Here is a 66,270-nt window from a genome sequence, read left to right as displayed (position 1 = left end):
AGAGAGAGAGAGAGAGAGAGAGAGAGAGAACAGGAGTCCGGGAGAGGGGGAGGTCGTGTTTTATGCATCAAAGACTGATATAAACCATGTTTCAATATAAACTAGCATTCAAATATTTAAATTGGAGAACATGTTGTCTGCAATCCACACATGAATGGATATATGTGTATATCAAACAAGTTCATTAATTTGACTTTCAACATGTTCATGGAGTACTATAATATTGTACAACATGCTACTCGATTGAGGTGTTCAATTTTGGATTTAGTTCATTATTTTGACGTACTGAACAAGCTATTTCATTGAATCGAGATATTTCATTTTGGGTTTGGTTCACGTTTTTGAGTGGGTCAACTATTTGTCATATAGTAAATCGCTAGCAACGAGCATGTAAAAACACATTACTCCCGAGCATCATCTCCCCATCTAAAAAAGAAGTAGCAAGCTAATATTTCAAAATTTGATCCGAATCGACTTGGTAAGGTAGATGTTGATGCTCGTTCTCCCAAAATTTGAACGAACCGTTAAACATCCTCTCTGCTCGGTGGAATTCGCCCGAGCAAATAAATGGGAGACGAGAAATTACCGTCCTATGTGGGACAAGCATCAATTGGCCCGTTGTACATCGAGGGTAGGTTCGTAACTTCATCGAAGCGCGCCTTCTCCTCGGCCAAAATGACATGCGCCGAATAATTCATAAACCATGGTCGGCAAAACAAGCTCTCCTCGCCCGAAATAGCTCACGGCCACTATTTCAAAACACGCTCTCCTCGCCCGAAATCGCTCGCGCCCACTATAGTTCAAAACACGCCCTCCTCGCCCGAAATCGCTCCCGCCCACTATTTGGGAAGAAGAAAAGTTACTCTACTATCCCCGACCCTCAGTACACAGACCCAAGCCAAGAAGCTTATAGGCAAGGGTAGAACTGTAACTCCCCCTCACATTTTAGACAAATGCGTCCGTAAGACATGGTTCCACTCCCCTGCCAATCCCCCCCCCCCGCCCGCCCCCATTCATACCTCGTGGGCGCCAAATCACCTTCTCCCCGGGAAGCTCCCTTCTCCCGAGCCGCGAAACCTCAGCCCCACCTCCATGGCGCCCCCACCGCACCAATTTCACAGCCGCCCTCCTCCCTAATGCCGGAGACGCTGTCCATTTGCCATCGTGCACTGGGCCATGTGCCTCTTACTTCGTGCTACTGGTGCTGCCTCGGCTATGGCCGCGTGAACCGTACCGGAGCCAATTCACCCCCGTTGTTGTTCACGGCGCCGGAGCGACTCCAACTTCGGATCTGTCCAGAGTCCTGGCGCTGCTTCCGCGTAGCCGTCGACCATCGCGACATCGCTCTTTCCCTGCCGCCGGTCGCCACCGCAACCGCGCCGACCTCACCGACTCGGCAGCTGGACCTGCCTATTTCACCATGCCGCCAGATAGGTCGCACCCTCATCTCAAATCACTTGTTCCTTTGCACCAGCATCTCAATTGAGTTGTCGGATCAGCGGAATGTTGTCGTGGTAACATTTCTGTTTCGCCGCCGTGGCACCCCTTTTCCTTCCACCATGGCGATAAATGCATCATATCTTATCATGTCAACATTTCCATAAAACTTGCATAAACTTGCACATGTCATCCTCATCATGATAACAACATTTAAAATGGTTAAAATTGTTGTTTGCTTCAATTGCTAAATGCATATGGGGATTTTCTGTTGGGGAACGTAGCATAAATTCAAAATTTTCCTACGTGTCACCAAGATCTATCTATGGAGTCATCTAGCAACAAGGGAGGAGTGAATCTACATACCCTTGTAGATCGCGCGCGGAAGCATTCAAGAGAACGGGGTTGATGGAGTTGTACTTGTCGTGATCCAAATCACCGATGATCCTAGTGCCGAACGGACGGCACCTCCGCGTTCAACACACGTACAGCCCGGTGACGTCTCCCATGCCTTGATCCAGCAAAGAAAGAGGGAGAGGTTGAGGAAGACTCCATCCAGTAGCAGCACAATGGCGTGGTGGTGGTGGAGGAGCGTGGCAATCCTGCAGGGCTTCGCCAAGCACCACGGGATATGAGGAGAAAGAGAGGGAGGGCTGCACCAACAGGCAGAGATCAGATCGCGTGTTATGGGCAGCCCCAGGCCTCACTATATATAGGGGAGAGGGAGGAGGGTGCGCCCCCTCTAGGGTTCCCACCCCTAGGGGGGGCGGCAGCCCTAGATGGGAAAGGGGAGGCGGCCAAGAGGGGGAGAGAGGGGGCGCCCCCTAGGGTGGGCCTTAGGCCCATCTAAGCCTAGGGTTTCCCCTCTCTCCTCCTTTGCTGCGCCTTGGGCCTTGTGGGAGGCGCACCAACCCACTTAGGGGCTGGTCCCTCACCACCCTTGGCCCATGCAAGCCTCCGGGGCATGTGGCCCCACTTGGTGGACCCCCGGGACCCTCCCGGTGGTCCCGGTACGTTACCGATAAACCCCGAAACTCTTCCGGTGACCAAAACAGGACTTTCCATATATAAATCTTTACCTCCGGACCATTCCGGAACTCCTCGTGACGTCCGGGATCTCATCCGGGACTCCGAACAACATTCGGTAACCACATACAAACTTCCTTTATAACCCTAGCGTCATCGAACCTTAAGTGTGTAGACCCTACGGGTTCGGGAGACATGCAGACATGACCGAGACGTTCTCCGGTCAATAACCAACAGCGGGATCTGGATACCCATGTTGGCTCCCACATGTTCCACGATGATATCATCGGATGAACCACGATGTCAAGGACTTAATCAATCCTGTATACAATTCCCTTTGTCTAGCGGTATTGTACTTGCCCGAGATTCGATCGTCGGTATCCCGATACCTTGTTCAATCTCGTTACCGGCAAGTCTCTTTACTCGTTCCGTAACACATCATCCCGTGATCAACTCCTTGATCACATTGTGCACATTATGATGATGTCCTACCGAGTGGGCCCAGAGATACCTCTCCGTCACACGGAGTGACAAATCCCAGTCTCGATTCGTGCCAACCCAACAGACACTTTCGGAGATACCTGTAGTGCACCTTTATAGTCACCCAGTTACGTTGTGACGTTTGGTACACCCAAAGCATTCCTACGGTATCCGGAAGTTGCACAATCTCATGGTCTAAGGAAATGATACTTGACATTAGAAAAGCTTTAGCATACGAACTACACGATCTTTGTGCTAGGCTTAGGATTGGGTCTTGTCCATCACATCATTCTCCTAATGATGTGATCCCGTTATCAATGACATCCAATGTCCATGGTCAGGAAACCGTAACCATCTGTTGATCAACGAGCTAGTCAACTAGAGGCTTACTAGGGACATGGTGTTGTCTATGTATCCACACATGTATCTGAGTTTCCTATCAATACAATTATAGCATGGATAATAAACGATTATCATGAACAAGGAAATATAATAATAACTAATTTATTATTGCCTCTAGGGCATATTTCCAACAGTCTCCCACTTACACTAGAGTCAATAATCTAGTTCGCATCGCCATGTGATTAACACTCACAGGTCACATCGCCATGTAACCAACATCCAAAGAGTTTACTAGAGTCAATAATCTAGTTCACATCACTATGTGATTAACACTCGATGAGTTCTGGGTTTGATCATGTTGCTTGTGAGAGAGGTTTTAGTCAACGGGTCTGAACCTTTCAGATCCGTGTGTGCTTTACAAATCTTTATGTCATCTCCTAGATGCAGCTACCACGCTCTATTTGGAGCCATTTCAAATAATTGTTCTACTATACGAATCCAGTTTACTACTCAGAATAATCTGGATTAGTGTCAAAGTTTGCATCGGCGTAACCCTTTACGACGAACTCTTTTACCACCTCCATAATCGAGAAAATTCCTTAGTCCACTAGTTACTAAGGATAACTTTGACCGATGTACTGTGATCCATTCTTGGATCACTCTTGTACCCCTTGACTGACTCATGGCAAGGCACACTTCAGGTGCGGTACACAGCATAGCATACTGTAGAGCCTATGTCTTAAGCATAGGGGACGACCTTCATCCTTTCTCTCTATTCTGCCGTGGTCGAGCTTTAAGTCTTAACTTCATACCTTACAACTCAGGCAAGAACTCCTTTGACTGATCCATCTTGAACACCTTCAAGATCATGTCAAGGTATGTGTTCATTTGAAAGTACCATTAAGCGTTTTGATCTATCCTTATAGATCTTGATGCTCAATGTTCAAGTAGCTTAACTCAGGCTTTCCATTGAAAAACACTTTCCAAATAACCCTATATGCTTTCCAGAAATTCTACGTCATTTCTGATCCATAACATATACTCATCAGAAATTTTATAGTGCTTCCACTCACTTCTTTGGAAATACAAGTTTCTTATAAACTTTGTATACACCCAAAATCTTTGATCATCTCATCAAAGCGTACATTCCAACTCCGAGATGCTTACTCCAGTCCTTAGAAGGATTGCTGGAGCTTTGCATACTTATTAGCATCTTTCAGGATTGACAAAACCTTCCGGTTGTATCACATACAACCTTTCCTCAAGAAAAATCGTCGAGGAAACAATGTTTTGACATCCTATCTGCAAGATTTCATAAATAACACAGTAATCGCTAATATAATTCCAACAGACTCTTAGCATCGCTATGAGTGAGAAAGTCTCACCGTAGTCAACTCCTTGAACTTGTCGGAAAACATCTTAACGACAAGTCGAGCTTTCTTAATGGTGATACTTACCATCATTGTCCGTCTTCCTTTTAAAATCCATCTGTACTCAACAGCCTTACGACCATCGAGCTGTTCCGCCAAAGTCTACACTTTGTTTTCATACATGGATCCTCTCTCGGATTTTATGGCCTCGAGCCATTTATCGGAATCCGGGCCCACCATCGCTTCTCCATGGCTCGTAGGTTCATTGTTGTCTAGCAACATGACTTCCAAGATAGGATTACGTACCACTCTGAAGTAGTACGCATCCTTGTCATCCTACGAGGTTTGGGAGTGACTTGATCCGAAGTCTCATGATCAATATCATAAGCTTCCACTTCAATTGGTGTAGGTGCCACATGAACAACTTCATGTGCCCTGTCACACACTAGTTGAAGAGACGGTTCAATAACCTCATCAAGTCTCCACCATCCTCCCACTCAATTCTTTTGAGAGAAACTTTTCCTCGAGAAAGGACCCGATTCTTGAAACAATCTCTTATTGCTTTCGGATCTGAGACAGGAGGTATACCCAACTGTTTTTGGGTGTCCTATGAAGATGCATTTATCCGCTTTGGGTTCGAGCTTATCAGCCTGAAACTTTTTCACATAAGCGTCGCAGCCCCAAACCTTTTAAGAAATGACAGCTTAGGTTTCTCTAAACCATAGTTCATACGGTGTCATCTCATCGGAATTACGTGGTGCCCTATTTAAAGTGAATGTGGTTGTCTCTAATGCCTAACCCATAAACTATCGTGGTAATTCGATAAGAGACATCATGGTATGCATCATATCCAATAGGGTGAAGTTATGATGTTCGGACACACCATCACACTATGGTGTTCCAGGCTGTATTAGTTGTGGAACAATTTCCACAATGTCTTAATTCTGTGCCAAACTCGTAATTCAGATATTCACCTCTATGATCATATCATAGATCTTTTATCCTCTTGTCACGACGATCTTTCAACTTCACCCTGAAATTACTTGAACCTTTCAATAATTCAGACTCGTGATTCATCAAGTAAATATACTCAACATCTACTCAAATCATTTGTGAAGTAAGAACATAACGATATCCACTACACGCCTCAGCACTCATTGGACTGCACACATCAAAATGTATTACTTCCAACAATTTGCTTTCTAGTTCCATTTTACTGAAACCGAGGCTTTCAGTCATCTTGCCCATGTGGTATGATTTGCATGTCTCAAGTGATTCAAAAATCAAGTGAGTCCAAACGATCCATCTGTATAGAGTTTCTTCATGCATATCTACCAACAAACATGGTTCGCATGTCTCAATCCTTTCAAAAACGAGTGAGCCCAAAGATCCATCAACATGGAGCTTCTTCATGCGTTTTATACCGATATGACTTACGTGGCAGTGCCACAAGTAGGTGGTACTATCATTACTATCTTTTGGCATGAACATGTGTATCACTATGATCGAGATTCAATAAACCATTCATTTTAGGTGTAAGACCATTGAAGGTATTATTCAAATAAACAGAGTAACTGTTATTCTCCTTAAATGAATAATCGTATTGCGATAGACATAATCCAATCATGTCTATGCTCAACGCAAACACCAATCTCGATGGTAGAGGGAGCTTGCGATGCTTGATCATATCAACATTGGAAACACTTCCAACACATATCGTCAGCTCACCTTTAGCTAGTCTCCGTTTTATTCCGTAGCTTTTATTTCGAGTTACTAACACTTAGCAACCGAACCGGTATCTAATACCCTGGTGCTACTAGGAGTACTAGTAAAGTACACATTAACACAATGTATATCCAATATACTTCTATCGACCTTGCCAGCCTTCTAATCTACCAAGTATCTAGGGTAATTCTGCTCCAGTGGCTGTTCCCCTTATTACAGAAGCACTTAGTCTCGGGTTTGGGTTCAACCTTGGGTTTCTTCATTAGAGCAGCAGCTGATTTGTCGTTTCATGAAGTATCCCTTCTTTCCCTTGCCCTTCTTGAAACTAGTGGTTTTACCAACCATCAACAATTGATGCTCCTTCTTGATTTCTACTTTTGCGATGTCAAACATCGCGAATATCTCAAGGATCATCATATATGTCCCCGATATATTATAGTTCATCACGAAGCTCTAGCAGCTTGGTGGTAATGACTTCGGAGAAACATCACTATCTCATCTGGAAGATCAACTCCCACTCGATTCAAATGATTGTTGTACTCAGACAATCTGAGCACAAGCTCAACAATTGAGCTTTTCTCCTTAGTTTGCAGGCTAAGAAAATCATCGAAGGTCTCATACCTCTTGACGTGGGCACGAGCCTGAAATCCCAATTTCAGCCCTCGAAACATCTCATATGTTTCGCGACGTTTCAAAACGTCTTCGGTGCCTTAATTCTAAACCGGTTAACTAAACTATCATGTACTTATCAAAACGTGTGTGTCAGATGTTCGCAACATCCACAGACAATGTTCGAGGTTCAGCACGCTGAGCGGTGCATTAAGGACATAAGCCTTCTAAGAAGCAATGAGGACAATCCTCAGTTTACAGACCTAGTCCGCATCATTGCTACTATCAACTTTCAACTAAATTTTTCTCTAGGAACATATCTAAACAGTAGAACTGAAGCGCGAGCTACGACATAATTTGCGAAGACCTTTTGACTATGTTCAGGATAATTAAGTTCATCTTATGAACTCCCACTCAGATAGACATCCCTCTAGTCATCTAAGTGATTACATGATCCGAGTCAACTAGGCCGTGTCCGATCATCACGTGAGACGGACTAGTCATCATCGGTGAACATCTTCATGTTGATCGTATCTGCCATACGACTCATGCTCGACCTTTCGGTCTTCTGTGTTCCGAGGCCATGTCTATGCACATGCTAGGCTCGTCAAGTTAACCCTAAGTGTTTTGCATGTGTAAAACTGTCTTACACCCGTTGTATGTGAACGTAAGGATCTATCACACCCGATCATCACGTGGTGCTTCGAAACGACGAACTTTAGCAACGGTGCACAGTTAAGGGAGAACACTTCTTGAAATTTTAATGAGGGATCATCTTATTTACTACCGTCGTTCTAAGCAAATAAGATGTATAAACATGATAAACATCACATGCAATCAAATAATAGTGACATGATATGGCCAATATCATATAGCTCCTTTGATCTCCATCTTCGGGCTCCATGATCATCTTGTCACCGGCATGACACCATGATCTCCATCATCGTGTCTTCTTGAAGTTGTCTCGTCATCTATTACTTCTACTACTATGGCTAACGCTTTAGCAATAAAGTAAAGTAATTGCATGACGTTTAAGTTGACACGCAGGTCATAAATAAATAAAGACAACTCCTATGGCTCCTGCCGGTTGTCATACTCATCGACATGCAAGTCGTGATACCTATTACAAGAACATGATCAATCTCATACATCACATATATCATTCATCACATCCTTTGGCCATATCACGTCACATAGCATACCCTGCAAAAACAAGTTAGACGTCCTCTAATTGTTGTTTGCATGTTTTACGTGGCTGCTATGGGTTTCTAGCAAGAACGTTTCTTACCTACGCAAAAACCACAACGTGATATGCCAATTGTTATTTACCCTTCATAAGGACCCTTTTCATCGAATCCGATCCGACTAAAGTGGGAGAGACAGACACCCGCTATCCACCTTATGCAACTAGTGCATGTCAGTCGGTGGAACCAGTCTCACGTAAGAGTACGTGTAAGGTCGGTCCGGGCCGCTTCATCCCACAATGCCACCGAACCAAGATTGGACTAGTAACGGTAAGCATATTGAACAAAATCAACGCCCACAACTACTTTGTGTTCTACTCATGCATAGAAACTACGCATAGACCTAGCTCATGATGCCATTGTTGGGGAACGTAGCATAAATTCAAAATTTTCCTACGTGTCACCAAGATCTATCTATGGAGTCATCTAGCAACGAGGGAGGAGTGGATCTACATACCCTTGTAGATCGCGCGCAGAAGCGTTCAAGAGAACGGGGTTGATGGAGTCGTACTCGTCGTGATCCAAATCACCGATGATCCTAGTGCCGAACGGACGGCACCTCCGCGTTCAACACACGTACAGCCCGGTGACGTCTCCCATGCCTTGATCCAGCAAGGAGAGAGGGAGAGGTTGAGGAAGACTCCATCCAGCAGCAGCACAACGGCGTGGTGGTGGTGGAGGAGCGTGGCAATCCTGCAGGGCTTCGCCAAGCACCACGGGATATGAGGAGAAAGAGAGGGAGGGCTGCACCAACAGGCAGAGATCAGATCGCGTGTTATGGGCAGCCCCAGGCCTCACTATATATAGGGGAGAGGGAGGAGGGTGCGCCCCCTCTAGGGTTCCCACCCCTAGGGGGGCGGCAGCCCTAGATGGGAAAGGGGAGGCGGCCAAGAGGGGGAGAGAGGGGGCGCCCCCTAGGGTGGGCCTTAGGCCCATATAAGCCTAGGGTTTCCCCTCTCTCCTCCTTTGCTGCGCCTTGGGCCTTGTGGGAGGCGCACCAGCCCACTTAGGGGCTGGTCCCTCACCACCCTTGGCCCATGCAAGCCTCCGGGGCATGTGGCCCCACTTGGTGGACCCCCGGGACCCTCCCGGTGGTCCCGGTACGTTACCGATAAACCCCGAAACTCTTCCGGTGACCAAAACAGGACTTCCCATATATAAATCTTTACCTCCGGACCATTCTGGAACTCCTCGTGACGTCCGGGATCTCATCCGGGACTCCGAACAACATTCGGTAACCACATACAAACTTCCTTTATAACCCTAGCGTCATCGAACCTTAAGTGTGTAGACCCTACGGGTTCGGGAGACATGCAGACATGACCGAGATGTTCTCCGGTCAATAACCAACAGCGGGATCTGGATACCCATGTTGGCTCCCACATGTTCCACGATGATCTCATCGGATGAACCACGATGTCAAGGACTTAATCAATCCCGTATACAATTCCCTTTGTCTAGCGGTATTGTACTTGCCCGAGATTCGATCGTCGGTATCCCGATACCTTGTTCAATCTAGTTACCGGCAAGTCTCTTTACTCGTTCCGCAACACATCATCCCGTGATCAACTCCTTGATCACATTGTGCACATTATGATGATGTCCTACCGAGTGGGCCCAGAGATACCTCTCCGTCACACGGAGTGACAAATCCCAGTCTCGATTCGTGCCAACCCAACAGACACTTTCGGAGATACCTGTAGTGCACCTTTATAGTCACCTAGTTACGCTGTGACGTTTGGTACACCCAAAGCATTCCTACAGTATCCGAAAGTTGCACAATCTCATGGTCTAAGGAAATGATACTTGACATTAGAAAAGCTTTAGCATAGGAACTACACGATCTTTGTGCTAGGATTAGGATTGGGTCTTGTCCATCACATCATTCTCCTAATGATGTGATCCCGTTATCAATGACATCCAATGTCCATGGTCAGGAAACCGTAACCATCTATTGATCAACGAGCTAGTCAACTAGAGGCTTACTAGGGACATGGTGTTGTCTATGTATCCACACATGTATCTGAGTTTCCTATCAATACAATTATAGCATGGATAATAAACGATTATCATGAACAAGGAAATATAATGATAACTAATTTATTATTGCCTCTAGGGCATATTTCCAACATTTTCCGGACTTGTTGCTTGTTGTTCCGGCCTCATTTAAACCTGCCTAGATAGGTAGTTTTATTATGCCTCACCTCTTGCCATGTTTAACAACATTTAATATTGTTGAGTACCTAACCGGGAGTGAACTAAATAATGGATGTGGTGTTTCGTCAATATGCAACTCGTTGCATATTGAGATCCACTTAATTTGTAATATTGTTTGTGCACTTTTCCATGCCATGCCTCATTAAACCGGATATGCATCATACTTGTTTGCGCATCATGCCATGTCTATGTGATGGTTGCTTACTTTGTTGCTTGCTTCTCTTGATAGCTTCGGTTTCGTTCTGGAGTTGTGAGGATCTTTTCGACTACGTCCGTTTGTGTTCTTCATGGACTCGTTCTTCTTCCTTGTGGGATCTCAGACAAGATGACCATACCCTCGAAATCACTTCTATCTTTGCTTGCTAGTTGTTCGTTCTGTCCCTATGTCGCGCTACCTACCACTTGTTATATCATGCCTCTCATATTGCCATGTCAAGCCTCTAACCCACCTTCCTAGCAAACCATTGTTTGGCTATGTTACCGCTTTTGCTCAGCCCCTCTTATAGCGTTGCTAGTTGCAGGTGAAGTTGAAGTTTGTTCCATGTTGGAACATGGATATGTTGGGATATCACAATATTTCTTATTTAATTAATGCATCTATATACTTGGTAAAGGGTGGAAGGCTCGGCCTTATGCCTGGTGTTTTGTTCCACTCTTGCCACCCTAGTTTCGTCATACCGGTGTTATGTTCCTTGATTTTGTGTTCCTTACGCGGTTGGGTGTTATGGGAACCCCTTGACAGTTCGCTTTGAATAAAACTCCTCCAGCAAGGCCCAATCTTGGTTTTAACATTTGCCACCTAAGCCTTTTTCCCTTGGGTTCTGTAGACTCAAGGGTCATCTTTATTTTGAACCCCCGGGCCAGTGCTCCTCCGAGTGTTGGTCAAAACTGGGCGATGCCCGGCGCCCCCTAGGCAACCAGGGTTTATGCAACCCGACGTCTGGCCCATCCGGTGTGCCCTGAGAACGAGATACGGGCGACTCCTATCGGGATTTGTCGGCACATCGGGCGGCTTTGCTGGTCTTGTTTTACCATTGCCGAAATGTCTTGTAATCGAGATTCCGAGACTGATCGGGTCTTCCCGGGAGAAGGAATATTCTTCGTTGACCGTGAGAGCTTGTGATGGGCTAAGTTGGGACACCCCTGCAGGGTATAAACTTTCGAGAGCCGTGCCCATGGTTATGTGGCAGACGGGAATTTGTTAATGTCCGGTTGTAGAGAACTTGACACTTGACTTAATTAAAATGCATCAACCGCGTGTGTAGCCATGATGGTCTCTTCTCGGCGGAGTCCGGGAAGTGAACACGGTCTTATGTTATGTTTGAACGTAGGTAGTTTTCAGGATCACTTCTTGATCACTTCTAACTTCTCGTCCGTTGCGTTGCTTCTCTTCTCGCTCATATTTACGTATGTTAGCCACTATATATGCTTAGTGCTTGCTGCAGCTCCACCTCATTACCTTTCCCTACCCATAAGCTTAAATAGTCTTGATCTCGCGGGTGTGAGACTGCTGAGTCCTCGTGACTCACAGATACTTCCAAACAGTTACAGGTGCCGATGATACCAGCGCAGGTGACGCAACCGAGCTTAAGTGGGAGCTCGATAAAGATCTTGGTCGTTGTTATGTTTCGTTTCCTGTTAATCAGTAGTGGTGCCCAGTTGGGACGACCGGGGATCTAGCATTTGGAGTTGTCTTCTTTTATTTTGGTTCCGTAGTCGGACCTTTGATTGTACTTTGGATGATGTATGAACTATTATGTATTGTGTGAAGTGGCGATTGTAAGCCAACTCTTTATTCCTTTCTATTCAGTACATGGGATTGTGTGAAGATTACCCCTCTTGCGACAAACCTACCATGCGGTTATGCCTCAAGTCGTGCCCCGACACGTGGAAGATATAGCCGCATTGCGGGTGTTACATATCTTTCTTCTAAGAAATCTTTCAAGGTCCCACATGCTTTATCAGGGAAAAAATATTTGCATTGCCAAATCAGTCCCACTAGATCTAAGATGATGCATTTGCATATTTTAATACTGTACTAACAAAATTGCCCGTGTATTGCAAAGAAAAAAAATACGTAATTTAAGATTTTACAAGTCCAGATCTTCTATTTAATACATTAGGCAAATTACGGTTTTCAGTTCAAGCATCACCGACTAAGGGCATGAATATTTCAGTAGCATTCCAATACTGAGAGGGTGCTTCGATCCAAAGGATTTATTTTAGTCTGACTAAAAATAGTCTTTTTAAGAGGCTAAAGTTTCAAGCACCCATGACTAAAGAGGGGCTAAAACTAGTTTTGAGACTAAAATATTTTAGTCAGGGGTACCCTTACTAAAATGTGGATTAGTCCTCTTTCTTCTCATTTAACTCCTCTCCTTTAACACATGCGAGTTCTGGATTGGAGGATTTAGAGGATAATAAATGCTCATTAACTTGATTTTAGTCTTTTTAGTATTTGGATCCAAGCATGGGTGATGCTAGCAAGTTTTAGTCCCACTATTTTGGATTCGGCTCCTCTGCAGTACAGCTATTACTGTACACGTGTTGTTGGGTCTAGCATCTACCGTCTATTTTAATCGGATGGCTCCAACAAAGAATCGATGGGCTCATATAAAAAAGTAAAGAAAACTAGAAGAGACCAACACGGCCACACCATTCCCCACTCTCTCTCTCTGTCTTATCTCATTCGTCTAGAGAAGCTCGGCCACTGTTTTCCCCAATCCACAACACTGCTCCGGCCGAGCGAAATCCAGGTACACTGCGCTGCTCCGGCCAAATTCGCTCGCCCCGAACTGCTCTGGCGATGCCCTCCCTCTATATCCCTGCCTCTCTGTGCGCTGCTTCTTATCCATCCCCGTGCGGCCGTGCCCCATGGCTTCTACCGGCAGCTGCAAGGGATGGCCGGAGAGCGCACTACTGCGGGAGCCGATCGAATACGCCGCTGCTGCACCGCCACACGTCTTTGGCTGCTAGTAGCAGGGAGACGACGAACTACACAAGCAGCAGAGCAACGAGCGAGATCGACGAGCCTGACGACAACGGCAAGCTGGAGTCTCCCCCGACGAGCTCGACGAGGAATAGGACGACGGCGATGTCTCGGAGCAGCACGGTCGACCTCGGCGCCCTCCTGCCCGGCGTAGCCCCACTAGCAAAACCCAAGGTGAATTACTTGGTGTTACTTAGAACTAATTTATTCATTTTTTTCATCATTAGTTCGAGAGCATGTGCTTGTTTGACCATCTATTAATCTTTCATGTCAATATGGTTAGTCAATAGCCAGTAGAGAGTACATGCATGTGTGCTGAGTTTAATTACAGTTATGTTGTGACAGTGGTCACTTGCGTCTCTGTCCAATTATTCAGATCACTAGCTGAAGAATTAGTGCTTGTGCTGATGATCAAATAGTGCCACTAGCAGTCCATGTTGTATCTGATTGTACACCGTACATGGAGAGATAAAAACCTATTGTGGTACATAGTTGTAACCATCTCACTAGAATATTTAAAAGTGATAAGTAATCAACAGATCATTGTTGTAGTAAACTGAAATTAAACTGATTGTTCTGTCTTCGGAAACTAGGAGTGAACTGAGACTAAATTGATTGCAGTGAAATAATGAACACTCAATAGATTGGGTCCCATGTGTGCTGATTCAGATATTCCTTCTGCATAATCTGTCGATCTAGCAAGACAAAATAACACATATTCATCAACCTATCCCATGATAGTTTTGTAAGTTCCAAAGATCATCGGCTTCACTCTACAAATTAAGGGATATATAACTGATTATATGAAGTATCATATTGCTTAACAATGAATTTTATGAATTTTAGACATGGTAGGTGGAAATACCGTCAGTAAACGAGCATAGTACCCATATTCTTGCAAACCATCTGCATTTGTTCCAGCCATTTGCTCTATAGGTGCTTGGTATTGTGCTACTGAAATGTCATTCTTTCCTCCCTATGCAAAAATAAAAACAAAACAAAACCAATGTTAGTTGAGTTGTTACTATATTACTCTATTTAATAAGTAGTCTGGTTAGACATGTGCAAGAGATTTACAGAATGATTTTGATTTTTGGGTACCGCTTTAGTTGTCTCCTTCTTTTTATTTGGGTGCTGATTGTCAAGCCATGATTTCTTTCTTCTTAAATTTTTCTTTGGAATTTCCTTTTTCTTGAGGCAAGCATCCTTTAAACAATCGTCTGGTTCTTTAGATATATCTTCAGTTCTGCATGTAGTAGTACGAGCTTTCTCTTCAACTTGCTTCCTAAGATTCTTCAAAGCATCATCTACTAGTTTGATACACTCTTCTGATGTAACTGCCTGTGAAGCTATGCCAAGGAACTCGTGCATGAAAAACTTCAACTGTTGTCTATCTTCTGATCTAGGATCTTCCAAAACAATGTTTCCATGGCTGTTTTGTATAGTGTCGCTTCACGCTTCTCGAGTCCATCGCTTCAAAATATAGTGGCCTGGAAGGTACTTAATATTCATGACATCAAGTGCTTACAAAGCATGACTACACAATACACCAACTCTTTCAAATTGCCCACAATCGCAGAAAACTTTTTGCTCTTCATAATCAACTACAACTTTGCACTCTTCTTCATATGTGAATTCTGGGTCAAGACTTGCAATTGCAACAATATATGCATTGTGTTCTATCGATGGCTTGATGTATGCTGAGATAGATCTTTCATATTCATTCTGAAAATCTTCAAATATGCGTGGTGTGTAAACCTTGCTCGCTTGTATTACCATAGGAGTCCTCATTCTGACTCTAGGTAATTTTTTCCTAGACTCATATTCCTCATTTACCTCGTTATCTCTTTTCTCTTGCACAGCCCTCTCTACGTGCTTGAAAAACCGAAGGATGTCAAGATCAGACTTTAGATGGTCTTTCAAGTCACTGTTCAACCTCTCACTTAATTGTGTGCTTCTCATGCCTATAGTGTAAGCATTCCTCATATAACATCTTGCCCATTTCTCTTTTACTTTGTAGATGCTGTCCAACCAAGTTTGTGTATCCACATTGCTTCTGATGGCATTGAAAGCTTCTACAAAGGCTTCCTCTTCCTCATACTTTTACATGCAAGCGCTGAAATCAGCAAGTACATTTGGTCCCTCCTCGTCTTTTTTCTTATGAGGTAAGTGCCTGATGGCATTTTGCATTATGTGAAAAGTGCATAATCCATGCCATGCTTCGGTAAATACCGCCTGAACTGCATTACCCATTGCTACATCTTGATCAGTAAAGATTGTTCTAGGTTGCTTCTTGTTATGCAATGATAGGAACGTGTTGAACAACCATTTGAATGATTCAAATGTCTCATCATATAAAAGTGCAGCACCAAAAATGGCCATTTCTCTAAAATGGTTGAATCCAACAAACACACCGAAGGGTCTGTACTCTTTGTTTGTCCCAAATGTTGCATCGAAAGGAGTGAATTCCGGTTTTGACCCCCTATTTTGACATTTTTGACACTACTTACCCCATTTAGCGAAATTTCATCCATTTTACCCCATTTAACAAAAGTTCTGCCACGATTTACCCTGTTTAAAATTTCATGAGTGTTCTGGCAGACAGGTCCCAATTGTGAAGTCTAGCTGGCATGCCACATCGATGGTTTTTTCCTGCTTATTTTTCTCTCTCGTGAACCAGTCCTCACGGCTTCTCCCGACCGGACCGGCCCGATGGAGGTCACTTGCGTCTCGTCCAACGCATAATGCCTGAGTCGACCACGCTCCTTACTCACGCCTAATAGATTGCATCGCCCGTCCAGGCTTCTGCCCACACGTACCTGTCAGGCTCTCTCGAACTTATGGTTAGGGATTGTCAGGCAACGGCAGCGGCGTGATTTCATACCTCCTCGAGCGGCATTATATATGGTCGTGACATCAAGGCAAGAAATGACCCCGTGGAATCCGGCTCCGTCAATCTCGCTGACGTCTGGGCGCGACATCAAGGCAAGAAATGACCCCATGTAATCCGGCTCCATCAAGCTCGCCGACGTCGGCGTGGGCGCGTCCATGTACATGCCCCCATCAGGTTGTGCTCGGTTGCAGATCTATGGGGGCCGCTCGTCCAACAAATCAGCGAGGTTGGTGAACAAGCAAGCCCTCACGTCGTACCCCATTCCACATGATTTTGACCATCTCCATCATATGTGTATTATGAAGTTTTCCTGACTCATGCATTGGCCGGTGAGGCGTTTGATTCAGACAGAATTAAAATGCTTATTAGAATATCACGTGTATACATATCACCCATCTATAACTGACGTACATTGATTTAAAGTTTTTTCACCATTTTGAATATTGTTGAAATCCTTTTTTTTCTTTGTTTGCAGCGTGTGTGTGATTCAAAGGAAGGCAAACAATGTGTGCTATGAATATTGGAGGCCAGAGTGGTGCGGCCCAACTTACGCCTTGTGCGTTGGACGCGAGCGACCTGCTCTGGCGATCATATCAGGCCAGCCCAGTCGAGCGAAGCTGCGAGGACTGGTTCAACGTGGAGAAAAATAGGTAGGTAAAAACTGTTGATGGGGCATGCTAGGTGGACCTAACAATTGGGACCTGCTCATCAGAATGCTCGCAAAATTTTAAAATGTGTAAATTGTGGCAAATTTTTTGCTAAATGGGGTAAAATGGATGAAATCCTGCTAAATAGGGTAATTAGTGTCAAAAACATCAAAATAGAGGATAAAAACCAGAATTCACTCTATCGAAAGTAACAACATCACCGAAATGAGCATAGTTAATGATCATCTTTGCATCAACCCAAAAGATATTCGCTATTTGTTCATCGCAATCTAGTTGCATATCAATGCAGGATTCTCATTCTTTTTATCTCTAAAGTACTTAAGCATACTTCCAGCTTCACCATACATCAAGTCCCTTTGACGCCTGGTTCGCAAGTGGTTCTTGCGATCACGACATGTGTAGCCAAGGTTCAGTGGACCACCAACTTGTCGACTTGCTAACTCATGGGCTCTTTTAGGTACAATTCCTGAATCATCTGCTGTTTCAATTTCAAATGCTTGCAAGGCCGAAATCTTCCGTTGTGACGGCATCAAGTGGCTTGTCCCAGGTAATTGCAAGACATGGCTGTGTTCAACAACTAACTCATGCACCTCATAATCTTCTGCTTCTCAGTCTATAGTGATTCCCATTCGAACATTGCAGCCGGTCCTTGTTTCTGCACGAGGACGCTTTGTATTATTATCCCTTTTGTCTTTTCTTCTGTAGCCTTCATTAGAACAAACATATCTTGCAGAAGTGATTACTCCATCAAGTTTGCTCTTGTTTTCATAATTTACCCTTACATCAAAACCAGTATGACCTTCATAACATGTCCAAAAGTTCCAAGCCTCTTTTGTGGAATTAAACTTCATACCAATCTGAGGCATCCAACTAGGAACCACATTTGTCCTGCACAAATTAAGCATAACTTATTTGTTTCTCTTCTTACACTACAATCATAAGATGACATGGCCTAATAAGAATTGAACAAAATTATTGGTACCTGTTAGAACCTTCGTTGGTGGAGTTAATCATATTCTCCATTACAATTTGTGTTTTTTTTCTTTTTATAATCTATGATAGCAAACTCATTCCATGAGATCTTTGTTGCTGCCAACATGAATACAATTGAAACATATGTCATATACTTTCAGATTGACGTCTTTATTGTTGTTGCTACCATGTACATCACAGGCACCCGTATATCATCTACAACTCAATATATCTTGTTCTTGTCCTAGCTACAAGGAGGACGATCAGGACAAAAGTAAGATAGAAGGGAAATCATCTACAACAGGCACACACAAACGTACCTTGGTCTTGTTCTCGCTAGGGAGGATGAGTGGGAGGAACAAGGGAGACGAGCAGGAGGAGGCGCCGACGAAATTGTCAACACGTTCTGATTGGCCACAACGTTAGTTCAGCAGAAGCGAGATCTCTACAACACGTTCAGATCAGCATACCTTGGTCTCATTTTTTCTCCGAGGAGGACCAGGAGGAAGAGGACGAGTGGGAGGATTTTGGCGCCAAGAAACTATCAGCTCGTTCTGTTTTGCGCCAGCATTTATCTGTTTGGCTGCAATTGTACAACCGTGGGAGATTTTCCTCCGGACTAATAGGGATTTTTGTTCTAATTGTTCATAGAATTAAGGGGGGAGAAAGGAGAGCCATCTGATTAAAATAGACGGCAGATGCTAGACGCTACAGCACGCGTACAGTAATAGCTGTACTGCAGAGGAGCCGAACCCCACTACTTTTAGTCATCATGAGACTAAAACGTATCCAAGCACCAAGCACCATCTGACTCCGTTGTCATGACCTGTAGCACATCCTCAAGTCACCGACCCGAGCTCGTCCTCGCTTCACTCTGAAGTCAACCGTTTGTCCTCACACTGGCCATTATCGCAAAGTTCATTCCTTCTTTACCGGGTCTCTCTTATTACAAACCAACCGCTACGTAAGCCCACGGTGGACGTTTTTTTTTTCTTTTTTAAGCTGGAACGCCTTGCATTCCGATTTCCAAATGCAACGTAGGGTGGACGTAGCAGTGTGGCAAAGCTCGATCGCGGCCGTCAGTCCAGTCCTAGTCCTTCGTGGTGAAACGGTACGAGGCGTATGACATGTTGGCTTCGGCCCAGCTATGGTGGATCAGCTCCGCCTTGGGCTCGTCCCCGGCGGCGCCCAGCGCGACGTGCAGCGGGTAGAAATGCTCCGGCGATGGGTGCGGCGCCTTCTCCTCGTAGCGGTTCACGTCGTCGTACCTGGCGGCCATGACAAGCAAAGCAGGAGAATGATTGTCACGATATCACGGGGCGATCGCTTTGCGAGTCCGTCGTGGCCGTGGTCGCCAGCTCGGCATTACCTCCCGGCGAGAAGCGAGTCCCTGAGCCAGGTGTTGAAGTCGGAGGCCCACTGCGGCACCGGCTCGTCGTCGCGCCCCATCTTGCCGAGGTTGTGCGTCGCGCTGCCGGAGCCGAGGACGAGGACGCCTTCGCCCCTGAGGGGAGCCGGCGCCTTGCCCAGGGTGTAGGGGTAGGTGCCGTCGCGGTGGGTCTGCACGGAGAGCTGGCACACCGGGATGTTAGCCTCCGGGTACATGAACATCAGGGGCACCCACGCGCCATGGTCGAGCCCGCGTCCGTGGTCCTCGCTCACCGGCCCGAACCCAGCCTGCTCCAGGAGCTCCTTGGTTCTCTTGGCCAGATCAGGAGCGCCGGGCGCAGGATACTTCAGCTGGATGGCGGAACAGTTTATTCGGTTAGTTCAGCTGACATTTTGCACAATTTTTGCACCTAAATATTTTGCACGAACAGCAAGAACACCGTTTCTTTCTCACCAAACTCAAGCAATCAATTCCCGCAAAAAAAAAACTCGAAGAATTCAAGCCAAAGAAAAATGTTTCCGTCAGCAAAACGAAGAAATATTACCATCCAATTCTGGCTTCTTCCTCTGTAGTACTACGCCATGCAATCCAATTCAATTGCCAGGACGACGTCTCGGTGGAAACCAAAACTGTTCTCAAGCACATGTTGGCGCCGCCTCCATGCAGCACCGCTTCTTCTTCCTCCTCTCAACTCTCTCTTCTCGGTTTGTTTCTCTCACGAGCACACAGATGGAAAACACTCAAGAAAAACACATACACACACAAGCACCAAGAGAAATCCAATGGCTTTGCAAAGGCACTCCCTTGATGGCACACCGTCGCTACATCTTTACATCAGCCCTCACGGCTCCACTTTTCTCATTCATCAGTCCAACTTAAAGACTCGGTACAAGTGACCCACACGTAGCCAAGGCAACAACCTGCCCGGTTCTCATGCCATGCACCACACGACTTGATCCACTAACCTACTAACTCACCCACTAACAAACTCCATGCGGCCACTCTCCTTCACGCACGCCCAGCTAGCTATCTGGAATATCTCCATGGCCTATGTGACGTGACTAACAAACTATGCATGCATTTGACTCGGCTAAACACACTGACCTATACACACAAAATACTAGTAGCTTGCATGCACACACATGAAGGCGTCTCTATGTATGCAAATTGCCGCAGCTACTACTATATGCATGACTTGAAAAACATGAAACAATCTATCAACAAGATTTTTTTTTTCGCGAATACGCATAGATTGCGTATCATTGCATTGATAGGAGGGATGAAAAAATACATAGGGTGAGTGCTACAACGGCCACGCGTACACAAGCTGGCGCGGGCACAAGTAGCAGGAGCAGATGGGGTAGGGGCTGCTCATCCCCGATACATCGAGCTATAGCCTATCTCTCAGAGATCATCGTCGCCAAGCTGTTGGCGCCGGCGCTAGCCCAAAGGCGAGCGTCTTCCTGAATAGATCGAAGCAAGCTAGCTATGGAGGGGTGCAGCTGGTCGAAGATGCACCCATTTCGGTGCTTCCAGATAGCCCAGGCTGTGAGGGCAATGATGGAGTTTAGACCCTTCCATAGAGCAGCGGGCGATGTGGAGCACGCGTTGATCCACCAATCCGCGAAAGGCGTGTCCGGGGTCGGGATCGTAGCGGTTGATCTACACCAAGAGAGAACCTCGTGCCAAATTTGGCGGGAGAAGGGGCAAGCAGTGAAATAGGTGGTGCATGTCCTCGGTGGCCTGGTCGCAGAGCACGCACCGGTCGTTGTGCGGTAAGCCACGGCGGGCGAGGCGAGCGGCCGTCCAGCACCGATCCTGTAGGGCCAGCCAGATGAAGGCTTTGATGCGGAGGGGGTCCCATGTCTTCCAGGTGAGCTTCCAGGAAGCATCCGAGATGGAGCCGTGGAAGAGCGCAAGGTAGTAGGTCTTGGCCGAGTAGTTGCCGGAGTCGGTCCATTTCCAGCGCAGCACATCGTGCCCGGCCGCGAGGGCTTTGGTCTGGAGAGTGCGCCAGAGATCAACGTACTAGACAAGGGCGGCAGGGCCGAGCGCGCCGGCGATGTCGCGCACCCACGCCCGCCTGGGGAGGCCCTCAGCCACCATCCGGTCGCGGCGATGTCTCGGGAGACCATAGAGAAAACCAGGGGTGCGACCTCAGAGACGGACTTGCCCTCGATCCAGGGGTCCGTCCAGAACTTGCAAGAACTCCCATCTTGCACCTCCCAGGTGGTGGAGGCTCTGAAAATCTGCGCGGCCATCAGGTCGTGGGGGAGGTGAAGCATGCTCCAGGGACGCGAGGTGTCAGTGCGCTGGAGCCAAAGCCACCTGGCGCGCAGGGCAACACCAGTGCGCTGCAGGTCACGGATCCCCATGCCGCCAAGGGAGGTGGGGCGGCACACGCGGTCCCAGTTGACGCGGCACTGCCCGCCGCGCGCATCCTTGTGGACAATCCAAAGGAAGCGGTGAATGATTCGGTTTACTCGCTAAGGATAGTCTTGTTGACGGCGATGGCGACGAGGATGTGGATGGACATGGCATAGAGAACATGTCTGCAGAGGGCAAGGCGATCGCCAAGGAGAGCATGGATACGAGCCAAGTGGAGAGCCTCCTCTCAAGCTTGTCAACAAGCGGCATGAGGTCAGTCGTGGAGGGCTTGCGAATGGATAGCGGAAGGCCGAGATACTTCACCGGGAAGTTGGCAATCAGGCATGCCATCTCTGTCTCGATCGTGGCCACGTGCTCCTCGGTGCACTAGATGGGCGATGCCGAGTATTTGGCGAAGTTTGTGCGGAGCCCAGAGACCTTGCCAAAGATGTCAAGCAGGCAGCGAATGGTGCGTAGGTCATGGGTGTCGGGGTGGCAGAAGATGACAACATCGTCCGCATAAAGGGAGACACTCAAGGCCAGGTGTCTCGTGGTCAACCGCTGGAGGAGGCCACGCTCGACGGCTCGCTGGAGAAGCGAGTTTAGCACGTCGATGACAATGACGAAGAGCATCGGAGAGACATGATCCCCTTGTCGCAGCCCGCAAGCGTGAAGGATAGGCGGCCCAGGAACGCCATTGATGAGCACACGCGTGGACGCGGTGGAAATCAGAATAGAGATCCACCCGCACCAGCGGCTTCCAAAGCCAAGGTGTCGGAGCGTTTCAAGCAGGAAAGGCCAGGCCACCGAGTCGAACGCCCTCGCAATGTCGAGCTTGAGGAGCGTCCGCGGCATCTTGAGGTTGTGGAGGGTCTAGTCGTTTGTTGAACAAGGAGAAAATTGTTGTGGATGCTCCGGCCAGCAATGAACGCGCTCTGGTTCGTGGAAACCAATTTGCCCAGATGCGGTGCTAGTCGGAGGGAGAGCGCCTTTGCGAACAAATTTGCAATGAGATGAATGAGACTGATAGGCCGATAGTCGAAGAGGGATGCCGCATCCTGCTTCTTAGGGATGAGGGTGAGGAGAGCCTCGTTGAGCCGCTGAAATCCACGCCCGTTGAGCGCATACAGCTTGTCGAAGACGGCGCAGATGTCATGCTTGATCACCTCCCAAGCGTTTCGGAGAAACTCGGCAGTAAATCCGTCCGGGCCTGGCACCTTCCCAAGTGGCAGGCTCTTCACAGCGGCCCAGATTTCATCCTCGGAGAAGGGCGCATCGAGGCTGGATAGGTCGAAAGGGCCGGCATGGATCGCAGACAAATCAATGGAGAAAGGGCGCGCCGCCGCCGTTCCGAGGATTCCAGAGAAGTGCTGGTAGGCGGCCTCGGCGAGCGCGGCCGGGGCGGAAACGGAGATATTGCCCACCTGCAGCTCTAAGATACGGTTCTTCTGCTTGCGGTGCGCGGCATGGACACGGAAGAACTTCTGGCCCGCGTCACCATCCCGCAGCCAGGAAAGCCTGACACGCTGGCGCGAGATCAAGCGCTCGAGCGAAGCGAGGCCCAGATAGCCCTCCTTGAGGCGTCGATGAAACTAGGCCTCGGACGGAGAGAGAGGTCGCAGATCTTGAGCCGCATCAAGGCGCGCGATCAGCTCGCGAGCAATCAAGAGATGCCGAGATACATCTCCGATTTTCTTGGCGCTCCAGATTTGGAGACGCCGCGCGGTGGCCTTAAGCCGTGCCACCAAACGCCAAAAGGGGTCCGGCTCGTCGGCCCCGGTGGCCCACGCTTCAAACACGACCTACATGTAGCCGTCGGTGTGTGGCCAAAATCTCTCAAAGTGAAATCTCTTGGTGCCAGGCGAGTGCATGGTGCAGTCCAGGAGGAGGGGCACGTGGTCAGATGCCGCTGAGGACAGACAACGAAGCAGGCAGAGCGGGTGGAGCGCCTCCCAAGCAGAGTTGCAGAGGGCCTTCTTGATGCGCGTGAGGGTCGGAGTGTCGCGCTCACTCGACCAGGTGTACCGCCTTCCATGGAGGTAGATGTCGCGCAGCTCCTCGTCGGCGAGAAAGCGGTGGAAGCAGGACATGACATGATGGTTGATCCAGGAGTTATTCTTGTCCGCCGCCCTTGTGATCATGTTGAAGTCGCCCCCTAGGAGCCAGGGGTCAGCGCGCAATGAACGGACCTCGATGAGGTCGCCAAGGAAGGCGATCTTGTCATCGTCGCCTTGCGGGCCATAGACACTGGTGAGCCACCAGTGATGCTCACCATCGAGGGAGGAGGCCAGGGCGGTGATGTGGTGCTCGCCGAGGTAAGGATCGGATAGCGCAATCAAGTCAGGACGCCACGCAAGCAGGATGCCCCCGCGTGTCCCGTCAGCAGGGAGGAGGAAGAACTCGGAAAAGGCCGGGCCGAGCGTCTCGGCAACGAGTGAGGACGAAAGGGAAAACATCTTTGTTTCTTGAAGATAAACGATACAAGGGGAAGCAGCGGTGATCACGCTGCAGACGGCAGTGCGTTTGGCCGGGGCATTTAGACCACGCACGTTCCAAAATACAATTCGTAGGTCGTGATCCATGAGGAAAGCTTGGGTCCTGGGGTGGGCAGGGCAGCCGCTAGGCCTCGACAGCGTGAGGCAGCGGGGAGAGCGAGCTGGCAGGTGGGTCGAGGAGCTCGGGGATGCGCCAGCCAAACAGATCAGTGAAAGCCTGCAGCACATCATGTGCTAGCGGCCTCTGAAAGAGGCGCTCATACTTCGTCAGGGTTTCCGCGGAGATGGGGGCGTCGTCCGAGACGAGCCCGAGGCGGCGCAGAAGGAGCTTCTTGGCCTTGAGTTCGGAGTTGAGCCCACAGTCCGCCTTGGCGATCCGGCCGCTCCTTCGGGGCGTGAAGTTCGGTGGTAGCTCCTTGCGACGATTGCGGGTGGAAGGGGCCGGGAGAATCTGCTCAATGGGCCGATGGATGGACTGCACAAACGCATCCAGGGGCCGGACGTCGCCATGCGCGCCAAGTGGCGAGCTCTGAGCGGCTGCATGGGAGGAATCAGCGAGCGTGGGCTCTGGATCACTCGGGATCGGTGCGGGCGAGTCGCGCGCAACGGGATCCGAGGTGGGGGCGGTGTGGGGATCAGTGGCGGGGCCATCCAGGGAGGTAGCTGGGCCCATCACGTGCTCGGCCAGGGCCAGCTATCCAGCGGGGGGCGAGGTGGGTGGTCCGCTGCTGCATCCATCCGGATTGGCGAGGGAGCGGATCTTGATCTCCGGTGGGGCCGCACAAAGCAGAAGCAGACCAGATGAGGGGACAGCCCCGGGATCCTCCTCGGGGCGTGGGCCAGTCTCCAGAAGGCGCGCAGGTGCATCAGAAGGCAGAATGTTGGCGGCTAGCGGGGCGGGAGGCGTGGGAGCGGCGACCTGGTCAGCGGACTCCAAAATTGAACGGTCCGTGCCCAAAGGAGTGGACGAGTAGGGGCGCCCAACGGCCGTCTCCGGGCCCACATTCGCGGCGGCTTTCTGGAAAGCCACCTTGTCTCCCAGTCGCAGCCTAGCAGGGGCCCACGTGATGCCACACACGACCGGCGGGTGTGGACCCAGGATCCCGAGCCAGACCCGCGAGGCGGCAAGCGGTCGGTCGCGGTGGCGCCCCCCATGCCGACGACGGGAGCGGCCGGAGCGGCGAGAGGGGCCGGCGGCATCGCGGCGTGATGGTGCGGGGGGTGATCGTAGAGGTGCGGCCAAGGCTCTGGGCAAGGCGGCGACCCTTGGTCGGGGCCGGCGCCACCATCAGAATCAGGGCCGGGAGAACGACGCGGCGGCAGAAGCAGAGGGACGGGGCGGCGGAAATCCTCACAGCGGGCGACGTGAATCCCTACTGGAAAACGCAGCAGGTCCATGCCGAGGCGCTCGGCGATGTCAGGGTCCGCATCGACGTCGATGCCGTCGCGCACTGGAAGGAATAGGTCGGCGGCGAGGGGGGTCGCGTCTAGGTTGGGGGTCCAGGCGGTAAGCTTGAAGATGTCCAAGTCAGTGCCATGGCGCATCCGCGGCTCAAGGTGTTCTACCATGCAGAATGGTGCGAGCAGTGTGACCGCCGTAGCGCGATGCCAGGCGTGGTCCGGCACACCAGTGAGCTCAAGGTGCACCCGGAAGCGGGCGCGAACCTACTCAGGGCCGGCCAGCGCGCTCCAGGGGTGAAGAAGCAGGCGGAACCGGGCGGTGCGCGCGCCGGCGGTAGCGACCATGGCCCGATCTTCAGCGTCGTGGAACCGTATGAGGAAGTCCTCCGGGAGGTGGCGGTGGACCGAGAAGTGCGTCGTCGGGATGCCGAAGCGCGAGCAGATCATATCGGCCACCTCGAGGCAAGACACCCCGGTCCTACATCCCGCAACGGTGGCGAGCAACACGCGCCAGAGCTCATCCTCGGCGGCGTCGATCTCCGCGGACAGGGGCAGGAAGCACGTGTTGGGTTTCGTAGTAATTTCAAAAAATTTCCTACGCACACGCAAGATCATGTGATGCATACCAACGAGAGGGAAGAGTGCTATCTACGTACCCACACAGACCGACTGCGGAAGCATTGACACAACATAGAGGAAGTAGTTGTACGTCTTCACGATCCAACCGATCAAGCACCGAAACTACGGCGCCTCCGAGTTCGAGCACACGTTCAGCTCGATGACGATCCCCGGACTCCGATCCCGTAAAGTGTCGGGGAAGAGTTCCGTCAGCACGACGGCGTGGTGACGATCTTGATGTACTATAGCAGCAGGGCTTCGCCTAAACTCCGCTACAGTATTATCGAGGAATATGGTGGCTGGGGGCACCGCACACGGCTAAGGAATAGATCACGTGGATCAACTTGTTGTATCTTTGGTGCTAGCCCTGCCCCTCTATTTATATGTTGAGCCCCGGGGTCGAAACTTGGAGCAAAAGCCTCCTCAAAGTCGGTTTTGCCCGAAAGGCAAGAGTCCCACTCGGACTCCAGGACCAAACGCCACAATCCTTGGTGTCTGGCCCAGACGCCATGGGCCTCGGCGTCTGGCCCAGGGCCAGACGCCAGGGTCTCCGGCGTTTGGCCCCCTGGCCTCTGCAAAACTCCTTTTGCACCGACCTAAAGCCTCATGGGCTTGACCCCTTGGCCTAACCATATCATCCAATATATGAATCTTTACGTCTCGACCATTTTGAGACTCCTCGTCATGTCCCCGGTCTCATCCGGGACTCCGAACTCCTTCGGTACATCAAAACATGTAAACTCATAATATAACTGTCATCGTAACCTTAAGCGTGCGGACCCTACGGGTTCAAGAACAATGTAGACATGACTGAGACATGTCTCCGGTCAATAACCAATAGCGGGACCTGGATGCCCATATTGGCTCCTACATATTCTACGAAGATCTTTATCGGTCAGACCGCATAACAACATACGTTGTTCCCTTTGTCATCGGTATGTTACTTGCCCGAGATTCGATCGTCGGTATCCAATACCTAGTTCAATCTTGTTACCGGCAAGTCTCTTTACTCATTACGTAATACATCATCTCATAACTAACATATTAGTTGTAATGCTTGCAAGGCTTATGTGATGTGCATTACCGAGAGGGCCCAGAGATACCTCTCCGACAATCGGAGTGACAAATCCTAATCTTGAAATACGCCAACCCAACATCTCCCTTTGGAGACACCTGTAATGCTCCTTTATAATCACCCAGTTACGTTGTGACGTTTGGTAGCACCCAAAGTGTTCCTCCGGCAAACGGGAGTTGCATAATCTCATAGTCATAGGAACATGTATAAGTCATGAAGAAAGCAATAGCAACATACTAAACGATCGGGTGCTAAGCTAATGGAATGGGTCATGTCAATCAGATCATTCAACTAATGATGTGACCTCGTTAATCAAATAACAACACTTTGTTCATGGTTAGGAAACATAACCATCTTTGATTAACGAGCTAGTCAAGTAGAGGCATACTAGTGACACTCTGGTTGTCCATGTATTCACACATGTATTATGTTTCCGGTTAATACAATTCTAGCATGAATAATAAACATTCATCATGAAATAAGGAAATAAATAATAACTTTATTATTGCCTCTAGGACATATTTCCTTCAGTCTCCCACTTGCACTAGAGTCAATAATCTAGATCACATCATCATGTGATTAACATCGATAGTTCACATCATCATGTGATTAACACCCATAGTTCAAATCGTCATGTGACCAACACCCAAAGGGTTTACTAGATTCGGTAATCTAGTTCACATCGCTATGTGATTAACACCCAAAGAGTACTAAGGTGTGATCATGTTTTGCTTGTGAGAGAATCTTAGTTAATGGGCCTGCCAAATTCAGATCTGTATGTATTTTGCAAAATTCTATGTCTACAATGCTCTGCACGGAGCTACTCTAGCTAATTGCTCCCACTTTCAATATGTATCCAGATTGAGACTTAGAATCATCTGGATCAGTGTCAAAAACTTGCATCGACGTAACCGTTTACGACGAACCCTTTTGTCACGTCCATAATCGAGAAACATATCCTTATTTTACTAAGGATAATTCTGACCGCTGTCCAGTGATCTACTCCTAGATCACTATTGTACTCCCTTGCCAAATCAGTGCAGGGTATACAATAGATCTGGTATACAGCATGACATACTTTATAGAACCTATGGCCAAGGCATAGGGAATGACTTTCATTCTCTTTCTATCTTCTGCCGTGGTCGGGCTTTGAGTCTTACTCAACTTCACACCTTGTAATACAGGCAAGAACTCTTTCTTTGACCGCTCCATTTTGAACTACTTCAAAATCTTGTCAAGGTATGTACTCATTGAAAAAAAACTTATCAAACGTCTTGATCTATCTCTATAGATCTTGAAGCTCAATATGTAAGCAGCTTCACCGAAGTCTTTCTTTGAAAAATTCCTTTCAAACACTCCTTTATGCTTTACAGAATAATTCTACATTATTTCCGATCAACAATATGTCAATCACATATACTTATCAGAAATGTTGTAGTGCTCCCACTCACTTTTCTTGTAAATACAGGCTTCACCGCAAGTCTGTATAAAACTATATGCTTTGATCAACTCATCAAAGCGTATATTCCAACTCCGAGATGCTTGCACCAGTCCATAGATGGATCGCTGGAGCTTGCACATTTTGTTAGCACCTTTCGGATTTGACAAAACCTTCTAGTTGCATCGTATACAACTCTTCTTTATTAAATCCATTAAGGAGTTCAGTTTTGTTTATCCATTTGCCAGATTTCATAAAATGCGGCAATTGCTAACATGATTCGGACAGTCTTTAAGCATAGATACGAGTGAGAATCTCTCATCGTAGTCAACACCTTGAACTTGTCGAAAACCTTTTTGCGACAATTCTAGCTTTGTAGATAGTAACACTACTATCAGGGTTTGTCTTCCTCTTGAAGATCCATTTATTTTCTATGGCTTGCCGATCATCGGGCAAATCCATCAAAGTCCATACTTTGTTCTCATACATGGATCATATCTCAGATTTCATGGCCTCAAACCATTTTGCGGAATCTGGGCTCATCATCGCTTCCCCATAGTTCGCAAGTTCGTCATGGTCTAGTAACATGACTTCCAGAACAGGATTACCATACCACTCTGGTGCAGATCTCACTCTGGTTTACCTACGAGATTTGGTAGTAACTTGATCTGAAGTTTCATGATCATCATCATTAGCTTCCTCACTAATTGGTGTAGGAGTCACAGGAACAAATTTCTGTGATGAACTACTTTTCAATAAAGGAGAAGGTACAATTACCTTATCAAGTTTTCTACTTTCCTCCCACTCACTTCTTTTGAGAGAAACTCTTTCTCCAGAAAGTTTCCGAATTTAGCAACAAAAGTCTTGCCTTCGGATCTATGATAGAAGGTGTATCCAATAGTTTCCTTTGGATATCCTATGAAGACACATTTCTCCGATTTGGGTTCGAGCTTATCAGGTTGAAGCTTTTTCACATAAGCATCGCAACCCCAAACTTTCAGAAACGACAACTTTGGTTTCTTGCCAAACCACAGTTCATAAGGCGTCGTCTCAACGGATTTTGATGGCGCCCTTTTAACGTGAATGCAGCTGTCTTTAATGCATAACCCCAAAACGATAGTGGTAGATCGGTAAGAGACATCATAGATCGCACCATCTAATAAAGTACGGTTATGACGTTCGGACACACCATTACATTGTGGTGTTCCAGGTGGCATGAGTAGTGAAACTATTTCACATTGTTTTTAACTGAAGGCCAAACTCGTAACTCAAATACTCTTCTCTACGATCAGATCGTAGAAACCTTATTTTCTTGTTACGATGATTTTTCACTTCACTCTGAAATTCTTTGAACTTTTCAAATGTTTCAGACTTATGTTTCATCAAGTAGATATACTCATATCTGCTCAAATCATCTGTGAAGATCAGAAAATAATGATACCTGTCGCGAGCCTCAATATCTATCGGACCACATACATCAGTATGTATGATTTCTAAGAAATCTGTTGCTCGCTCCATTGTTCCGAAGAACAGAGTCTTAGTCATCTTGCCCATGAGGCATGGTTCGCAAGCATCAACTGATTCATAATCAAGTGATTCCAAAATCCCATCAGCATGGAGTTTCTTCATGCGCTTTACACCAATATGACCTAAACGGCAGTGCTACAAATAAGTTGCACTATCATTATTAACTTTGCATCTTTTGGTTTCAATATTATGATTATGTGTATCACTACGATCGAGATCCAACGAACTATTTTCATTGGGTGTGTAACCATATAAGGTTTTATTCATGTAAACAGAACAACAATTTATTCTCTTACTTAAATGAATAACCGTATTACAATAAACATGATCAAATCATATTCATGCTCAACGCAAACACCAAATAACACTTATTTAGGTTCAACACTAATCCCGAAATTATAGGGAGTGTGCGATGATGATCATATCAATCTTGGAACCATTTCCAACACACATCGTCACTTCATCCTTAACTAGTCTCTGTTTATTCTGCAACTCCCATTTCGAGTTACTAATCTTAGCAACTGAACTAGTATCAAATACTGAGGGTTTGCTATAAACACTAGTAAAGTACATATCAATAACATGTATATCAAATATAGCTTTGTTCACTTTGCCATCCTTCTTATCCACCAAATACTTGGGGTAGTTCCGCTTCTAGTGACCAGTCCCTTTGCAGTAGAAGCACTTAGTCTCGGGCTTAGGTCCAGACTTGGGCTTCTTCACTTGAGCAGCAACTTGCTTGCCGTTTTTCTTGAAGTTCCCCTTCTTCCCTTTGCCCTTTTTCTTGAAACTAGTGATCTTGTCAATCATCAACACTTGATGCTCTTTCTTGATTTCTACCTTCATCGATTTCATCATCATGAAAAGCTCGGGATTTGTATTCGTCATCCCTTGCATACTATAGTTCATCACGAAGTTCTACTAACTTGGTGATGGTGACTAGAGAATTCTATCAATCACTATCTTATCTAGAAGATTAACTCCCACTTGATTCAAGCGATTGTAGTACCCAGACAATCTGAGCACATGCTCACTAGTTGAGCGATTCTCCTCCATCTTTTAGCTATAGAACTTGTTGGAGACTTCATATCTCTCAACTCGGGTATTTGCTTGAAATATTAACTTCAACTCCTGGAACATCTCATATGCTCCATGACGTTCAAAACGTCTTTGAAGTCCCGATTCTAAGCCATTAAGCATGGTGCACTAAACTATCAAGTAGTCATCATATTGAGCTAGCCAAACGTTCATAACGTCTGCATCTACTCCTGCAATAGGTCCGTCACCTAGCGGTGCATCAAGGACATAATTCTTCTGTGCAACAATGAGGATAAACCTCAGATCACGGATCCAATCCGCATCATTGCTACTAACATCTTTCAACACAATTTTCTCTAGGAACATATCAAAATAAACATATGAAAGCAACAACGCGAGTCATTGATCTACAACATAGATATGCTAATACTACCAGGACTAAGTTCATGATAAATTTAAGTTCAATTAATCATATTACTTAAGAACTCCCACTTAGATAGACATCCCTCTAATCCTCTAAGTGATCACGTGATCCAAATCAACTAAACCATGTCCGATCATCACGTGAGATGGAGTAGTTTTCAATGGTGAACATCGTTATGTTCATCATATCTACTATATGATTCATGCTCGACCTTTCGGTCTCCGTGTTCCGAGGCCATATCTGCATATGCTAGGCTCGTCAAGTTTAACCTGAGTATTCTGCGTGTGCAAAACTGGCTTGCACCCATTGTAGATGGACGTAGAGCTTATCACACCCGATCATCACGTGGTGTCTGGGCACGACAAACTTTGGCAACGGTGCATACTCAGGGAGAACACTTCTTGATAATTTAGTGAGAGATCATCTTATAATGCTACCGTCAAACAAAGCAAGATAAGATGCATAAAAAGATAAACATCACATGCAATCAATATAAGTGATATGATATGGCCATCATCATCTTGTGCTTGTGATCTCCATCTCCGAAGCAACGTCATGATCACCATCGTCACCAGTGCGACACCTTGATCTCCATCGTAGCATCGTTGTCGTCTTGCCAATCTTATGCTTCCACGACTATTACTACCGTTTAGTAATAAAGTAAAGCATTACATCGCGATTGCATTGCATACAATAAAGCGACAACCATATGGCTCCTGCTAGTTGCCGATAACTCGGTTACAAAACATGATCATCTCATACAATAAAATTCAGCATCATGTCTTGAACATATCACATCACAACATGCCCTGCAAAAACAAGTTAGACGTCTTCTACTTTGTTGTTGCAAGTTTTACGTGGCTGCTACGGGCTTAAGCAAGAACCAATCTCACCTACGCATCAAAACCACAACGATAGTTTGTCAAATAGACTCCGTTTTAACCTTCGCAAGGACCGGGCGTAGCCATACTTGGTTCAACTAAAGTTGGAGAGACAGTCGCCCGCAAGCCACCTATGTGCAAAGCACGTCGGGGGAACCGGTCTCGCGTAAGCGTACGCGTAATGTTGGTCCGGGTCGTCTCGTCCAACAATGCCGCCGAACCAAAGTATGACATGCTGGTAGGCAGTATGACTTATATCGCCCACAACTCACTTGTGTTCTACTCGTGCATATAACATCAACATAAATAACCTAGGCTCGGATGCCACTATTGGGTTTCGTAGTAATTTCAAAAAAAATTCCTACGCACACGCAAGATCATGTGATGCATAGCAACGAGAGGGGAGAGTGCTGTCTACGTACCCACGCAGACCGACTGCGGAAGCGTTGACACAACATAGAGGAAGTAGTCGTACGTCTTCACGATCCAACCGATCAAGCACCGAAACTACGGCGCCTCTGAGTTCGAGCACACGTTCAGCTCGATGACGATCCCCGGACTCCGATCCAGCAAAGTGTCGGGGAAGAGTTCCGTCAGCACGACGGCGTGGTGACGATCTTGATGTACTACAGCAGCAGGGCTTCGCCTAAACTCCGCTACAGTATTATCGAGGAATATGGTGGCTGGGGGCACCGCACACGGCTAAGGAATAGATCACGTGGATCAACTTGTTGTATCTTTGGTGCTAGCCCTGCCCCTCTATTTATATGTTGAGCCCCGGGGTCGAAACTTGGAGCAAAAGCCTCCTCAAAGTCGGTTTTGCCCGAAAGGCAAGAGTCTCACTCGGACTCCAGGACCAAACGCCACAATCCTTGGCGTCTGGCCTAGACGCCATGGGCCTCGGCGTCTGGCCCAGGGCCAGACGCCAGGGTCTCCGGCGTTTGGCCCCCTGGCCTCCGCAAAACTCCTTTTGCACCGACCTAAAGCCTCATGGGCTTGACCCCTTGGCCTAACCATATCATCCAATATATGAGTCTTTACGTCTCGACCATTTCGAGACTCCTCGTCATGTCCCCGATCTCATCCGGGACTCCGAACTCCTTCGGTACATCAAAACATGTAAACTCATAATATAATTGTCATCGTAACCTTAAGCGTGCGGACCCTACGGGTTCGAGAACAATGTAGACATGACCGAGACATGTCTCCGGTCAATAACCAATAGCGGGACCTGGATGCCCATATTGGCTCCTACATATTCTACGAAGATCTTTATCGGTCAGACCGCATAACAACATACGTTGTTCCCTTTGTCATCGGTATGTTACTTGCCCGAGATTCGATCGTCGGTATCCAATACCTAGTTCAATCTCGTTACCAGCAAGTCTCTTTACTCGTTCCGTAATGCATCATCTCACAACTAACATATTAGTTGTAATGCTTGCAAGGCTTATGTGATGTGCATTACCGAGAGGGCCCAGAGATACCTCTCCGACAATCGGAGTGACAAATCCTAATCTCGAAATACGCCAACCCAACATCTCCCTTTGGAGACACCTGTAATGCTCCTTTATAATCACCCAGTTACGTTGTGACGTTTGGTAGCACCCAAAGTGTTCCTCCGGCAAATGGGAGTTGCATAATCTCATAGTCATAGGAACATGTATAAGTCATGAAGAAAGCAATAACAACATACTAAACGATCGGGTGCTAAGCTAATGGAATGAGTCATGTCAATCAGATCATTCAACTAATGATGTGACCTCGTTAATCAAATAACAACACTTTGTTCATGGTTAGGAAACATAACCATCTTTGATTAACGAGCTAGTCAAGTAGAGGCATACTAGTGACACTCTGGTTGTCTATGTATTCACACATGTATTATGTTTCCGGTTAATACAATTCTAGCATGAATAATAAACATTCATCATGAAATAAGGAAATAAATAATAATTTTATTATTGCCTCTAGGGCATATTTCCTTCAGCACGCGGGGGCGGCAGCCGACCGTAGCGACGGGTGCCCGGTGAGGGGGACAGAGGGGGAGGCGGACCGCGCCGAGAGGGAGGCGCAGGGGGAGGGGATGGCGGGCCCGGAAGACACAGGCTGCCAAGAACCCTGGATGGACGGAGCCGGAGACGAGACCGTCGGCGAGGGCGAGGGCTGCGCGAGGGAGGGGCCCCGGAGACGCTTGGGCGACGGGCTCGAGCTTGAGGGGGACGGCGGCGAGCGTGGGTTGGTGCACTTGCGTGCTACGTGGCCGTAGAAGCCGCAACGCGCGCAGCGGACGTCGCGGCGGCACTCGTCCCTGGGGTGGCCATGGTAGCGGCAGCGCGAGCAGAACTCCTCCGAGGCTCGGCGCCGGCGCGGCTCAGACGGCGGAGCGGTGGGAGGCGGGAGGAACGTGCAGCAGGGGCACGCCGCCGCGGGCGGTGGCGCTGCGGGGGCCGCCTCCGCTTGCGACCCGCCACGAGCCACTCGCGCTCCTCGGCGGGCTCCTCTTCAGAGACCCGGTGGACCTCAGAGCGGATGGCGCGCGAAGGGGGCGAGGGCGAGGCCGGCGGAGGGGCGGCGGCCGACGACCCGCAAAGCGCCTGCCGGTAGGAGGGTCGCGCGGAGCCATCGGAGGACGGACTGGACTCGAGCCAACGCAGGTCGCGACCGCGGCCGGAGGCAGCCGGTGAGCCCATGGGGACAGGGGTGTGGAGGGTGGCCGCCGGGCGCCGGAGCGGCGAGCGGCGGGAGGCTGTGGGCGCCGGGGCCGGAGCGGCCGTCGGCGAGAGCGGGGAGCGGGGAGCCTCAACAAGATTAACCTAACAGTACATGGGCTTGGGGAAGCCGTCGAAGTCGTGGATGGTGTCGTTGTTGCCACGGATGACGTTGACAGCCGGGGCGTCCGTCTCCCAGTGCGCCGACACCACCAGGATGGAGCGCGGCGGCTCCTGGCCAGCGACGGCCGATGGCAGCCACGACCTGAAGAAGCTCTCCGCCGGGATCGTCTCGTCGATGGACAGCAAGGGCGAGCCGTGCGACAAGAAGAAGATGTCCATCGCCGTCGGTGGGTGCCTCCCGGTGGCTTGTGGTCGTCGTCGCTCCTCCCGGCGGCTCTGGCTTTGGTTCTGCCGGGTCACCAGCAGTGATGTCGATCCATGAAAAGAGTTTGTAAATTTATGTATGTATTTGTTTGTGTGTCTAGCATTTTTGATCCATTAATATGCACACTACGAGCTCGGAGTTGTTCGCCTTTTAGTCATGCTCGTGTTCCGCGTTGCCACGTCGGACGTGGATGTCCGTTACTTTTTCCGCCCTCTCTAGTCTGTATCAAGTGAGTAGATTGGCTTGGCCTCCATGCCATTGACACTTCGACGTGGATGGCGCATCCAAAAATGCTACACACACGGATCTTTACGGGGGGTTACGGGCTCCTTCCTTCTCACTAAACCTGCCCCCCTGATTTTCAGCTGGGTGGGGCCAGCCCTCCCTCCTTAATTCAATCACAGTGTCCTATCTCTAATCCACCCCATAATGAGCCAGTAAAGGTCCGTGAGCATTGCCGTGGCGCATCCCTCGCTTAAAGATTGGTGGTGCAACATGTCGAGCAACAACATTTCAGATAGAAAGGCCATGGCATCTTTTCCATGCTCATTTGTTGGACTGCTTTTTTTCAAGAACAACTTTCAATAACATTCATGTCCGCAGACCATCTCACGACAACTAAAAACACTAAAGCGAGCCAAAAGCACTCCGCCGTCACCGCTCCTCCCTCACTTGAGACGAGCCAAATTTGTTGTAGTAGATAGTTGGGATTCGTTGTGGCAAGACCCTACAGGACCAGCGCGCCAGGAAAGCAACCGTCGCCGATTAACAGAAGTATAGATCAAAAAAACCCAACCTCTAGACGCACAGATAAAGACTGGATCCAATCGGATCCACCGGAGACAAGCCCCGACCCAATCCTGTGAGATCCACCGCTGGCACACCTCCACACACCCTTTAACGATACTAGACGCATCACCAGAACAGGGAATAAGCGGGAAGAACCTTATTTCATCTTCCTGAATAGGATACAAACCCTAAACAAACTCATAAAAATACCTAAAAACAGAGCAAGATCCCTCCCGCCAGCAATGGCCGGGGTCCACCATGCCTCCATGGTCCTAGGGCCACCGGAGACGAGGCGGACCAGCGGCGATGCCAGAGGGAGGCAGACCATTTGTTGGACTATTTGAAATAAGAGGAATGCTCATATATTTCGTCACAAATCAATTCAGCCACCAATTATCTTAGGGGTTATTAAGAGCCATGCTAGGCTTGGGTTACCACGGGCGTGAAAGTTTGGGTTAATTGTTGCTGGGAGGGTAACACTTTTTTTATAATCGTAGTTGCGTGTAAAACAAACTCGATTCTTCTTAATTAATGGATGGGCCAAATGTTTTGACTCTGTTTCAGAAAATATATATGACCTAGGCCTGTCCAGAGTTTGTTGTGGTGGCCTTTGGAGTAGGCACTGTCTTGTTGCTGGTCATGTTCTAGGACTCGTGAGATTGTGTAAGCAATAACATAAGAAAGCTACTAAAAAGAGTCGAATCAACATACTCTCAAGGCCTTGTTCGGTTGAGGTGGTTTTTGAAGGGGAATGGCAGGGTTTGAGGGGGATTAGATCTCCTACAAGCCAAAATCCTCTCCAATCCACTCCAATTCCCTTGGGAGGAGGATTAAACGAACAAGGCCTAAATGAAGGTAATCATAGCATCACAAACTGGCATGTCTCAACTACTTAAACTCTGAGGGTGCATCTTCAAATGATCTGAACTTCATATGGGGAAAAATGAAAAGGAGCTACAAGTCACATCATTACAGGAAGAGTAACAAATGCCAGATGTAAATTCAACTGGCGATCCTATCATTTCAGAATCTAACACATCTTAACCAGGCAAAAAAGTTACAGCTGCTTGCTGGCTGCAAAACTCAAACACTAGGTATGCTTCCTCTTCTTGGTCTTTGGCCAACTACAGGCATGTTTCCTCAATCTGCCAAGTATCTTCCTCTCACTCACACGCAACACCAGAGAATGGTAAATGTTCCTTTCGCCGACGGGAGAGCATGTTCGGAGCTTCTCCTCGTCATCTTTTAAAGTGCTGGAACCATAGAGGCTCTCCCGGTTGTCAGCAATGGATGCAAGTGCAGAGACAATGCTCTCACTTTGCAGTAGCTTCTTCACATCAGGCAGTTTTTCAACCCCATTTTTGGCGGGTCTTGTTACTTCGACAACCTTAGCAAAACTGTCGATGGTATCCTGCTCATCGTGCTGGTCATCATCACCAACCAGATCCTCAGCTACGCAGACCAACTTGTCATAAACTTCAGGCTCCAAGAAGATGATGTAAAGGAGGATCAGAAGTTCAAGCTGGGGCTCTCCATCGTATGAGATCTCAAAGTACTCGGCATCTTCGCTGGTGCAGCCTGAATAGCCTAGCTTATGCCATAGTGATACCCTTGCTTTTGCATATCGATGGGAGTACTTGGACGAGCACCACTTGGTGACCAGTGTTAAATCGATGTTGACAATGTCGTATGGGTTGTCAAGTTCTGTAAAACCATACCGATGAAGCAAAGCAGCATTTCCCATGGTACCATACGTATTATAAACCTAGAGTCCAAAGAGAGAAGAAAAGAAGCTGCATCATTATTATGGTACTATTTCTTCCAAACGGAGAACAGTGACTGCATTAATATACGAACCTACGGAGATCCAGCACAACAAAATGAATAATCACTTGACAGCAAAATCAAATGGCAAGTTAGTAGCTGTGCATTACCTCATCCCCTGGATTGGCATCTCTGACAATAATCATTTCCAAATCTTCATCGTTATATCCTTCACCTTATAAGTAGATAAATAATCGTGAGCGAAACTCTCCGTCAGTCAATTACAAGTCTTGACAACTTATGATCATGTACATGCATATGTCAATGAAAGTAACCTGAAGGTTTGGCGGTGGAATTTTCAACAGTTGACGGTTCATCAGCAGAAGCATTGCTTTGATCATCGTCATCTTTTTCTTCAACTAAGTCTATATTGCTTTGATCAACGTCACCTTCTTCACCTGAGTCTGCATTACTTTGATCATCACCATCTTCTTCTTCGTCTGAGTCTGAGTCGTCTGACTTAGTGAAGTGGACATGTTCACCATCAGTCTTGTGATTAAAACTGATAACCAAATACAGTGAAGGGCACATATCCATGTTAATATTCACACCACTATACCTCATCAGTCACCACTATGTAATAATAGCTGACCTAGTGTGGGTAACTGATGAAGCATTTGCAACATAAGCATGTAAAATGAATCCAATTACATAGGTAGATGTAGCTTACAGGTCAGCCAGGGGAACCATTCCAGAACCATGATATTTATCTATACGGAAGGACCTTGATGAAAGAAGACTTTTAGCAGCAAAATATTTCTCCAGGCTAAGATCATCTGGCTTGACCCCCAATTCTCCAGAAGAAATGAGTGGCTCAATACATTCTTTCCAATCCTCACAAAGGAATTCCCTGTCTTGCTTCACTGTCTGCCTAGAAATTTGCTGTTTTTAGAGAAATCTCTATGCTTGGACAAGATTGATATGAAGCATGATATGATAAATTTGGCTCATATGATTTTCACAGTATGGTGGAAAACATCATTAGACACTGTCCAATTAGCTCACGGTACAAATAATTTGAGCAAACAAAGCCACAGTTTCAGGCAACTCAAATTAACCAAACTAGTGCAAGATATATCGCAAAATTCACAGAATTTACTGCATTGCAACATCAATCACGGACTAAGATACATACGCACCGCGACTTACTACAGGAGAAGGTTTCACCTTATCGAGCTCGGTGCCGGCGAGGAGGCGCGCGGCCTCGTCCTCGGGCCAGACGAGCGGCACGGGCTCGCAGTCCGGGATCAGGCGGAGGTAGTCGTGCCACGGAGAGTCGGCGCCCCGCGCGCGCTCGTACATGACGGCGACGGCGAGAGCGAGCGTGCCGCCGAGCTGCGCGTCCTTGATGGCCGCCGCGGCCCCGGACGTGCGCGGCGTCAGGCACGCGCGGCGCGGGATGGTAGCAACGACGTCGCCCTCCCGGAGCGCGGCGAGCGCGCGCACGTAGACGCCGCCGGCCTCGCTGGCGTCGAGGCGGAGCGCGTCGCTGCAGACGACGCCGTGCTCCCGCAGCCAGCTCTCGAAGGCGCGGAGGCGGCTGCGGGGACAAGGCGGGGAACGGCATGAGGGTGGTCCAGGTCGTAGGCTGGAATATGAGGAGTAACGCAAAGGATTTCTTACCTTGCGGTGGCGACGTCCATGGCGGCGGCGGCGGCGGCGGCGCAGGTCAGGTGTCGCGGAGGTTTCCCTAGACAAGCGAGGGGGGACGAAGGCCGAAGTTAAATGGGGAAAAAGTTTAGGTTTTCACTAGTTGTATATCTGGTTACCAATCTATGAGAAATGTATCTGGCGAGACTGTCGATATGTCCGAGTGGTTAAGGAGACAGACTCGAAATCTGTTGGGCTTTGCCTGCGCAGGTTCGAATCCTGCTGTCGACGCTTTTTTTTTTAATGTTTTTGTCTACCTCGAAACAGAGAGAAAATGGTATGCGCCGTTGTCCTTTTTTTTTTTGGCAAATCAAGAGCTTTATTACTCAATAAACAACGAACCACAGCTCATAAATCCTCTTAAAAGCTCTTTGATTTCATGGCAAACAGCTGCATTCGCTGCTCTCTCTGAAAGTTCAGAGTTGCACATCCTAACCATCTCTTTGGCATCACTTTCAACACATATCCGTGAGTAACCCATGTCTCTGGCTAGTTGAATCCCGTCCTGGATAGCGTATAGTTCCATCGTTTGGTCACTTGATGCAAAACGATACCACAAGGCCTGTGTTCTGATTAGGTTGCCCTCTGAATCTCGTACCACCAGCCATGTACTTCCGCACCCTGCCTGCTCAAGAAATGTCGCGTCCACATTGATTTTCAGAGTCCCCTGTTCCGGTGCCTGCCAACGAGACTCCTCCTTGGTTACCACAAGTCGAGTAGTTTCCCCTGCTCAAGAAATGTCGACGCCTTTTTTTGTTTTTGCCTACCTCGAAACAGAGAGAAAATGGTATGCGCCATTGTCTTTTTTTTTGGCAAATCAAGATCTTTATTACTCAATAAACAACGGACCACAGCTCATAAATCCTCCTAAAAGCTCTTTGATTTCATAGCAAACAGCTGCATTCGCTGCTCTCTCTGAAAGTTCAGAGTTGCACATCCTAACCATCTCTTTGGCATCACTTTCAACACATATCCGTGAGTAACCCATGTCTCTGGCTAGTTGAATCCCGTCCCGGATAGCGTATAGCTCCATCGTTTGGTCACTTGATGCAAAACGATACCACAAGGCATGCGCTCTGATTAGGTTGCCCTCTGAATCTCGTACCACCAGCCATGTACTTCCGCACCCTGCCTGCTCAAGAAATGTCGCGTCCACATTGATTTTCAGAGTCCCCTGTTCCGGTGCCTGCCAACGAGACTCCTCCTTGGTTACCACAAGTCGAGTAGTTTCCCTTGCTCAAGAAATGTCGACGCCTTTTTTTGTTTTTGCCTACCTCGAAACAGAGAGAAAATGGTATGCGCCATTGTCCTTTTTTTGGCAAATCAAGATCTTTATTACTCAATAAACAACGGACCACAGCTCATAAATCCTCCTAAAAGCTCTTTGATTTCATGGCAAACAGCTGCATTCGCTGCTCTCTCTGAAAGTTCAGAGTTGCACATCCTAACCATCTCTTTGACATCACTTTCAACACATATCCGTGAGTAACCCATGTCTCTGGCTAGTTGAATCCCGTCCCGGATAGCGTATAGCTCCATCGTTTGGTCACTTGATGCAAAACGATACCACAAGGCATGCGCTTTGATTAGGTTGCCCTCTGAATCTCGTACCACCAGCCATGTACTTCCGCACCCTGCCTGCTCAAGAAATGTCGCGTCCACATTGATTTTCAGAGTCCCCTGTTCCGGTGCCTGCCAACGAGATTCCTCCTTGGTTACCACAAGTCAAGTAGTTTCCCCTGTTGTTCTAAGGTCAACAACATTATCAAGAGCTCACCGAACAGAAGCTTGAACTAATCTTTCCCTTATCACCATGAGTACGAGCATTTCTTTCAGACCATACCGCCCAGCAGCCACACATACCATGCATACAAAATGGTCTGATCCTAGTTTTCCATCAATCAAATATAAAGCCCACGATTGTGGATGTAACACAGGGATTTTTATCTGCATCATGGTCTTCATCTCCTTCTAGAAGAGTCTCGCCCAAGTGCATTCGAACAGGGCATGGGTTATAGTTTCCTCCTTGCCACATAGGTCGCAGAATGGGGTCTTTTCTATGTGTCGAGTAAGCATGACAGATTTACAGGGCACAAATCCTTTGATAACTCTCCACCAAAAGTTCCTAACTCTTGGTGGTATCGATATCTTCCATAAGGCATTTCCTATTGTTCCTGACGAAGACGGTTCATAGGAATGTCTCGTATGCGCCATTGTCCTTGTCTTGTTAACGAAGCCCGTATCAATCTTTTGTAAGGGGAGCCATTCATGTATTTCGTTCATTATCAGAAACTAGGAAATAGGCTTAATTCAAGTAGATCATATACTCCTATATATATATATATATATATATATATATATATATATATATATATATATATATATATATATATATATATATATATATATGTCCACGAGGCTCAAGTAATAAACAATGATTCCACCAATCCCTCTCTATTCCCTTCTAACACACAACCAGGGGTTGCCTTGCCTCCAGGACCTCGCCTTGCGCCGGCGTTGCGGGAGGTAGCCGGGGAGTTTCTGGACGGTAATATTCCATGGGTGCCGCGGGCGGGGGAGGGGTGCGGTGCCCATGCAGAGGATGGATTAGCGGGAGAGGTGGCGGCGTTGAAGGCGCGGCGGCCGGCTCCATTTGAGTGTTGTGACTGGTGAGATGAAACGAATGGATCAGGAGATGACATTGCCATGGGGAATTTTCCAAAGTAAATGACGGATCTACCCTTAAAATAACTAACTGGTCCCACTAAAATTTTGTAACGGTCCCATCGTTCTATGTAACTCCTCATATTTTTAGTTGTGTAACTCATCGTAACTTTCATTTTCCTACAATCAGATTAGGGTGGAAGGACAGCTCGTAAAATCGTCAATCACCGTAACAGTTGTAATGTGTATATTTAATAGGAGGACAAACTGTTTTTATGTAACAAAGCCGCCCTAGCTCAGTTGGCATCTGCATGAGGATGTGGATGCAACGTTGCAAGTTCTATTCCTTGCGACCACCAAATATTTTTGGCTTCCTCGGCGAGGATCGATGGGCTGGATGCGGACGACCCAGTAGGGGAGTGCGGCTGAGGCCCAATACTGCCTGTGCGATGGAGCAATTTTTTTATTGGGCCAATTGCATGGGGGCTACTATATGACGCTACTTGTGTAAAATAATGCATGGGACGCATATCAGTTCGTGTATGTGCCGGCACACTGGTACGATCCAAGACAACATGTGTTTATAAGGCGCAAAAAAAATCCCCAAAAAAATCTGAGTTGAATGATCGAAATCATGCCCTTAAAGACCTGACTACGTGCTGCTAGCCGCTAGAAGAAATGAGTCCTACCAACCAATGGCCAGCTCGAACCTTTAAGAACATACTCCAATGTTAGATTCAAAACATTTTTTTGTTTTCTTGAACTTTTTAAAAAATATAAATTGTTGAATATTTTTGGAAACATGAATAATTTCGAAAATCCCAAACATTTTTTTAAATTCTTTACATTTTCAGAAATACACAACAAAATTTAAAACATTCAAAATTTTATTTGGAAACATGAATTTTTTGAGTTTTTTTGAAAAAGAAAACATATTTTGAACATTCAAAAGAATTTTAGAAAAATTGTTTCTTTAAACTCCAAATTATTTTGAATTTGCAAGCATTTCACTAAGACAAGAATATTTTTCGTATTTGGAACATTTTCAAAACACATTTTTTTTAGAAAATCTCAAACAACTTCGAAAAATACTAATAAAAAGTGGAACATTTTGGAAAGTTTGAACCAATTTTGGATAGTGAATAAAGATTTAAAGTTCTAAACAATTTTCAAAATGGGATACTTTTTGGAATTCAGAACTTAAAAAATGAATTTTTCTGAAATTATGAACTTTTTTGAAAATTTTGAATTTATGGAAAAAAGTAGAAATAAAAATAAACTTCAAAGGAAAAAATACAAATGAAACAAGAAAGAAAAAAGGAGAAAGAAACGAAAAAGAAAAATGAAAGCATAACATAGAGCAAAAAAATGGTTCAGCCCAGCTTGTGCGCCTTGTGCAAATCTACAACTATTTGATGCTCCATGCGATAAATAAGGTTTTCCCACCTGCGTGGGCACAAAAATAAATGGGCTGGCTTTGCTAGGCCACCCCGCGGGTGGCCCAGGTACAAAATGCTGGCATTTCTCCTTTTCTAATAGATGAACGGACAAAAATTTAGTACCACCTCGAATAGAAAAAAATCTTTTCGATGATGAACAGATGAACAAGTTGGAGACACGCACCTTGCTTTATTAGTAGGTATAGATTAGAGGCATATTGTCAGACGGATACCGATCCGGGAACCCGCCATCCAAAGCTAGCCACATATATCCAGTTGCATTACGAATCGAAATATAATGAAATAAAAAAATTTGATGCATATTTAAACAATCCAAACGATACTCATTCATACTTGGGTAATTTTTGCATAAACTGGATTGTTTTCTACATATTTGAACTAGACCAGACTCTAAACCTAGCCTAAATGACTGTCGGCGCCCATTCCCCATGTCCGGCAGGCTGCCGGACATGAGCCCAGGGAATTTAAGCTCCGCCTCTGCCTTCGTAGCCTACAAGCACTAATCAGCCGACGATGATGAGCCCGCCAAGCTTGGCTTCAGTGGGAGCGAAAGAGCGGTGGCCTTCCTGGGACCTGAGCGCAAGTGACCTCCCATGGTCTACTCTTCCTCGCTACCGGTGACGCCCGCGGACGGGCCGACTTCATGGTCGTGACAGCGGGGCACGGTCGTGGCGCTGCTGGCGACCTCGTCCTCGCTCTTGCCCTAGGCGTCATCCGCCGCCCCAATGATCTCCTTGAAGGCAGCTTCTAACTTCGCTTGACGGGCGTGGTACCGCCAGCGATCGCGACGGATTTCGCGAGCGATCCAGAAGGATTCCAGCAATGTCTTCTACTCGCCACCGTTCACGTAAGGCGTGATGGCCGAGCTGGCAGCAAGTTCCTCCTCCGCGTGTTGGTGCTCGTCGAGGAGGCGAAAGTTGTACTCCTGGTCCGTCTGCGCCTGCCAGAACGCAACCCGCCGCTCTTCCAACACCATCTCGGTTTTGGGGTCAAGGTTGGGTCCATATAAATAACATAAACATAGAGGGACCAAGGGGGGTCGCATCCACGACTGAAGCCTCAAATATGCTATCCTCATAAAAGAAAATTTGGAGAATTGGGGTACCAGGCAAGATAAACACTTCTTGTGGGGATTGGCCCACGTTCTACATCTTCTTGTGTGAACTTGAGTTGAAGAGACATGGACGTTTCCCTGCGGTGCCCTGTGTGACAAATGAACGGGGAAGACAGAGGCCAATTTTTCTATTCAAATGCAAACAAGCCAAAGTGAGCTGGAGAGAATGTGGTCTTGAGGAGGAGAGAGAGTCCTGCTCAAGGACCAGAGAACGACTTTGGCAATGATGGACAAACTGATGGCTCTCGCGGCTGAGAAGTACCCTCTTATTGGCATACTTATGTGGAATTGGTTGTGCGAGCGCAGTACTCGCAGAGAATGAGGAAAAGGAAGGCAATGTGAGGAGCTAGTGTGGATTATAAATAATCAAACCTCTTAGTTTTGCAATACGCAGGTTGAACTGAAGAGCAGGCGTTGATGCCTGTGAAGCATTGGATGCCACCAGTGAAGGAATGGATTAAAATAACACTCCCCTTAAAATAAATGTTGATCGCTCATATAAGGCTGCGGATTTGAAGGGCGGTTGGGCCGTTGTTCATATGGGGAGGTGGTGTCTTGCGCTGCAGGTTTTCTTCCAAACATTCAGAATGCTTTGCACTCTGAGGTGCTTGCTGTTAAATCTGGGCTTAGGTTGGCGTCAAGAGTTGGGAGCTCTTAGTGGTTGTTTGGATACAGGATTTATAATTTAATACCAAACCTGTTTCACTAATCATGTTTATAGGATTCTAAACCTGTTTCACTAAACCTGTTTCAGTGGGAGCGAAAGAGCGAGTGCCAGTGACCTCCCATGGTCTACTCTTTCTCACTATCGGTGGCGTCCGCAGACGGGCCGACTTCATGGTCATGACGGCGGGGCGTGGCCATGGCGCTGCTAGCGACCTTGTCCTCGCTCTTGCCCTAGCCGCGGCCCCGTTGATCTCCTTGAAGACAGCTTCTAACTCCGCTTGACGGGCGTGGTACCGCCAGCGATCGTGGCGGATTTCGCGAGCGTTGCAGAAGGATTCCAGCAATGTCTTCTGCTCGCCACCGTTCACGTGAGGCACGATGGTCGGGCCGGCGGCAAGTTCCTCCTCTGCGTGTCGTGCTCGTCGAGGAGGCGAAGGTTCTACTCCTGGTCCGTCTGCGCCTGGCGGAACGTGACCCGCCGCTCTTCCAACACCATCTCGGTTTTTGGGGCAAGGTATTTGTGAGGGGATGTGTTTAGTGAAGATGGTGCGGCCTGCATACTTTCCATCCAAATCAATGAGGACCTTGAGGACTACCCTGCATGGCACTTCGACAACAAGGGCAATCTTTGGTCAACTCTGCTTATTGGGTCCATATAAATAACATAAACATAGAGGGACCAAGGGGGGTCGCATCCACGACTGAAGCCTCAAATATGCTATCCCCGCGGAAGAAAATTTGGAGAATTGGGGTACCAGACAAGATAAAATACTTCTTGTGGAGATTGGCCCACGTTCTACATCTTTTTGTGTGAACTTGAGTTGAAGAGACATGGACGTTTCCCTGCGGTGCTTTGTCTAACAGATGAACGGGGAAGACGGAGGCCAATTTTTATATTCAAACGCAAACAGCCAAAGTGAGCTAGAGAGAATGTGGTCTGGAGGAGGAGAGAGTCCTGCTGAAGGACCAGAGAACGGCTTTGGCGATGATGGACAAACCGATGGCTCTCACGGCTAAGAAATAACCTCTTATTGGCACACTTATGTGGAATTGATTGTGCGAGTGCAGTACTCGCAGAGAATGAGGAAAAGGAAGGCAATGCGAGGAGCTAGTGTGGATTATAAATAATCAAACCTCTTAGTTTTGCAGTACGCAGGTTGAAGTGAAGAGCAGGCGTTGATGCCTGTGGGCATTGGACGCCACCAATGAAGAAATGGATTAAAATCAATGTTTTAAATAGCAGGCTATGAAAAATAGCGGTGGACCTTTAAATTAGCTATAGCGAAGCTATAGCGGGCTATTTATGAAGACGACTATTTAACGGCATCCCACTGAAAAGGCTATAGCGGAGTTATAGCTGGCTATTTAAAACTATGATTAAAATAAATGTTGATTGCTCATATAAGGCTGTGGATTTGAAGGGCGGTTGGGGCGTTGTTCATATGGGGGAGGTGGTGTCTTGCGCTGCAGGTTTTCTTCCAAACATTCAAAATGCTTTGCACTCTGAGATGCTTGGTGTTGAATCTGGGCTTAGGTTGGCGTCAAGAGTTGGGAGCTCTTAGGGGTTTTTTGGATACGAGATTTATACCAAACATGTTCGTTTCCACTAATCACATTTAGGATTCTAACCACCTAAAACTATGTTTGGTTGGTCCATCAAATCTTGGGATAACGAAAACTTGGTTTCCCATAAACCAGAAAAACGAGTATTTGGAAAACGAAATATGTATGTGGCAACTGTGTGGCAGGTTGCAAAAACTACCACACGCATCCAGCATTGTCAGATCCGATCGCGCGCATCTGCCCGCCATTCTGATTTCCTTCCTTCTTTAGCTTTCCTCCTCCCGATTTTATCGCGCACCTGCACCCGCATGTGCCTCCCTAATTTTTGCGCCTCCCGATTTTCAGGAGATCCGATCGCGCGCACGGCGCACCCGCCTCGCCCTTCCAATTTCCTTCCTTCTTTAGTTTTTGATTTTCGGGCAAAAATAGTGCTTGCAATGGGATTTGATCTCTGGTCTATAGGTAATCAATGAAGGGAGCTGGCCATCTCACCTACAACTCATTGTTGAACAAGCTAAGGAAAAATACGGTTTTGACATGTTTTGCCTTTAATATGTTAGCACCGAAAATATTTTTGTTTCACCTATCAAATCCGACACATAAACTTTTCCTGTGGTAAATTCTCCATCACCACCACGATAACTAACGCACCACCAACATGATAACTTTTGTATACCACACGTTACATTATGTGCAAGTAGCATGGTCATATAAGCACCGGAGGTGTGATAACTTTGGTGAAAGCATCGTGGTAACTTTGATCATTGGGGAAGAAATTTGTTGAAGCCCCCGCCCTCAACCCCTCGGTAATTTCTGTAAATAGCATGATAACTTTCACACCATAGACCTGATAATTTAGATACAAACATCATCGTACCTTTAAACATTGGGAAAGAAAAACGTGAAAATATACCCGATAATTTCTGTGTAAATAGATGATAATATACATAGCGCACATCTGATAACTGAGATAGAAACACCATGGTAACTTCAACCATAGGGAAGAAAATTATTGAAAAGATACTTCGGTAACTTATATGTAAATAGCACGGTAGTATACCTCCCTTCCCTGGTATTTTTCTGTCTAATAGCATTAAAACATATGCACTGTGATAACTAAACACCATGATAAGTTTTGACCCATGGAAATTTTTTTGCTGAAATATCCCCCTGATAAATTTTATTTAAATAGCATGATTTTTTAAGCATGGCCGGTATAGGTTATCTAGAATCACCATGATAACTTTTTGACTCGCAAAAAAGTTGTTCAAAACATTCCCGATAAAATATTTGTGTAAATAACATGATAATACAAGCACCCATAACCGATAACTTACATATAAACATCATGGTAACTTTTTACCAAAGGAAAAGAAAGTTGTTAAAAACATACACTCGCCTCGCGGGGCCTCTTGGATGAACACAACACATGGTGTGCCACGGGAAAGTCACATAATGTTTAGTGTCATGAGGGGCACACGTGCTCGTGAGTTGGCCGGAAAAAAACGGTCCGCTTTGACCCGCTATAGGCATGATAAGTTACGCAAAAATTCCGTTGTAATTTTTTACCTATGGAAAAAGCTACTGAAACACACCCGGATTTTTAGGTGTAAGTACCATGATAATATACGAATCGTAGAATCAGTAACTCATGTACAATCCCCCATGGTAACTTTGACCGGAGGAGGTTGATGTAAACATACCTTGATGATTTATGTGTTAGTACCACGGTATATTATGCATCAAGGAGCTGAATAACTTGTGTATAAAACACAGTGGTAACTTTAAAAGAGGGTGTAGTTGTTGAAACATAGTACATGATAAGTTCTATGTAAATAACATGATAAGTTACGCAACATAGGCCTGATAACTTGCATACGAATACCATGGTAACTTTGACCCGAGGGAAAATTGTGGTAATTTTCTGTAATAACACGATTGTAAAAAAAGGGTCAAAAGGAATAGTTTTCTTTAGTTGAGCAACAAATCCCTAAGGGTGAGTTGGTTGTGATGGTGCGCTTTGGTGCCTAGGGGTTGTGGGTTGTGGGTTCGAATCCCACATGCGCAATTTTTTTATCATGTGGGAGACGAGAAGAAGTGACAGTTTTCCTGGGGTGGGCGCGCGAGATGTGCGAAAAAAAGGTTTCTCGGACGAGCCTGCGGGGTTGTTCGGGAGGAGGAGGGATCGAAGAGAGGGAAGGTTGTTTTGTACTTAGAGGGAAATGGATAAAGTGTGTGTGGTAGTTTTAGCACACATGTGCCAAATATCACGGTCCTTTGGAAAAACCACTAATCGTCGTTCTTTTTCTACAAACCAGTAGTTTATCATTCGTTTCAATCGAGACTGTAGCTTCCATGAGACCTACGCCGAGTGGGTACTGGGTAGCGTCTAAGTATGTGTGCTAGGGCAAGGAAAGGCCCGTTCAGGTGCCGTGATTGCTGCTCCTCGGTGAGGATACATCGGCGTTTCTCGTGTGACCATGGGTGTGCTCGGCGTCGCTGCGGCCGCCGTGTATGTGATGAGGTGTAGATAGCTTTCCTGGAAACGGCGGCACGCGGCGTCTAGTACAGTAAGGTCAGCTGATTCCAGGTGCTGGTGTGAGTGCCCCGGCTGCTGCTCCCTCGACCGTCGACGATGTAGTGCAAATCCTAAAATCCAGCACGCTGGTGCCGCCGGCGAGCCCACAATTCTTACCATCAGTGAAGCAGCGGCTGAGGCAGGCCATGGCCTGACCTCTTCAAGGAGCAGCTACTCGAGCTCTGTCCCATGCTCTCGCCGTTCTTCAGCCTCAATAACACTAACACCTACCTCGCCGGAGCGCGCTCTTTTGCGTCGCGTAGATCAGCTGATGAAACGATCGGCGCGCGACACACACATGTATGAAATCGCATCACATGCCAATGGAGTGCAGCACGGTGGGGTTGATGGCAGTGATGGGGCCGCCGAAGACGAGGTTGTGGTCGCTGACGAACCCGGCGTCCCTGCCTGGTCGGACGCGAGGAACAGATGGCTTCCGCCACGTCGACCGCGCGTAGCACCTTTCCACGCAGCACGTTGTGCGTCTCCCTCATTGCCTCCATCTCCTTGGCGCTCAAGGCCACCACGACGCAGCTCAGTGGCGTGGCGCATGAGCTCCCGTGGCCGCGCGCACCAGGCCTAGCAGGGCAGCAGCGGCCAGCAATTTGATAGACATGGCGTGGTCGAGCGCCCAGCTCCATGTCCGTGAAAGGCCCGTCAGAAGCAGCACGAACTGTGCTGTGGTCAATGTGCTAGGCGCGGTGCCTCCCCTCTTGCCTCTCATGTGAACGGCAAACTGGTTTTACTAAAACTTGTTTCAAATACTTACTAGTTATCCAAACAACCCCTTAAAGTTATTTTTGAAAACTCATGTACTATTACTCAAAGAGTCACTTGAATAAGAGGGCATCAATTTCTTCTGAGAAAAAGTCCAAAACAAACCTTGAATACGTTGGCGAAACCTAAATCAAACCCTGAACTCTCAATTCCTGAAATCAGCACACCAAACTCATCGATCCCGGTCTATTTTAAACCTTGAGAGGATTTAACAGGTATTCATTGAATTAGGCCGGCCCATAGCGCAGTCTCCCACGCTGGTCTGGTTTTTCCTTGTTGTTTTCCTTTTTTCTTTTGTTTTTTTTCTTCCTTATACTTTGTGTTTTCACTGGTTTTATTTGGTTTTTCTTTCTTCGTTATACTTTTGGTTTCTTTCTTGATTTTCTTCATATTGTTTTCCTTTTCTCTTTTCTTTTTTTCTTTACCGGTAACCGGGTTTTTTACACATGTCTAATTATTTTCAGTACCCAATGTAAATTCTTAGTGCAAATATTTTTTGATACACCTTCGGCATATTTCAGATACGTTATTTACATTTAAAAAAGAAAGATGATTTCAAAAAATGCCGTAATGTTTTTCCAAATACACGTTTTACATTTCTTAACGACAATAAACATTTTATAAAACTACATGAACATTTTTTACATTGTGAAACATTTCTAAAATTGTATACACTTTTTTCAAACACATGTCACATATATTGTTTTAAGGGTATGACACATTGTTTTATATCACACAAACTTTTTTATACATTATATACACTTCTTTTAGAAAATGACACAAGAACATTTTTTGAAACTAGTGAACATTCTTGAAATGTTACATTTTTTTAATGGATGAAACATTCGTTTGAATCACACGAATATTATTTACACTGTACATACATTTTTTGGAAATGCCACGTACATTTTTCTAAACCCGTGATATTAGATGTCACAAACTTTTCTTTACACATTTGTTCAGGTTTAAAAAAAAAGTGTTCGCACTTTAAAACTTTGTTCTGGTTAAAAAAATGTTTCAAAACGTGTTCGGTTTTTCAAAATTGATTTTTTTTTCAAATAACAGTTGTATTTATTAAGTATTCAGAATTTTCAAAGGGTCGAAAGAATGTTTTCTAAGTTCGACGCTTCGGTGTTTTCCAAAACACAAATAATTTACAAAATTCCAAAAATATTATTTGTGACACAATTTTTGAAAATCCAAAAAAATCGTAGCATGTGAAAAACTGTTGGAATTCTGAACATTTTTTGACAAACATGATTCTTTTGAAATCACAGATAGTTTTCAAAAAAATGTGAATAGAATTTAAAAATTCCATACATTCTTTTAAAAACACAAAAATAAATTGAATTTGTGCCAAAAATAGAAAACAGGAACATTTTTAACTTCTGAAATTCTTTAGAAATACGCGAACATTTTTTAAACTGCACAAACTCGTGTTGTCGTATAGTGGGCCGGCCCAAAGTCTCGTCCGGGAGAGTAGCAGGTTATCCCGGTCGGGATTGTAGTATTCCCAGTATGCCAAACAGGTTTAGGGTCTAAAATAGACCAAGATTACAAGTTTAGAATGCAAATTTCCGGGATTCAAAGTTCAGGGTTTGATTTAGCTTTCGTGTATAATTTTAAAGTTTGTTTTGGGCTTTTTTCATTTCTCTTGCGTGGGTGTAGTAATTGATCGGCTTAAAACTTTCATTCGTAGTGGCGTATGCGTTGGCTGTGAAGGGAAACGCTAATGGCATGTGTGCCTCACTCTGTATCTGACGGATGTGATCCGTGTGTATCTGTCTTGTTGGCGAGCGATTGGGCGTCACACACTGTTTGTTTAATGCAATGCATTGAGTTAAAAAAAAGAAGTTTGCGATAGCACCCATTAACCCTTTGGGACTTTCTTTCCTGCTTATGGACAACAAACTACTCTTCCCCTCCCCCCGCGCGCGCAAAAAAAAAACAACTTTTCTTTCCACCCAACAATGTTACAAATTTTGTTAATTAGGGCATCTTCAACACTGACTCTCAAACTGTCCGCGTACTCTAGGCCGCACTCTCTGGGCGTGTTATGTTACTCAATGCGGGCCTATATCGGTCCACTGAGCGTCCGGACGTGCTTTTCCCCGCAAATTAGAACCAAAGTTTGGGGGGAGGGGTGCGGGAATCCAGACAATAGCCACATAGGACTCCGACACCCCGGCCCACTAAATCCCTCCTTCTGTTCCCATTTTCTTCCAATCCACACATTTTCCCCTTGCTTTGTATCCGCACCCTCCGACGACGACGCCGTTGTACCTTTCCGGTCGCCGCACAAGCATTGTCGGATCTCCGCAACCAACACCGACGCACCCGCTCACTTTTTACGACGGCGTCGTCCACTCAGGACACGTCCGTGGCCAAGTACACTCCTCCTCCCCTGCCGACAACATCCACGGCGGACACTATGCTCGGCATGTGTCCGGTCAAATGCCATTGAGCTAATTTTCGAATGTCATGTCATTTTTGTAGAGTAGGAAGGATGGTGGGGTACTCGATCATGGAGGATGAGTTGTTATGCGATGCGTGGTTGGCCATATCCGTGGATTTTGTAGGCAGGCACAGAAGGGGGCTCTCTTGGCAGCGCGTGCATGATTCATTTCATGTCGTTATTGTATCGATGGTACGACATCCAAACCTCCATCGCCAAGTTTTAGGACATGGTAGCTCGGCTGAAGACAAGGTGGCCATTGCGCGCAGCGGCGGAGGTGATAGTAAGTTTTGCTTCTTCTTGCTCAACTTGACAATTGAATCACCCATTCACTCAATGTTGTTGTACACATTGTGTATCCTTTACGTGCTGCCGTGATGTACCACATCATAGAGAGACGGCCATTTAGGTGCATACACTGTTAGATGAAGCTGAAGGACAATACGTGTGAGATGTCATGATTCGTTCATGAAAAACTTATTGAACATCTGGTTAATCTTATACTCTACTAGACTTATTTGTATGCTATGTATACATGATTTATGCTATTTTATATTTGAACTTTGATGAATTTTGTCGGGTTTGCATGAATTTCGTCTGGTCTGTTGAAATGCGGCTTTAAATGTATGCGGATGTCGTTGAATGACCTGCTCCCGCATCCATGTGTACAGACTAATCCCCTGTTGAACAGATTGGAAGAAAATTTACGATGAAAACAGTCCGATTTGTCTACTACTACCATTGCATGGGAAGCCCGTGCCATTTTGTTAGTCAAGCTAGCACCCGTGTGTCAGGCAGGCTATACTGCTCTTCAGGAGAGTCGAGAGATCCACCGGAAGTCCTGCACAACACCCCTGTATACTGTATACACAGCCCCGACGTCTCTTCATTTTTCTTGCGCTGAAGCCCGACGCTGAGAGAGGACGTGAGCTGCGAGCTGTGGCCCGTGGGCATCCTTCTGCTCGGCCGATTTGCTGCGGCTCTACTCACCGGATGCGTGAACGTTTAGCCCTCGCTCTGCCAACCACGTCCAAGCTAGCAGGCAAGACCGCATGCAAGAGGCGCCCGGCAAGGGTGCGGTGCAACCTTCGTCTCCTCCCTTTTTTGACGGGACAAACTCCTCTTTTGTAGGAAAAATTTCTCGTCGAGGCGACTAACTTTCACTGTTGCTGCAAGCGCAATGATGGCCACAATTGAAAGATCGCCGGCCGCTGGCCCTGCGCATTGGCCAGTGCAGTATTTTGTACCGGTAGTAATGTACTCTGTCGCGCTGCCGCCCACGCCAACACGGCAAATACTGCACTGGATTTCGCAGTTACTGGTACGGAGTAAGTATTTGTTCAGCTCAGCTGTCTTGCACTCGCTGCCTCGCTTTACTGCATGCCGTGCGCGAGTGAATCAAATCACACCTCGCCAGGAAACTCTCCTCAAGTCAACCGTTTCCATTTGTGTATGTGTCCTTGAAGAGTTTTTTTTTTTTTTGGAAAAGGAGATTAAGATCTTCTGAACTTGAAGAGCTGCTGAACTTGCACTACGACGGGTCAAGTTAGCCGCCTAGTAGCCAAATGGTTGCATCTTCCAGGCCAAATATGCACACACAGATATCGGGAACCATGCATGGCAAATGATACCATCTTTTTCAATTTTACAATTTTGAGCGCAGGGCCGTGGCTCTAAATTTCTGAATGTTCCATGCATGCATGTGACGAATTGAGAAATATGCCCGCGTAACATACGGCGAGCTTGATCATATCCATAGATGTTACTGCATGCCCAATACCCAATGCTACTGCAGACTGTAGAGTGTAGCAGTGCCGTCCCCCTGCCTGCAGGCACCGAATTGAAGGAGAGAAACACCAACTCGTACGAGCTTCTTGAGCAGAATTGAAGGAGGAGACTAGCATGCGGCTGGGCTGGCTGCAGCAGAATTGTACACTCCGTGCACGTAACCGTCCGTGGGGGCATTAACCATTCAAGAGGAGACCCACGGTAGATGACAAGCGCTAGAAAATGAAGAGAAGAAATCAAGACTCTAAACCAAAAGGACGTACGTGCGCAATAATTCAGAACTGAAATGCAATTATCTAGTCGACTGATGTATATGAAATGATCACCTGTTAACGCAGTACAAATGTACAATCACAAATGTACAATCATAGATGTTAACGGAGTACTAAAAATAAAAGGGCTGCGCGAACCGCGGAGAACCGCCTCTTATTTATTTTTCCCGGTCTTCGCCACTATGCAGTTTTCTTCCTCTCGTTCCTTTTTTTCTCTTTTCTGTTGCCGCTGTTTCTTCTCCGGGCCGTCGTCAGAGTGAGGGAAAACGAAATTTGAACGCTTGATTTGGTCGTGGCAGCGCATGCGCGTTTTGCATGCTGGCGATCCACGAAGCGTCCGGCACCGACGTACATCTGGACATCTATGATCGGACGGTAGGCTAGACCACAGGGCGTCTGCTCACGCCGTACGAGTAGCATTTACGCTCGGTTAATTAGGGTTCATAGCTCCTTGCAGGGTGCAGGCATTGTTACAGTCACAGCGGCGCTGTGTGTCAGGGATAAGAATAGTTGGCGTATCAGATGCCTAAGCGCTTGAGTGGAACTCTTCTTCCGATGCTTAGGCAGGGGCTGTACAGAGGGTAGCTCCAGGGGCTTCTGTTGCAGCTGTAAACAAGGAACGCTGACATGCCCCTGGCTAACCCACAGGATGCAGATGGACCATTTTATTAATGAGTGAACCAGCGTCAGCAGCATGAAATTTTGATCTTGGTTACGGTTTTGCATTCCCAAACACACGTTGAAAATCCTTTTAAAAATACGCGATGGAAAGATGTGTAAAAATAGGACGAAACATTTTTCTGTTTAGGGCATCTCTAAACCTTACCAGCAAATGTCTCCTGTGTATGTCTGTTATATCCGTACGTGGTCCGCAGGCATGATTGCCGAAGGAAGCCATTCAAAGATATTCATAAATTAAGACGGTTGGGAGGAGAGAAAGAGAGTGAAGAGGGACCATGCATGTGGCATGATTTGTGATATGGTGTCTGGTTGGGAGAAGAGAGAGGAGAGACCATGTATGTGAAGAGAGAGACAAGAAAAGACGGCCACACGAAGGCTTTTGGTTGGTCAAGTGGATGTCCGAACTCCGATAAAGTCCTTCACGTGTGTCTCTAAGATACCGGAATCCGTATGCACGGACTGCTAAACAGACATAAACAGGTCCCTGTTGGATGACAAAAGTGTTTCAGACATTATAATTCGAACATATAGTGAAGGTTTGAGGATCCGCTTTGAAGATGCCTTTATAAAGGTATGTATATAAGGGACATGAATATTTTTCTGGCAGACATATGTTTTCTTTCCAGCAACCATTAGAAATTGGCTTCCTTTTATGTCCACCTTACTAAAAAAAACTCAAATAGCTCGTAAACGTCCAGACCAAACTGTCCAAACGTAGTTTGCCATTTAAATGACATTTCATATACATCCACGGATTTGTCCGGCTATTCAAAATCCCGCAAACCGGATGCAAAGCTGCGGGAGCTTTGCACGTGTTTGGACCTCCGCCACATAGTACTCTAATGACCCCGGCCCACCCAAATCTCCACTCGGATCCTGCATCTCCGTCCTGCCCCCCTTGCCCTGCATTCGCTTCCTTCCTGGCCGCCGTCACCGCTGTACCACCCCAGCGGCCCACCAAGGCCTTGTCGGATCTCCATCGGTCTACCCGGTGAAAGGACGTGGATGTTGCCTAGAGGGAGGGTGAATAGACATTTTTAAAACAATTACGTTTTATGTTTGAACAAATGTGAAATAAAACTAACGTTTAATTTACCAAGCACAAGACCTAAATACACTAGGCTCAACAAAGTGCACCAGCAACTTATGCTAAGTAAGGTAAACAACTAAGTGATAGCAAGATATATAACTTCAAGCGCAAAGGCTATGACAAAGTAAGTGCGTATGTAAAGGGCTTGGATAAGAGATAACCGAGACATGCGCGGACAACGATATATGCTGAAATTCACACCATTGTGGATGCTAATCTCCGTTAGAGCGGCATGGAGACGCAATGCTTCCCAAAATTACCACTAGGGCCACCGTATTCTCCTCGCACTCTCGGACAATGCAAGGTGCCCTGACTCCACTAAGGGGCCCTTTGTTGGAAAACGTAGTAGAAAACAAAAAAGAAATCGCGCCTACGCACACCCAAGATCAATATGAAGATGCATAATGGGTTGTGATCACGATCATTACCTTCCATGAAAACTTATGTGTTCACGTGTCGGTGTAGATCGTACTTGGAGTCCCTCGGCCCGTCGATGAATGACCCCACAGACCGCCCAGAACAACCCCTTGAACCGAAGATCGAAAGCACAATCTCTCCACTTGGTTGCAAGCGTGCATCCTTCATGATCCGACAGTAATTCGCCGCCCAGAGATAATCGTCGCCGGAGAATTAGAGGCGGGAGATTAGAACCACATGGGGCTTCTAATTATGAGGATTATATGATTAGTCTAGTTCTAATTAGTCAACTAGGACCAATTAGAACTAAAACTAGAAGAACTAAAGGAGGCTCCAAAACTTATGTGTTCAAAGGGTGGGAATCCTCAAGTATATATAGGTTAGAGCATCTCCAACACGTGCACAACCACGCGGTGCGCTAAAATCTTTTTTGGGCGCGGAAATAGCTATTTTTTGCTCGTAGCAGAGCGCTGGCTCCAGCGGCCACAACAAAATATGGCGCGCGTGAGCAGCTCCAGCGGGCGCGCTAACTTACCGCGCGCACGAGCAGCCGACGCTTGCAAATAAGATTTTACATGTCCATTTTGACAATATGATGATGTTTCAAACATTAAACAAATGCACAAAACAAAGACATAGTATAGTTCAATTGCATGACACATCAACAATCATGCCACATCATCGTCCAACCATGTCCAAAGTCACTCAACCAAGTTCATGACACTAAAGTTCACACAAACAAATGGCACATCAACACTCATGCCACATCATCATCGTCCACCTCTTCCTTCGGTTCTTCCTCCTCATCCGAAGATGGTTCTTCCTCCTCCTCTTCACCATTGTCATGCGCCGCATCATGTGAAGGTACGTGAGCTCCACTTATGCCACCCGGAGGTGCTCCCAAGAGAGACCCAATACTCATGCCTCCCACGGTAGCTCCGAAGCCACCCATGCCTCCCATGCCGCCCATGGAAGCTCCGAAGCCACCCATGCAACTGATGCCTCCCATGACACCAATGCCTCCCGTAGATGCTCCCATGGTGGCTCCGAAACCACCCATGCCACCCGCCGAGGTCGTCTGTGGCGCGATGAAAAGGCCGCACACGAGACCGGTGCTTGGAGGAGCACCAGCGGAGGCGAAGCCAAAGCTCCCCGGGCTAGGGTTTGTGCCACCACCGACAGCTACGGTGGAAGGGTCGCGGGTGTAGGAAGGGGTGAGGGGGATGTCGGTGCGGTCGTCCATCGGGCGAATTCGCCGGCGGCGGCACTGAGCGGGGCGAAGGCGGGGTGGCCGAAGAGGGTGGCGGTAGTGCGGCGTTGGAGCTCGAGTGTGCAGCACGCGGGAGCGGGCGCACGAAATAAGCGGCGCACGATGCCGTTTCACTCCGCACGCTGAACCACTTATGCCGCACGCGCGTTTGTTGCGCCTCTGTTGCAACGTCCGGAATGGCCGTGCGCGCAAAATATGCAATTTGTCCAGCGCAACGCTAATATCGCGTGCCTGTTGGAGATGCTATTAAAGGGGAGAGGAAGGGCTCCCACCAAGGAGGGAGGATTCCTCCTTGGTACGCCGTCCAGGGGGAGGAGAAGTAGGACTCCTTCCCTTCCCCAATTCAGCCTCCTTCCATAGGGGGAGAGAGCGCCTCCCACTTGGAGCTTTTTGGCCCAAGTTGCCTTCCAACACTTGCCATTTTAAGGCTCGTTGATATTAAATTAAATATAAAACTGTTCTAAATACTTTCAGACCATTATATATATATATATATATAAATTTAACAACCCCAGAAACATTTCCACCTATATATATTTATCGACAATACCCAGTATTGCCCGATATTCTCCAAAACCTTTCTAGTGACCCGAAATGCTTCTGAATCCACTCGGAACTATTTCAAATATTAATGAAACAATTCCACATATATATTCTCATCACTCCCTTACTACTAACACTCAGCATATTGTGATTGCCTTAATTGTGTGACCCCGTAGGTTCGGTAACTCATAGCCAAGAACGAAACCATTCGTTCAATGACCAACAGTGGAACCGTGGGCGTCCATATCGATCCATATGAGGACACAAATGATATTCGAGTGAACCTTTGGTTATCATGTGGTGTTCCCTTTGCTTGGATATACTTCACAAAACCTGAGATGCATCGATATCCTCCTGAGTCATCACCATGCTAACTATACCGAAATCCCCGTTACCTTTTTTGTTCTTCTTTCTCATTATTGTGTTCCGGCATCCCCATGACGTAGTCACCTATGCCTGGCCAGACGATGATGGACGATGTCACACTGAGAGGTCCCTAAGAATATCTCTCCATCGTCGGAGGATCAAATCCCACTCTCGAGCCGTCTAGTCCCTTATCAAACTTTCTAATGAACTTGTAAGTTGTCGTTATGATCACCATGTTACAGGTGACGTTTGAGCAACCCCAAAGCCCATCGTACGGTAAGAAGTGACTACGATACTCTCATGGCATAAGGAGAAAATTCACATGTTAACACTCTGTGTTATTACAATTTATTAAAGATGATATTAACTCAATTCATAACAGAAAAGATTTGGTCGATTGAATATGATCGTTCTTCCTACATCATAATCTCAATGTTGTTTTAGGACTATCGTTACACTTAACGATATTCTAAGATTCGGAAACGTGATCACCAACAACACTTGAGCTAGTCCTAGAGGCAAGACTAGGAACCTTTCATGCAACCGTTTATCATTCCACACATGCATATGAGTTTTCCACTGAATTGCATATTCCAGGATCATAGTAGTTATAGCATAGAAAATAAACTCTATTATTATGAATACAGAAATATAATAATACAAATATTATTAGCTCTAGGACATATTTCCAACACCCTTGAGGGCGGTCACGAAACCCGTACAAATTTCTCGGGGCAATCTCCACAACTTAATTAGAGACCCGAAGCTTGCCCGGAGGTTTACACCACAATGATTGAGCTCCGCGACACCACCAACCATCTAGGGCGTCTGAGCACCCACGAGGCACAAGCTCTAGGGGTGCCTAAACACCCAAGAGGCACAAGCTCTAGGGTGCCTAAACACCCAAGAGAAATAAGCTTCTCAACTTTCACTTCCACGTATTACCGTGGAGAATTCAAACCGATGCAACTAATACAATGACAAGAACACATGAAGTGCTCAAGTCCCTCAATCTGAAATCCCACCAAAGCAACGAAAGTTATGAAGGAATATGAGAGAAAGAATAAGGAGAACACAAAAGAACTCCAAAATCTAGATCCACCAGGTTCCCCTCACTCAGAGGAGAAAATGATTAGCGAAAATATGGATCTAGATCTCCTCTCCCTTTCCACTAAAAAAGAATCAAGAATCATGGGAGGAATATAGAGAAATCAAGCGTTTGGAGGTCAACAATGGAGGGCAAAACCGTGCTCCAAAAACAATATTGTCAATGGGGAAGAAGACCCGCTTTTATATGACACCACAAATCTAACCATTATGTTCTGTAAATGCTCAAGTGGTACTACCGCTCGATGGATAGCTACTACCGCTAAGCACAAGAGAGCTACAGAGGCCCAACGAGGACCGGTGTGGAACTGGTGGGTCTACTGCCGGAGCGGCACTACCGGCTCAAGTAAGCGATACTACTGCGAATTATAGGTGGGTAATAGAAACTCCCACGGTAGCACACGTGACACAACAGAGGAAGTACCGCACAAGCGGTACTACCGTAGTTGCCAGTGGTACTACCGCAAAATACTAGAGGGCAACAGAGACCCGCCTCATGGTAGTACGCGCAGCACACCAGCGGAAGTACTGCACAAGCAGTACTACCCCGAATTACCAGAGGGCAACAAAGACCCTCACGGTAGTAGACACGGTAGAACTACTAAAGTACCGCACAAGCGGTAGGTACCAGCGGTACTACCTCTTGGTAGATACTAATAAAACTAGAACATCCATAACTACTGCAAACGAACTCAGAAATCAGCAAACTCAAGCTTGTTGGATAGATGATGACAAGCACTATACAACAACAAACTCAAGATTGTTGTATATATTAAGAACTAACAATGGAGAATAAATGCATATAGGATAGGAAGAGAACCTTCCCCAAATATGAATTGAGAAAATCTCCAACATCGAAAATGCAAATATCATGCATACATACAATGTTTTTGATGAACTTGAGTTTGACAAGGAACCTCTGATAGAGAACAACCAAATAAAGATGATGCGTTTGGTAGAGAATAACCAAATAAGAAAAAATAAAGATGATGCAAAGGATGCAATAGTTTGAGCTCTCTACGATTGATATGATCGAGCTACTCACTCGAGAGTCCCCTTGATAGTGTGGCAATCAATCCTTGTTAAGGCATATCTCTCTCAATGTAGTTTTGGTGATTGATGATAACATATTTGCGGACTAACCATGTGCTTTGAGCATTTCAGAGATTCATCCTTTGGCTCGAGACGATTTCTTTCCCCTCGGAGTGTTTTTCAAGACGGTGTAGCTCTTTCGTTTCTTGTTGGTGGACTAGTTTCGTAGGAGTCACCGTACTATCAAGAGGGGGTCCGCTTTGGTAAGGCTAGGGTGGAATCATCACGTACACTTCCGTTTCACACCCTCTGGGCCTTCTCGCGTTGTTGGAGGTTTGATTCCCTACTGTTTGGGCAGTCTTTGGCCCCAGCGGTAGTATCGCTTGAGGGTCCTCAGCGACAGTACCGCTGCGGTACCAGGCCACTACCGCCTCGACTCGAGGGGGGCGCTTCTCGTGTCGGGTTGAGAGGCACTTGCAGCGGTAGTAGGTGCGGTAGTACCGGTCGAGAGCGGTAGTACCGCCCTACCACCGCGGCAGTACCGCGCTGGGCCGGTCCCTCCTCTATCTTCTAGCCCTCCCAGGCTGGGCGGTAGTACCGCTGGGTCCAGCGGTAGTACCGCTGCCCCCTGCGGTAGTACCACCCTCTGCGGGGCTGTTTTGGGGGTAACGGTTGGATGGGGTCCTTTTGTATAAAAGGGGGTCCCCTTCTTCCTCGTTGACTTACCTCCTCCCCCATAAGCTCCATTAATGCTCCGAGCTCCATTTTTTCCCGATCTCTCTCCCTAGCCAATCATACTTGTTGATTTGCTCGGGAGTGGTTGAGAAGGCCCTGATCTACACTTCCACCAAGAGAAATTTGTTTCCACCACCAATCCCTAGCGGATCTTGTTACTCTTGGGTGTTTGAGCACCCTAGACGGTTGAGGTCACCACAGAGCCATAGTCCATTGTGGTGAAGCTTCATGGTGTTGTTGGGAGCCTCCGATTGAGTTGTGGAGATTGCCCCAACCTTGTTTGTAAAGGTCCGGTCGCCACCTCCAAGGGCTCCAATAGTGGAATCACGACATCTCGCATTGTGTGAGGGCATGAGGAGAATACGGTGGCCCTAGTGGCTTCTTGGGGAGCATTGTGCCTCCACATCGCTCTAACGGAGACATACTTACCCTCAAAAGGAAGGAACTTCGGTAACACATCCTCGTCTTCACCGGGTCCACTCTTGGTTATCTCTTACCTTTACTTGTGCAAGCTTATTAGTGTTACTTCTCTTGCTTGCTTGTATGTTCATTGTTGTTGCATCATATAGGTTGCTCACCTAGTTGCACATCTAGACAACCTACTTTGATGCAAAGTTTAATTTGGTAAAGAAAAGCTAAAAATTGTTAGTTGCCTATTCACCCCCCTCTAGTCAACCCTATCGATCCTTTCAATTGGTATTAGAGCCTCGTCTCTTTTCTAAGGACTTTGCCATCCGAAGAGTATGGTTGACACCGTAGACGGTGTGGAGGAGCACTCTGTGAAGGAAATATGCCCTAGAGGCAATAATACAGTTATTATTTATTTCCTTATATCATGATAAATGTTTATTATTCATGCTAGAATTGTATTAACCGGAAACATAATACATGTGTGAATACATAGACAAACAGAGTGTCACTAGTATGCCTCTACTTGACTAGCTCGTTGATCAAAGATGGTTATGTTTCCTAACCATAGACATGAGTTGTCATTTGATTAACAGGACCACATCATTAGGAGAATGATGTGATTGACTTGACCCATTCCGTTAGCTTAGCACTTGATCGTTTAGTTTGTTGCTATTGCTTTCTTCATGACTTATACATGTTCCTATGACTATGAGATTATGCAACTCCCGTTTACCGGAGGAACACTTTGTGTGCTACCAAACGTCACAACATAACTGGGTGATTATAAAGGTGCTCTACAGTTATCTCCGAAGGTACTTGTTGGGTTGGCGTATTTCGAGATTAGGATTTGTCACTCTGATTGTCGGAGAGGTATCTCTGGGCCCTCTCGGTAATGCACATCACCTAAGCCTTGCAAGCATTGCAACTAATGAGTTAGTTGCGAGATGATGTATTACGGAATGAGTAAAGAGACTTGCCGGTAACGAGATTGAACTAGGTATTGAGATGCCGACAATCGAATCTCGGGCAAGTAACATACTGATGACAAAGGGAACAACGTATGTTGTTATGCGGTCTAACCGATAAAGATCTTCGTAGAATATGTAGGAGCCAATATGAGCATCCAGGTTCCGCTATTGGTTATTGACCGGAGACGTGTCTCGGTCATGTCTACATAGTTCTCGAACCCATAGGGTCCGCACGCTTAACGCTACGATGACAGTTATATTATGAGTTTATATGTTTTGATGTACCGAAGGAGTTCGGAGTCCTGGATGAGATTGGGGACATGACGAGGAGTCTCGAAATGGTCGAGACGTAAAGATTGATATATTGGACGACTATATTCGGACTTCGAAAGGTTCCGAGTGATTCGGGTATTTTCTGGAGTACCGGAGAGTTACGGGAATTCGCCGGGGAGTATATGGGCCTTATTGGGCCATACGGGAATAGAGGAGATAGGCCAAAAGGAAGGAGGCCTGCGCCCCCCCTCTGGTCCAAATTAGACAAGGGGTGCATCCCCCTTTTCCTTCTCCCTCTCCTCCTCTTTCCTTCACTCCTACTCCAACAAGGAAAGGAGGAGTCCTACTCCCGGTGGGAGTAGGACTCCCCCCTTGGCGCGCCCTCCTCCTAGGCCAGCCGCCTCCCTCCTTGCTCCTTTATATACAGGGGCAAGGGGGCACCTCTAGACACACAAGTTGATCTGCGTCGGTAGAACATCAACATCGTCACCACGCCGTCGTGCTGACAAAACTCTCCCTCAAAACTCGGCTGGATCGGAGTTAGAGGGACGTCATCGGGTTGAACGAGTGCTGAACTCGGAGGTGCCGTGCGTTCGGTACTTGATCGGTCGGATCGTGAAGACGTACGACTACATCAACCACGTTGTGCTAATGCTTCTGCTTTCGATCTACGAGGGTATGTGGACAACACTCTCCCCTCTCGTTGCTATGCAGCATCATGATCTTGCGTGTGTGTAGGAATTTTTTTGAAATTACTGCGTTCCCCAACAGTGGTATCAGAGTCAGGTTTTATGCGTTGATGTAATATGCACGAGTAGAACACAAATGAGTTGTGTACGATATAAGTCATACTGCTTACCAGCATGTCACACTTTGGTTCGACGGTATTGTTGGATGAAGCGGCCCGGACCGACATTACGCCTACGCTTACGCGAGACTGGTTTTACCGCCGTGCTATGCACAGAGGTGACTAGCGGGTGTCAGTTTCTCCAACTTTAGTCGAACCGAGTGTGGCTACGCCCGGTCCTTGAGAAGGTTAAAACAACACTAACTTGACAAACTATCGTTGTGGTTTTGATGCGTAGGTAAGAATGGTTCTTGCTCAGCCCGTAGCAGCCACGTAAAACTTGCAACAACAAAGTAGAGGACGTCTAACTTGTTTTTGCAGGGCATGTTGTGATGTGATATGGTCAAGACGTGATGAGATATAAGTTGTTGTATAAGATGATCATGTTTTGTTGAAGTTATCGGCAACTGGCAGAAGCCTTATGGTTGTTTCTTTATTGCATAAGATGCAAGAGCCAAATAATTGCTTTACTTTATCGTTATGCGATAGCAATAGTTGGCGAGACGACCATGTGACAACACATTGATATAGATCAAGATGATGGAGATCATGGTGTCATGCCGATGACGATGGAAATCATGATGATGCTTTGGAGATGGAGATCAAAGGCACAAGATGATGATGGCCATATCATGTCACATATTTTGATTGCATGTGATGTTTATCTTTTATACATCTTATTTTGCTTAGTTCGACGGTAGCTTTATAAGATGATCTCTCACTAATTATCAAGGTACAAGTGTTCTCCCTGAGTATGCACCGTTGCAAAAGTTCTTCGTGCCGAGACACCACATGATGATCGGGTGTGATAGGCTCTACGTTGAAATACAACGGGTGCAAAACAGTTGCACATGCAGAATACTCAAGTTAAACTTGACGAGCCTAGCATATAGCAGATATGGCCTCGGAACACTGAGACCGAAAGGTCGAGCGTGAATCATATAGTAGATATGATCAACATAGTGATGCTCACCATTGAAACTACTCCATCTCACGTGATGATCGGACATGGATATGGATCACGTGATCACTTAGAGGATTAGAGGGATGTCTATCTAAGTGGGAGTTGTAATATGATTAATTGAACTTAAATTTATCATGAACTTAGTCCTGGTAGTATTAGCATATCTATGTTGTAGATCAATAGCTCGCGTTTAGCTCCCCTGTTTTATTTTTGATATGTTCCTAGAGAAAACTAAGTTGAA

General features: G+C 46.8%; 2 protein-coding genes, 1 non-coding gene and 1 pseudogene across 14 annotated transcripts; 2 read left to right on the top strand and 2 right to left on the bottom strand.

The window, feature by feature from the left end:
- The first annotated feature begins 13,106 nt into the window (after window positions 1–13,106).
- On the top strand, window positions 13,107–18,740 carry LOC119269972. Of its 12 annotated transcripts, XR_005133873.1 has the most exons (5): window positions 13,107–13,613; window positions 15,302–15,353; window positions 15,460–15,604; window positions 17,335–17,547; window positions 18,174–18,601. XR_005133873.1 is itself a non-coding variant. In XM_037551918.1 (3 exons), the coding sequence occupies exons 1-3, from the start codon at window positions 13,257–13,259 to the stop codon at window positions 18,248–18,250; spliced, it is 477 nt and encodes a 158-aa protein (XP_037407815.1). In that variant the 5' UTR covers window positions 13,107–13,256; the 3' UTR covers window positions 18,251–18,740. The 12 variants fall into 12 exon arrangements, 3 of the variants coding, with proteins under 3 accessions (XP_037407815.1, XP_037407813.1, XP_037407814.1); XR_005133875.1 differs by lacking the exon at window positions 15,302–15,353 and having other exon boundaries at window positions 17,335–17,457; window positions 18,174–18,727; XR_005133878.1 differs by lacking the exon at window positions 15,302–15,353 and having other exon boundaries at window positions 17,335–17,457; window positions 18,221–18,726.
- Window positions 18,741–18,899: 159 nt separating this feature from the next.
- Window positions 18,900–35,709, bottom strand: LOC119269971 (annotated as a pseudogene).
- A 1,694-nt stretch (window positions 35,710–37,403) lies between these two features.
- Window positions 37,404–40,030, bottom strand: LOC119269969 (ribosomal lysine N-methyltransferase 3-like). Its single transcript, XM_037551915.1, has 6 exons — window positions 39,962–40,030; window positions 39,506–39,878; window positions 39,009–39,205; window positions 38,614–38,840; window positions 38,449–38,513; window positions 37,404–38,279 (listed from the first exon to the last, which is right to left on the bottom strand). Exons 1-6 carry the CDS (start codon window positions 39,979–39,981, stop codon window positions 37,605–37,607), a joined length of 1,557 nt encoding a protein of 518 aa, XP_037407812.1. The 5' UTR covers window positions 39,982–40,030; the 3' UTR covers window positions 37,404–37,604.
- A 107-nt stretch (window positions 40,031–40,137) lies between these two features.
- Window positions 40,138–40,219, top strand: TRNAS-CGA. The gene has a single exon. It is a non-coding gene; the product is annotated as a tRNA-Ser (tRNA).
- The last annotated feature ends 26,051 nt before the right edge of the window (window positions 40,220–66,270 follow it).

The sequence above is a fragment of the Triticum dicoccoides genome, chromosome 3A, assembly GCF_002162155.2.
Source record: "Triticum dicoccoides isolate Atlit2015 ecotype Zavitan chromosome 3A, WEW_v2.0, whole genome shotgun sequence".
In the NCBI taxonomy this organism is placed as follows: domain Eukaryota; kingdom Viridiplantae; phylum Streptophyta; class Magnoliopsida; order Poales; family Poaceae; genus Triticum; species Triticum dicoccoides.
Note: the sequence above shows the minus strand (reverse complement) of the source record. Positions and strands in the feature narration are given on the sequence as shown.

Excerpts from the sequence above, each read along its gene's own strand:
- LOC119269969 (XM_037551915.1), bottom strand. The coding sequence starts at position 39,981 with ATGGACGTCGCCACCGCAAG. Across the intron at positions 39,879-39,961 it reads ATGGACGTCGCCACCGCAAG|CCGCCTCCGCGCCTTCGAGA; the intron begins GTAAGAAATCCT and ends TTGTCCCCGCAG. Across the intron at positions 38,280-38,448 it reads ATGCCAATCCAGGGGATGAG|GTTTATAATACGTATGGTAC; the intron begins GTAATGCACAGC and ends TTTGGACTCTAG.
- LOC119269972 (XM_037551916.1), top strand. The coding sequence starts at position 13,257 with ATGCCCTCCCTCTATATCCCTGCCTCTCTGTGCGCTGCTTCTTATCCA. Across the intron at positions 13,614-17,457 it reads CCCCACTAGCAAAACCCAAG|GTACAATTCCTGAATCATCT; the intron begins GTGAATTACTTG and ends GGGCTCTTTTAG. Across the intron at positions 17,548-18,173 it reads CATCAAGTGGCTTGTCCCAG|GCACCCGTATATCATCTACA; the intron begins GTAATTGCAAGA and ends TGTACATCACAG.